Raw genomic sequence first — 58,381 nt, 5'->3', positions numbered from 1 at the left:
AAGTTTTGACCACTCAACCTTAGAGGTTAGGCCCGCCCACGTAACTAATGGACCAGCCCAGCCTATATAGTTGACCGGTCAAACTAAGTCAGCTGGCCCGGCCCGCAAACCAATGGGCCGGCCCGCTTAAGACGTGGCACGCCTCGTGTGGGCCTAACATCTACCACGGGGTTTCAGTCGGTTAACGCCGTTAGCCGCCGGCTAACGGCGTCCGCCACGTGTCGGCTTGCATGACGTCGGCAGATCAACGGGCTCCTGGAACACTTAGGCAACGGTCCGATTTTTCGTGGCGGAAGGGGCGCCCAAGCGCGACGGACCGAAAAATCGTCGTAGGACTTTGCCTGACGCAGTTTCCACAACAGAACCCATATCGTCGGGTTAGGCCCATAGGCGACGAAAAATACCCCTTAGCGGACGATTTTGAGACGTTGTCTATCAGAACTTTTCTTGTAGTGCCACCACAGTTGGTGCACCAAGCAAAAATTTAGGCTTCCTTGAGTGTGTCTCGAACTCGAACTCGAGTCACGAAACGCGACGTGCGTGACGTGACGTGACGTGACGAGGCGGGCGGAGGAGGAGGAGTGTGCGAGGGCTCCTTCTATTCTCACTCACTTGGAATGACTAGAACAGCAGCCCTTATATACCACTCCAACTCTCTCCCAACTAGCAATGTGGGACTAAACTTTGTCCCCCAAGGCTGTCCCAAGCTGCCAACGTGATGGGCCTTGAGATTTCAGAAATTGTAGACTATATGGGCTGCCTTACTGGGCTGCAGCCCATCTACATTCAACAGAATGTTATTTCATTAGACAACGGAGTTTTCCCACGAACGATGGGACGTCCTGATCTACCAATCTATTTTCCACAAGTTTTATTTTATGCATTTGCAACATCTTGGTTTAACAGTTTTTTTTAACAAGGTAGGGTGTCCAGCACCCTAAACTGCATTCAACTCATAGGCATTGTATATATTGAAATACAGTTATTGGTAATTGTAAGCGCTGAACTGCCATAACTATAGGACATGCTAAGTTGATATGAATTGTGTTCCTACAAGAACAAATGTGCTATGTAGTCCTTCCTACCATTACCTGTTGTGCACAATTGTGGGCAACTATGTTGAGATCAGTTCTATTGATATGGATGATCTTTGCTCCAAGAGGTTGGACTAGGTCCTGCCGTTGCCTTTGCAAGACTGAGGTTATCCGTGAAGAAAATGGGATCCTGCAAAAGAATGTAGGAGGCAATTTGGGCTGACGTGATGAGAGCAGCTGCTTCAGCTTGCAGTGGAGATGCTATATTGGCGGTCTTGGCTGCAATAAACACATCAATTACTTGCGAATTAGCTTTCCAGGACATGTAAATTCCAATTCCCACCTTTGTTGTTCGTCTATTGGTTTGAGGCCTCCAAGCTGCATCATCCAGAAATACCTTTGGCCCTGCATAGGTTAGCTCCTGTGGAAGAGCAATAGGTTTGTTTGGTGGATCAATAGAAGTATTTATTTGCAAGCTATTTAGCAAGACATGTGTTCTTATGATAACCTGGTTAGGTAAGCCCTCTTCGTTGGAGAAGAGTTTTTCATTTCTCATTTTCCAAAGGCACCAAAGGAAAGTGAAAATGTGTTGAATAGTATTTGTTGGGTGGTTGATTGCAAGCAAATTTGAAATGATAGTGGTTATGGTGTTTGAATTTGCAGCAATAATATCAGTTCTAAGGTGCAAGGGAGAATGGAACCAAGTAGCTCTAGCAAAAGTGGAAGTGAAAAACAAGTGTATATCATTTTCTTGAAGTCCACATCTGCAACAAATATTGGATATGTGTTTAAAATACCTTGAGGCCTTTGCCCCTGTGGGAATCGCTCTCCTTATTATCCTCCAAGGAAAAGCTTTGATTATCGGCATCAAGTGTTTATTTTCCCATACCTTTTTAATAATTTTCATCACCATGTTGTTTGGTGGAGTTGGCTTTGGCGATCCTACATTAAAAAAAAGCTTGCAAACATAGTTTGTAAGACTAGCCACAACGGGAGTATCATAAGTAGTATTATGTATGCCATGTTGACTAAAATCTGATGTGGCGCATCAATTAATGAGGTCAGAGATGAGAGTGATATCATAATATGATACCGTATCATAGCACGTAAAACTAGAAAACTTAATGACAAACATATCACGTACACAAATTTCCATTATGATTAGTCTAAATAGATTTGGAATTGCATGTTCCATTCGGGGTTGGCTTCCAGCAAAGGATATCATCCTCTTCAGATGAGATGATGGAAATTGATTTTATTGCAGACGGGCTGTAGGTTGGTGGAAGAAGGAATCAATAAGGGAGTTGTTCCAATTTTTCGTGTTTGGCATTCAAAGGTCTTTTACCATAGTCTGGTAGATCCTGAATAATGGGATTATCATGAATGTTCTTCCATGTAGTACACCAAGGGAACTCCAGAATGATATATTTCCTTTGGAAGTTTGGTAGAACAAATTTTCTTGAAGCGAACGAAAGACTTTGAGAATGGAGGTCCAAAAGGCACATTTTGGTTTGTTGGGTTTAGTAGTGTCGGGGAAGTATTTGGATTTGAGAATTTCGTGTAACTGACTGTTGCGCCTCTCCGCTATCCTCCAGGCTGAACCAAGAATGAGCACATGATTGACAACAGTTAAATTTCGAATGCCAATGCCTCCTTCTTCTTTTAGCGCGCAAATGTTTTTCCAAGCTGTCAAGTAGATCGGAGTTTACCCCTGTCCACCAGAAGTTTCTGATAATAGAGTTAATTTTTTGTAGGAACTTTTTTGAGAAAATAATGTTAGACATATAATAGACCGTGATTGAAGAAAATATTGATTTTATGAGTTCTTGCCGAGCACCATGGGAAAGAAACTTGCCTTATAAGTGGAAAGCAGATATCGAAGAGGGATGTCGTAGCTCTTCCGCGGAGTTCGCACTCCATTCTGACGGTTCGCGCGTTGATCGACGCGGTTGCCACTGCGACGGTTCCCCTTCCCGGCAACTACACCGTCGTTGCACACCAATAATAACTCCGTCGCGAGGTAGGCGGCGGTTGGACATCGTTCGTGTTTCAATGACGCGTCAGGCTCGCCACTCCCCGCCTTGCTTCTCGCTCTGTCCAGCGCGCTCGAAACGTCCCCTGTGGAGTGGGGATAGGCTCGAGACGCTGGGCAACGTATTGGGCCGCATCATGCGGAAGGAGGCTATGGGGCGCGTGACAGGAACCGAAAAAATGTCCGGCGCGCCCAAAAGACCTTTGGGGGACGCTTTGAAGGACGCGATAGAAGATGCTCTAAGAATTCCTCCATGGGCCGGCTCATTTATCAGTTCTTTATTTTTATTTCGTACCGTTATGGATACTTGGATTGTACTGTTCTGTTTGTTCTGTTGGTTGAACTGTTTTCAAAATACAATTTTTTGAACAAATTCATAATGTAAAAAACCCGTAATATTCAATTTCGGACAAATTCAAAATTTGAACAAAATTCAAAATCCAAACGCATTTTTCAAATCTAAATAGATTTGAGTATGAACATTTTGCAAATCTAGATTTTTTTAAAATTAAATTTTCAAAAATCTGTATTTTGAAAATCTAAACATTTTAAACAAAATCAAAAACAAAAAACGGAAGAAACGAACGAAACAGAAACCCGACCAAACCAAACAAAATCGGACCAAACCGGAGAAAAAACTGTACCCACGAAAACAACACGTCGCCAATTTTGGTCCGTTCGTTGGCATCGAACGGCAGCATGTCCAACCCATGAAAACGGACCGCACAGTCGGCCCAAAGCCCAATCCAACGAAGGGAGAGGAAAGCAACGCTCTAGCTGAGAGAAGAAAAAAATCTCCCTTCTAGAATTCCCCTTCACTTGCTGTCACCCTCGCCGACACTCCTAGCTCCACAATGGCGGCCGGCTCGATTCCCCTCTCAACCAGCGCCCGTGCCGACCTTCTCGCCGAGGTCAACCTCTCGCTGCCACTGCCTAGCGCACGCCGGCGGCATCCTCAAAACAGGAGGAGCAGCGCGTGCCGTCTGGTCGCCGCGGTCGACCTCTCGTTATCGCGAGTATATAGCATAGAACTACTACTTTTCGCGTAAAATTTTAAAAAACTAGGAGTTTACGTTTCAATCGCAAAAAAAACTACCACAAATTGTTTCAATTGTTTCAAATAGCACTGATTCAAAACTGACTGTGAATTGACAAATGGCCCACTGTCAGCGGTGATGTGGCAAAAATTATCTCAGCTAACATGGGTCCCACGTGTCAGCATAATTTAGAAAATCAAAACAAATAAATAAAAAGGGGAAAATGAAATTTGCAAATTAAAAAACGACGTTGCTTGAGCGGGCGGCAACCCCATTGCCCCGGGCGGACGGCGCCCTCCGCCTGCCGCCCTCGCGCGGCGTAGGGGCCGGAACGCCGTTGCCCTGCTCGGCGCCAACGGCGGCGCCGCCACCTCCTTCCCCCTCCCAGACTCCTCCATCCGCTCCCCGCAACCACCTCCCAGCAGGCAGGCGCAGGCGCCCGCGGAGATCAAGTGCCGTACAGCAACAGCAACACGTCAGCCCAACCCGCACCAGCCTAGGCTCCTGTTGGGATCACGGCAGCGCACTGCGAAGCAGGAAGGGCAGCAGCAGCAGACTAAGCGGCCGCCGGTGGAGTCAAGCTGCTTCCTATGCGGCGGCCATCGCGCAATGCTACTCCGGCCCGAGGCCCCGCCGATCCGATCTCCCCGGCCCCCCGCCTCCTCCCACCGCTCTGGGCTCCCCCGGGCGGAGCCAGCAGCTCGGGGCCGGGCGGAATTGGGCGGGTAGGGTTCTGGGCGGAGGGCGACGGGCTGGTGGCGCTCGCCGTGCTTGGGGCGGCCGCGTCGTCGAGCTGGAGGCGGCGGAGCAGCGGGGAATTGGGCGAGTCCCAATCACCTCCTCTCCATCTTTCGTCTCCTTTCTTCCTTCCCTTGCTGGTCTCCGTCACCTCTGGGTTTTTTCTTTCCAGCTCCGGCCATGGGGCAGTGGGGGCCGCGACGGGTACGGCATGGCACATGTGCGCGGCGGCGCGGCGGCGGCCATGTCGGGCCAGCGCAGCGAGCATGGGTCTGCCTGGATGAAGGTCAATGGGGGCTTTTTTCCATTTTTAAATATATCATTTTTAGTTTTCCATTTAGCAGACACGTGGGACCCACTTTAGCTAAGATAATTTTTGCCACGTCACCGCTGATAGTGGGCCACTTTTGTCAGAAATCGTGTCAATTCACAGTCAGTTTCGTATCAGTGCTATTTGAAACAACTGGAACGATTTGTGGTAGTTTTTTAGGATTGAAACATAAACTCGTAGTTTTTCGAAATTTTGCCCGAAAAGTAGTAGTTCTATGCTATATACTCCGTTGTCGCCGCGTTGCCGCACGCGGGCCGCATCCTCCAAGAGGAGGAGCAGGAGCGTGTGTCGGGCTGGTCGCCACGCTCAACCTCAGCCGTAGCACGCCGGCCGCGTCGTCCAAGCGGAAGAGCAGGAGCGGACATGTCGGCGCGCTCATCCTCTCGTTGTCGCCGCCCTGATGCACGCCGGCTGCGTCGTCCAAGAGCAGGAGCAGGAGCGCCCGGCCTGGTTGTCTACTCAACCTCAGCTGGCGCACAGCGGCCGCATCCTCCAAGCGGAGGAGCAGAAGCTAGTGTGTCGTCTCCGTGCTCATCCTCTGTAAGAAAGAAGTACGTTTTCTACATGTATTCCCTGCATTCAGTCGGCAGTCTAGTGTTTGCTCAATTGTTATTAATAAATTGGTGTTCACCTATTGCTCCAATAGACTTTATGCTAGTGCAAATAGAACGAAAGTTCATACATCTGTGGAAATATGAACTGAGCTGAACTAAATGCAACTGAATTTGAACAAAATGCTATCCATAACAGTATTTGAACAGACTAGCACCCACATCTGAATGCAAATCGTTGGTGCTAAGTGCTAACTAAATTTCAACAAAAACTGAAGTAAATGGTATCTACTGCCCACAACTGAACTGAATGGCACTAGGACTAAACTAAATGGCAACTATTGCCCATTACCGAAGAACTGATTGGCATTCAAAAACAGAAATATGTTACCATAGCCTAGTAAAAACGTCATCTGTGATCGGTCCCTGTAAATTACCTGAGAGTTTAGTAAGAATTTTAAACAATTATAATCTGTAAAGCTGTAAGCTAACTATACAAACAAGATCACCGTTAAGAGTTGAGTGAAGCTAATATTGCCATCGCAAACTTTAGATTCATTCTCTTTGCCTGTACAAACACTATCATTTGCAACTTGTGCACTATCACCACGTGCCTCTTCCTGAACCTCTTGTATCTTGTAATGAAATCAAATTGTACAATTATGAAAATTGATGGACATATTGATAGGATTGAAAACATAATTTTTATCGAGCAACATACCTCTTCCCTGAACTGTGATGTAGTTTGGTTTTGTCACTTTTTTCTAATCTTGTGCTTCTTATCTAGCCAACTTCTTCTTCGTTTTGACGTTTTTGTTTCGACCTCCTTTTTCTTTAGGCGTGCATTAGTCAACAAATCATTTGGTGGGCTAGCATCAGTTGGACTTGTACCTGGAAACCGTGGTGTGCCTGTACATGCATTGATTTTTTCTTCAATTTGCTTACCAAGGATGTCTAGTGTCCTATCTACCAACACGACACACTCTGGAAAGTTGGATGCTCGGTCTGCCAAATTATGAAATTTACGGGACATATATCTGTAGCTAAGCATGACATCCATATTTGGATTTTCGATTATGTTTCTCCCCTCTTCGTCTTGTACAGTTTCACTCCGAGCTTCCCGTGTCCATCGCTTTAACACATGATGTGGTGGTAGTAATTTGATATATTCATTAAATCAAGAACTTTAAGAGCATGGCCACACAATATACCAATTTTATCAAATTGCCGGCAGCTGCACACAACTATTTGTTTCGAAGGATCACCAATAACTTTATACTCCTCCTCAAAGGTAAAATCTCCAACTAGATATTCATTACACCCATCCATTGTCTTGGTGCAAGCTGACAATAATCTTTCATATTCACCTTGAAAAGCTTCAAATATACCATGTGTATACAACTTGCTAGCCTGCACCAACATAGGTGGTGGTCTCCTCATACATAGTTTAGGCAACTTTTTCCTTGATTCAAATTCTGAATGCAATTCGTTATTCCTTTTTCCTTGTACCACCCTTTCAAAATTCTTAAAGAACCTGAAAGTGCATGGAGCCTCCATGTGTGGTTTTGGTAATTAATGACAATCCCTATGGACTAATGTTTGCATTGAGTTATATTTGTAGGAGTTGTCCATAGGCAATTCTTGAACCATATGTTGGCTTCAAGGTTGCAATAAGAAGAAATTGATGAAGGATATCAAGTGTCAAGTATGTCTTGAAGATGAAGATGTAGTGAGCCCTCAAGTTACTTCAAGACATCAACATGATGAAGAATGAAGAAATGTAGTGCAAGTTCAAGATGAGCCAACTCGAAGAGTTCATAAGCTTGAAGCTTGCCATGGAGAAATGATGTGCAAGTTCAAGATGAGCCATCTCGAAGAGATCCTTTGCTTGAGTCTTGCCATCCATATGGTGATCATGGATATGTGAAGATGCGCCGAAGAAGAAGCTCTCCCATGGTGGATTATGGGGGAGCAATCCACATGGTGGTCATGGTTATGCGAAGATGCGCCGAAGAAGAAGCTCTCCCATGGTGGTTTATGGGGGAGCAATCTACAAGACTTCGTCAAGCAAGCACAAGCAAGAAATGCGTTCCATCTTGTTGAGGTCAAGATCGTCGTCATCAAGCTCAAGTGGAATGCGCAAGTATAAGGTTTGCTCTTGATAGGGTTTCTTTCTCACCGGTCTCATAGTGTAGTTGGAGACCGGTTTATAGTTTAGTTGCCGTACTATCAAGAGGGCTCTCGAGTGAGTAACTCGATCGTATCGTTCGGAGAGAGCTCAAACCTTTGCATCCTTGCATCATCTTTCTTGGTTGTCATTTGGACCTTATCCATGTGATTTTTTAGAGCTTGTGCTTATTCTCATGACAAGCTCTAGTTCATCGAAAACGGATTTCGCATAGATCACTTGTTGCGTTTTCGAGTTTGGTTCATCATCTTTCTTGGTTGTCATTTGGATCTTATCCATGTGATGATTTAGAGCTTGTGCTTATTCTCATGACAAGCTCTAGTTCATCAAGAATGATTTTTGCACGGGCAACTTGTTGCATTTTCGAGATTGGAGGTTTTACCGGTATGTCTTTTTTTAGATAGGTCAAACCTTTCATCATTTGTTTCTATCCTCCCTTGTTGGACTATGATGGTTTCCTGCATGATCTTGTAGAGCTTGTTCCTAGCTTCAAAACAAGCCCAAGATCATCAAAATCGGAGTCCGGATGCTAAAGTTATGCCCGTTTTAGTTTTGGTGTTTCTGCAGTTTTCTTAGGCCGGATATTTCGGAAATATCCGGGCCGGATTATCCGGGCCGGATATTTCGGAAATATCCGGCCCCCTCGAAATCGACTAAGGACCTGGGGAATTGCTGCTCAGTATAGGGGCCGGATTTTTGGCCGGATTTTGACCAGGTTTTGTCTCTGAGGCCGGATAATCCGCCCCCCGGATAATCCGGCCCTTACTTAGGCCGGATTATCCGGCCCTAGTTTTGCCCAACGGCTCGATTTTCTTGGGGGTATAAATACCCCCTTCTTCCTCCTTGGGCTGTGGCTTCTCTAACTCTCTCTCTCCTCCATTGTTGAACTAGAGAAGCTTGCACTATCTCTCAATCCCTCCATGATTCTTGCCCCCATTTGAGGGAAAAGAGAGAGGAGATCTAGATCTACACTTCTACCAATCAAATCCATCTCTTTGTGAGTGGAACTCTCTAGATCTAGATCTTGGTGTTCTTTGTGAATTCCTTTGTTCTTCCTCTCTTATTCCCCAATAGCTTTTGTAGCTTTGTTGGAATTTGAGAGAGAAGGACTTGAGCATCTTTGTGGTGTTCTTCCCATTGCATTTGGTGCATCGGTTTGACTTCTCCACGGTGATTCGTGGTGGTGAAAACAAGAAGGTTGTTACTCTTGGGTTCTTGGAACCCTAGACGGATTCTACGCCTTTGTGGCGATTTGTTGGGAGCCTCCAATTAAGTTGTGGATGTGTGCCCCAATCTTTGTGTAAGGCCCGGTTTCCGCCTCGAAGGAAATCCCTTAGTGGAACCGTGACCTAGGCCTTTGTGGCGAGGGTCACCGGAGATTTAGGTGAGGCGCCTTCGTGGCGTTCGGTGTGTGGTGTGAGTACCGCATCTTGGGGTGAGGCCTTTGTGGCGTTGGTGTGCATCGAGCAACCACACCTCAAGGTGAGCCTCTTGTGGCGTTCGGGAGCACTAAGCAACCGCACCTCTCCACCGGAGATTAGCACTCGCAAGAGTGTGAACTCCGGGATAAATCATCGTCTCCCGCGTGCCTCGGTTATCTCTATACCCGAGCTCTTTACTTATGCACTTTACCTTGTGATAGCCATCGTGCTTGAAGTTATATATATCTTGCTATCACATACTTGCTTGTATTGCTTAGCATAAGTTGTTGGTACACATAGGTGAACCATTGCTTAGAATAAGTTGTTGGTGCACATAGGTGAACCATAGTTTATAGGCTTTGGGCTTGACAAAGTAAACGCTAGTTTTATTCCGCATTTGTTAAGCCCATCTCGTAAAAGTTTTAAATCGCCTATTCACCCCCCCTCTAGGCGACATCCGTATCCTTTCAATTGGTATCGAGCAAGGTCTCTCATTCTTAGGCTTCACCGCCTTGAGAGTAAAGATGTCGGTTAGGGGATTAGATCACAATAACTTGTTTATATTTGATGGCACAAATTATGATCTTTGGAAAATTTATGTGCTTAATATTTTGAGGGGTATTTCCCCGAACATGGAGCAATTTCTTGACATGGGTTTTTCTTCTCCTAAGGATCCCCAAAATTTATCTTATGAGGAGAAGAAAAACTCTTGTCTCGATGCTCTTGCTTCTCATGTGTTTTCCATTGTTGTGAGCAATGTAGTTACTTCTTCAATCATGCCTTTTGGGAGCGCTCATGAATTATGGACAAAGCTTCAAGATAAATATGATGTGTCCAATATCATTGAGGATGATTGTTTTGCTTCCACTTCCGGCCGTGTTGAGTTCTCATCTTCATCCACTTCACCAAAGTGTGGTAAGACACAAGGTAATGATATGGTGAGTGGTGATGAAAATTGCAATGTTGATATTGAGCTTACTATTGATGATTCTTCATCTCTATCTCATTGCAATGCTTCATCTTTGGACTTAAACACATCTAGCACTAGAAATGATTTACATGCTTGTGTTGGTAGTCCTTGCATATCATGTGTAAGTTGCTTGAATAAATCTCATGATGATATGCTTGATTTGTCTTGTGGCCATGATAAAAATGCTTCTATTTCCTCTAGTTGTTGTGTGGCTAACAATGTAGAGGAAACCAAAGATTCTATTGGTCAAGACAAGATCTTGAAAGGAGCCTCAAGTAACTCCTCATCTTTATCTCACGGTCCTCATATATGCCTTATGGCCAAGGGTTCCACGGTACCTCCTACCATGGAACCTAATATTTCTCGTGGTGATAAGGATGAGGATGAATATGAAGAAGAGGATTGGGTTGTCTCTCTACGCGATAAAGGTGAGAGTGTATTCAAGGTTATTTGCAAAGATAAAATTGCTAGCACTCACTTCTTTGAAATCTTGACTACCGCTATTGAGAGCCAAAAACTTATTTGGATGCATGAGAACACCATTGATAAAAAGGGTGCTCTTGAACGAGAGTATGCCGATGATGTAGCATCACTAAAGAATGATCTTGAAGAAGAACAAGAGACCGTAGCCTCTCTTGAAGAGCAACTTGAAACCCTTGAAGTGTCTCGAAATGAAATAGTTTCTAAACTCACTAAGGAAAGAGACCATGCTAAAGCTCAAGTAAAATTGCTTAAAAAGGAAAATTCCAAAGTTGGTGTTGGTCATGATAAACTTGTTAAGGATCTAGATGATCTAGACAAGGCCCACAAGGCCTTGGAGAGCGAACACTCTATCCTCACCAAGTCCTATGAGCAACTACAAGCTTCATATTTAAAAGAGCATGCTATGTTACCCTCTCTTCTTAATATGTCTTGTGATGATGCTTGTGCTACTAACTCTACTTCTTGTGAAGCATCTATCTTGAAGGAGAATGTTGAGCTAAGGGCTCAACTTGAGTTGCTAACTAGAAATTATGGGAAATTGGAAGAAAATCATGGAAAGCTTTCTAGCTCCCATGAGGATCTTCTAGCTTCTCATGATAGGATAAAGTTAGCTCATGAGGCTATCATATCAAAGGAAACACCTTGTGAGCCTCATGTGGATACTAGCACTACTACCCAAAATGCTATATTGCCATGTGCTAGTCCTAGTAATTCATCCACTCATAGTATTGCTAAATCTTTTGATGAATTATCTTCCTTGCCTTGTTGCTCTAACAATGAAGGTTCTACTTCCTCTAGTACTTGTGTTGTTACTAACCATGTAGAGGAAATCAAAGAGCTCAAGGCCCAAGTCACTTCTTTGAAGACCGACTTGGTAAAGAGTCAAGAAGGGAAATGCAAACTTGACACGATGTTAAGTGTGCAACAATCCCCCAATGACAAGAGTGGACTTGGATTCAACTCCAACAACAAGAACAAGTCCAAGAACAACAAGATTAATAAGGGCCAATTACAAGTCAAAGACCCGGCAAAGATAGTTTGCTTCAAGTGCAAAATTGAAGGGCATCATGTTAGATCTTGCCCTTTGAAGAAGAAGCAAAAAGGGAAGCGGCCTCAAGCTCAAACTCATATTCAACCTCAAGTTGAAGAAATGCCACTTCCCAAGAAGAATCAAGCCAATGCTCCCATTGTGGAGAAATCTAGTGAGAAGAAGGAGAAGAAAAGAACTTGCTACATATGCCGTGAGAAGGGCCACATCTCCTCTTTTTGCACTATTGGTACCTCATCCAATTCTATCTCCATTGATGATGTTTATTCTCTTCGTAAGGATGAGGGTGGCAATGTGTTTGCCAAATATGTTGGTGCTCAAAGTGGTGTCAAGAAAAGAACCATTTGGGTTGCCAAGCCTATTGTGACTAACCTCTTAGGACCCAACTTAGTTGGGGACCAACAATCCAAAACTTGATCAATAGGTGCTTGTTGGAGGGCATTGGTGACTTGGCTACATCATGAAGAATTAAGGGATCTTCATCATTTATATTATCTCAAGCCAAGTCTTGGTTATCTTGCTTCTATCATATATCCAATGTTCCTCCTTGCGGTAACATGTGCTCAACTCATTTATATTGAAAGTTACTCGCCCCTTTGCATGTGTTAGTTTTGTTCCTAACATGTGTTTGTATATGTTGTGCTTCCTAATAGTTTTGCTTGAGAAATCAAGTCTATGCATGTTGGGTTGCACACCATGTATTTGTGTTTGTGTTGGAGCCTCTTTGCATCTTGTTGTATCTTATATGGCTCTTATGAGCGATTAATGGACAATCCCATTTTGGGGGAGTGATATTCCTTTGGGAATTTCATGATCCTAAACAATGTGTGTACATGAGGAATATCACTTAGAATTGATATTGCGAGATTATCTAGTCGCTATGTGGTATGTCATCTTCATGAGAAATTCAAATTCTAATGTCCATTAATATCTCTACTTGGATCTTATTTGCCTCTTGTGAAAATAAATTCCTTATCACATTATGGGGGAGTAATAAGCTTTGTGCATATTACAAGCCTAGAAAATGTGAACATTTGAGGTTGTGTCACATAGAATTGATACCGTAAATTATCTCTCTCCTATGTGGCATGTTTGCTCAAACAAGCTCCAATTTGCTTAAATGGCTTCATTGCTAATATCTTTGTGGATCTTCTTTGTGAAAGCTTTTCTTGGCATGGTTTTTCACAACGTGTCCCTCAATACATTTTTGGAAAACCATGTGCTTCAAGTCATACTATTAATTGCTTTGCATGTTGGTATGAATACTATTAATTGCTTTGCATGTTGGTATGAATACTATTAATTGCCTTGCATGTTGGTATGACTAAATGAAGCTATCAAGAAACTATCTTTGCATGATGGTTAACTCTTATCTTTTACCATATGCTTTGTTCGTTGTAAATATGATCTTATGTATACTTACAAACTACCACCGGGAAATATTTCCTAATACCTCTTGTCCTAGGACAATTGGTAATGAATTATGAGGTAGATATTTATTGATCATATCTACATTGGCTCTTGTATTTTGCCTTATTTATTTCCATGAATTTGTTATGCTTTGACTCCCATGTGTCTTCCTTGCATCTTATGGATCTAATTTGTCTATTCAAACTTTCTTAGCTTTTTTAGTAGATATAGGTAGCGTGATGATCCTAGTTTTGTGCATTTTGTATCCATATTCTAAATCCTAGATAATGCACTAATCTTGGGGGAGCTCTCCTAGATTTGTTATAATGCTTAAACTTCTCTTGATCTTTATCAAAAATTGGTTTTGGGAGACATAAATTTTCTTTTTGGTACTTTGTGCCATCATAAAAAGTGTCGAGGGTTTGTTTTATTTGTTGGAACCTTGCTCTCTTGGGAGTTGGTTATCTCATTCCTTTTTGCTTAGGTTTAATTAGCTTCTTATAATGAGATAAGTCTTTGGAGTCAATCTTGTGTTGATTTGATTCTTTGATATAATTTGGACAACCATTGTCTCTTGGTTTATTTGGTGTTTTTGTCCAAATTGTATCTTCCTTTGGTTCTTGAAAGTATTGTGCATGCATATTTAATATATGTATATCTTATGGCATGTGTCACTTTCTTTGATCCAATATATAGGGTAAACTCCATCAAATCCTAATTTGGCTAAGATGTGCATGAAATTCAATTTCATATCTATATGCACATAGAATTGTGGAGTTTGTCCTATATGTTGTAGTGTGTCTAACTACTTCGGACCCAATTAGTTTGGGGACATTTTGTACTTACCTTTGTGTTAGGTACAATGGATATGCATTGGATGCTTGTCTCACTCTTGGAAAGAAGTGGTGACTCAATGGTAACTTGAGGCAAGCTAGGATGGTCAACGAACACATATCTACTACATCCACACCAATGCTATCTTGGTAACAAGTATCTTCTCATGCATACTTTTCTTGTATCCAACCTTATGGTTGCATCTTGGCATGAATCTCTTGATTTGCAAATGTTGTGCTTCTTGCAATAGTCTTAATGAAACTTCTTTATTGTGAATGTGAGTAATTTGAGATGAGTGCATTTGTTGGAAAGTATTTTAAATCATGCTCATGATTCATCCATCCCAACTATGCCTATCTAGCAATTTTATTGCATATCAATTCCTCAAGGCTCTCACATGTGCAATATAGATGAAAGTGCAAATTTAGTTACTTCTTTTGGTATCCTCGTTTGTGATACTTGTTGCCTTTCTCAAATGCATCCCAACTATCTTCTACCCCTTGTTGATATTTTTGATGTATTTTATTTGTTTGTGGTTGAAATTCATGAATGTACAATAAGATAAAATTGAGCCTTTGGCCATGCTATTAAGCAAAAATTATTATTGGTATATTGCATGACTTCGTCTTGGATATCATACTATTTTTCTTGCGTATCTATTTTGTGTGTGCATGTTTCTTTGTGGATAAATATCTTTGTGATATTGCCCACTTAGAGAAACTTATACACATAAGAGATGATACATCTCCTTTTGATATCTTATTTATTTATTGCGTGTTGATTGGTCATGCTAAGCAATATAATTCATTGAAGACTATGATGATGCTTTTTGCTCATCCTTGTAATAGTCTTATAATATGCTTTATCATGCCTTTCACGTATCATCTTGGTTGAGCCTTTTATTATGGTGCCTCTTACTTGTTGCTCAACTATTTGTTTGTTGCAAGTGTTTAGCTTACTTTTCTATCTATGATCTATTACAAATGCTTGTGTTTTAAATGAGGGAGTGAGGATTCCATGTTATGCATATTGTATTCAAATGCAACATTTTATTTTATGCATGTACATTGGGGAGCTTCCTCATTTTATTTAGAACACTATCTTGTGGTGATCATTAGAGTTTGATTCACTTGGTATCTTTTGTTTTTGAATGATATTATGGGAGTGATGATTCCATGTTTGTGCACTTTATACTCCAATGCAAATTGTCTAGTTTTGTGCACAAACCTTGGGGAGCTTCCTCATATTATTTAGAGCAATCTTCTTGATCTTATCATAATATCTATCTTTCTTTTGGTATCCTCTTTGTGGTTCATTTGGTTGCTTGCTTCATTTGTTGAAGCTTCTAGACTTTGTTATCTTTTTGCAATCTTTGATCCTATCTATAGTGTGATTCCTTCCGAATATTCGTCATTGGATATGTGCATTTGATTCCACTCAAATTATGAGAAATGCACACGCTATGGAGGAACTCTCACTATATTGGCCTTCTAAATTTTTCACCCATTTCGGCAATTGGTGCCAATGGGGGAGAAGTTTGGAGGGTTTAAGGGAATTTGGTTATGTCTTTGCTTTGTGCTTAAGCATGTGCCTTTATTGCATTGCATCTTGTTGCTTTGCATAGTTGAATATTTAGAGGAAACTCCACTAGGCTTTGAATGCCAATATAAGCAATGAAAGTCAAGATCATTCACACATGCATATATTATGGGGGAGTTTGCTCTATATATTCAACTTATTTGTTACTTAAATTCCTTATATAAACCCTCTCAAAGAGATTGTCATCAATTACCAAAATGGGGGAGATTGAAAGTGCATGGAGCCTCCATGTGTGGTTTTGGTAATTAATGACAATCCCTATGGACTAATGTTTGCATTGAGTTATATTTGTAGGAGTTGTCCATAGGCAATTCTTGAACCATATGTTGGCTTCAAGGTTGCAATAAGAAGAAATTGATGAAGGATATCAAGTGTCAAGTATGTCTTGAAGATGAAGATGTAGTGAGCCCTCAAGTTACTTCAAGACATCAACATGATGAAGAATGAAGAAATGTAGTGCAAGTTCAAGATGAGCCAACTCGAAGAGTTCATAAGCTTGAAGCTTGCCATGGAGAAATGATGTGCAAGTTCAAGATGAGCCATCTCGAAGAGATCCTTTGCTTGAGTCTTGCCATCCATATGGTGATCATGGATATGTGAAGATGCGCCGAAGAAGAAGCTCTCCCATGGTGGATTATGGGGGAGCAATCCACATGGTGGTCATGGTTATGCGAAGATGCGCCGAAGAAGAAGCTCTCCCATGGTGGTTTATGGGGGAGCAATCTACAAGACTTCGTCAAGCAAGCACAAGCAAGAAATGCGTTCCATCTTGTTGAGGTCAAGATCGTCGTCATCAAGCTCAAGTGGAATGCGCAAGTATAAGGTTTGCTCTTGATAGGGTTTCTTTCTCACCGGTCTCATAGTGTAGTTGGAGACCGGTTTATAGTTTAGTTGCCGTACTATCAAGAGGGCTCTCGAGTGAGTAACTCGATCGTATCGTTCGGAGAGAGCTCAAACCTTTGCATCCTTGCATCATCTTTCTTGGTTGTCATTTGGACCTTATCCATGTGATGTTTTAGAGCTTGTGCTTATTCTCATGACAAGCTCTAGTTCATCGAAAACGGATTTCGCATAGATCACTTGTTGCGTTTTCGAGTTTGGTTCATCATCTTTCTTGGTTGTCATTTGGATCTTATCCATGTGATGATTTAGAGCTTGTGCTTATTCTCATGACAAGCTCTAGTTCATCAAGAATGATTTTTGCACGGGCAACTTGTTGCATTTTCGAGATTGGAGGTTTTACCGGTATGTCTTTTTTTAGATAGGTCAAACCTTTCATCATTTGTTTCTATCCTCCCTTGTTGGACTATGATGGTTTCCTGCATGATCTTGTAGAGCTTGTTCCTAGCTTCAAAACAAGCCCAAGATCATCAAAATCGGAGTCCGGATGCTAAAGTTATGCCCGTTTTAGTTTTGGTGTTTATGCAGTTTACTTAGGCCGGATATTTCGGAAATATCCGGGACGGATTATCCGGGCCGGATATTTCGGAAATATCCGGCCCCCTCGAAATCGACTAAGGACCTGGGGAATTGCTGCTCAGTATAGGGGCCGGATTTTTGGCCGGATTTTGACCAGGTTTTGTCTCTGAGGCCGGATAATCCGCCCCCCGGATAATCCGGCCCTTACTTAGGCCGGATTATCCGGCCCTAGTTTTGCCCAACGGCTCGATTTTCTTGGGGGGTATAAATACCCCCCTTCTTCCTCCTTGGGCTGTGGCTTCTCTCACTCTCTCTCTCCTCCATTGTTGAACTAGAGAAGCTTGCACTATCTCTCAATCCCTCCATGATTCTTGCCCCCATTTGAGGGAAAAGAGAGAGGAGATCTAGATCTACACTTCTACCAATCAAATCCATCTCTTTGTGAGTGGAACTCTCTAGATCTAGATCTTGGTGTTCTTTGTGAATTCCTTTGTTCTTCCTCTCTTATTCCCCCAATAGCTTTTGTAGCTTTGTTGGAATTTGAGAGAGAAGGACTTGAGCATCTTTGTGGTGTTCTTCCCATTGCATTTGGTGCATCGGTTTGACTTCTCCACGGTGATTCGTGGTGGTGAAAACAAGAAGGTTGTTACTCTTGGGTTCTTGGAACCCTAGACGGATTCTACGCCTTTGTGGCGATTTGTTGGGAGCCTCCAATTAAGTTGTGGATGTGTGCCCCAATCTTTGTGTAAGGCCCGGTTTCCGCCTCGAAGGAAATCCCTTAGTGGAACCGTGACCTAGGCCTTTGTGGCGAGGGTCACCGGAGATTTAGGTGAGGCGCCTTCGTGGCGTTCGGTGTGTGGTGTGAGTACCGCATCTTGGGGTGAGGCCTTTGTGGCGTTGGTGTGCATCGAGCAACCACACCTCAAGGTGAGCCTCTTGTGGCGTTCGGGAGCACTAAGCAACCGCACCTCTCCACCGGAGATTAGCACTCGCAAGAGTGTGAACTCCGGGATAAATCATCGTCTCCCGCGTGCCTCGGTTATCTCTATACCCGAGCTCTTTACTTATGCACTTTACCTTGTGATAGCCATCGTGCTTGAAGTTATATATATCTTGCTATCACATACTTGCTTGTATTGCTTAGCATAAGTTGTTGGTACACATAGGTGAACCATTGCTTAGAATAAGTTGTTGGTGCACATAGGTGAACCATAGTTTATAGGCTTTGGGCTTGACAAAGTAAACGCTAGTTTTATTCCGCATTTGTTAAGCCCATCTCGTAAAAGTTTTAAATCGCCTATTCACCCCCCCCCTCTAGGCGACATCCGTATCCTTTCAGAACCGAATGATATCAAAATCTGATTTGAAATGGATTTTCAAGTCATTGTTCAAACTCTCACTTAATTGTGTACTTCTCATTCCTAATGTGAAGACATCCTTCATATAACATTCAGCCCATTTTTCTTTTAGCTTATATATGCTATCCAACCAAATCTGCTTGCTCACCTTTTTCCTCATGAGGTCAAAGTTTTGTTCAAATTCCTCCGTGTCTTCGTACTCAAACATGTACCCGCTGAAATCTGATAGAATACTCGTTTCTTCATTCTCCTCTATTTTGTTCTACTTATTTTTCTCTTTCTCTTTCTCTTTCTCTTTCTTCTTCTCCTTTTTCTTGTCCTTTTTCTTCTCTTCATCCTTCTCTTCGTGTAGATGTTTGGCAGCATTTTGCATAATATGAAAAGTGCATAATCCATGTCACACTTCCACAAACACTTCCCTAACTGCCTTTCCCATTGTAGCATCTTGATCCATATAGAATGTTTTTGGCGCCTTTCCTTTATGAGCATTTAGAAAGGCCTCGAACAACCACTTGAAGCATGCAAAGGTTTCATCATACATGAGAGCAGCACCAAAAATCACAGTTTCTCTAAAGTGATTGAATCCGACAAAAACACCAAAAAGGCCTGCTCTCCTTGTTTGTTCCAAAAGTAGTGTCAAAACTAACAACATCACCAAAATGTGCATAGTCCATGATCATTTTAGCAACAACCCAAAATATATTTGCTATTGTTCTTCACAATCCATTTGCAATGCATATTGGAATGATGGGTTTTCAGCAATCTTGTCTTGAAAATACTTAAGATGCTACCAGCTTGGCCATATGCCATTTCTCGTTGGCGCTTTGTCCGCAAATAATTCTTGTGATCACGGAGGGTATAGCTAAGATTGGGTCGTCCACCAACTTGGCGACTTGCCAACTCATGTGCTGCTTTTGGCCTAATACCTGAATCGTCTACCATTCCAATTTCAAAAGCTTGTAACTCCGAAATTTTCCTTTGTGACACCATTGGGTGTAAAGTTTCTGGCAAGTGTAGTGTGTGATTGTGTTCCAAAGCTAGCTCAGACACTTTGAGGTTTCCCTTCGTTCGGTCCATTTTAACATTCATGTGGACTTGACAATTGGTTCTAATTTCAGCTCGAGGGAGCTTAGTTAAATAATCTCTCTTGTCTTCTGATCGAAGACCCTCATTTGCACAAACAAATTTACATGATGTAATCATCGGATGACCTTTTGTTTGTATACCTTTTCTTGATCTCGAAGCCTTTCTGCCCGCTGTAGCTCAACCAAAACGCCCAAGCCTCATCTGAATTTCTGAACTTCATGCCCATATGAGGTACCAAACTAGGCAGTACAACTCTGCAATGTAAAAAAACAAAACAAGTATTACTTAGGGGTATGAAAAACTACAGCGGCGCTTACTATAGTATGTGACATCTCATTGCTAAGTACTTGTGATAATTGAATTACCGATTGAATTCCGGACCATGAGCTGATGTGTTTATCTCTTGTGCCATATCTGTTTCTTTCTCGGTTTCTTCTTCCATTGGCAAATATGATGCTTGATGAAGTTTAACCAACTATTTCCATGAGAAGCACAAAAATTGATCAAGTTCTAAAGAAATCTCAAGCCGAGAGTTTGATTTATTCAATGTGAGAAACAGATACTCAGAATTTACCTAAGAATGACGGGCAGAGCAGTACGTGCCTGCTCCAGATTCTGGCGAAAACTAATCAAGTTCTAAACAAATCTGAAGGTAAGAGTTTGATTTATTGAAGATGAGCTCCAAATTCTGGCGAAAACTGGAATAAAACAAATCTAAAGGAAAGAGTTGATTTATTCAAGATGGGAAACACAGAAATCTAGGCTACTGACAGTTTACCTGTGAATGATAACCAACAACGCCAGCTCCAGGTTCTGGGGATCCCTTTTTCTCGTGATTTTTATTTCCGTCGATGATTCTCGCGCCATTTACTTTGTTCTGGCGCCTTTTCTGTGCTGGAGTGCGGCACAACCGTTTGTTGGGCTGGGCTTTGGGCCGACTATGCTGTATGGTTCCCTGGGTTGGACATGCTGCCGTTCGATGCGAACGGACGAACCAAAATCAGCAAAGTCCCTCTGCAGTAGTTTAATGTGTGTCAGAGGATCTCGTTCCAACAACAAAGCGCTAAGTGGGAGGTTGGCGGCGGGAGGAAGAATATCGCGAGAGAGAGGGGGATGGTCTTGCGCGCTAGTCGAGAGTGGCACACGAATATAAACATATGAAAGTATAGCCTTTGATTTAATGTGACACCGTAGTAATCGTACGGGGTATATGCTAGTAATACTTCTATATTAATATCAAGTAATATGAATCGGAGAAAGTACAAAGAAAAGGTCCAAGCCCCAGATGTTTGTAAACTCTGCCTTTGATCAATAAAACGAGCAAGTCTTATTATCTATACCTTTTTTTTTTTTTGAAACATCAAAAGAATTTCTCCCTCGGTCGTTGTCCAACTTAAATATACCCCGAAAAGTGGAGAAAATTACCCACCGTGCCACCCATAAGTTAAGAAAACTTTTCGGTAATAAACAATAGAAGAAAATAAGCCGAACGTTCCTAAGGATTTGTTTCCTGCGCGGGTACATCGGACTCCTGGTTGGCTTTTGCTCCCTGGTTTGGTTCGTTTTGGTTCGTGGTGTTTGGTTTGGTACGTGGAGTTTAGGTATCGTACGTTGCGTTGCCGGCTGCCGCACGAGTCGCTTGATGTCACGACTCACGACTACGATCGGGATGAGAGTATGATCGAGACCAGCCTAGAGCCCTAGACGAGTACGATCCGGATAGGGTATGAGACCAGCCTTGCTAGCTACGGATTGTCGTACAAGCATCATGTATATATACTGGCCCAGCCAATCGATAAATTACGTAAACACGAACACGCAGCGGCCGGGTCGAGCCAGACAGAGCGGCCAACAACAAGACGATGCCGACGGGTGCCTGCATGACGAGGGGGAAGATAAAGATCAAGCACTATCAGCGTGAGGCTCGGGCAATGTCGGGTTTGCCAACAAAAGCAAAGATGCGTGTGCTCAAGCCGCTTCCGTGCAGAGATGGATGCCGGCCGTTGGCCTCTTGGTCGCGCCATCGTTACAGCCGTCCCCGCGTACACAGCTGACCACCGGCCGTCTCATACTCGTCCAGTTCCATATTCCCGTCGAAGGACTCGAGCTGCGACGCTTCCAATCGTGGGCACTTCATCTTCTGCATCTCTTGCCGAGCGCCGGCGTGATCGATTCCGTAGTGCAGACCCGGAGAGTCGACGGCGCCTTAGAATCAGCGGCTCTTTCACCAATTGTGTGACAGTTGATCGGCATCGTAGTGATTCTGAACTCCATCGCTGCTTGCGTCATGGTTGGCGTGTCCATGTGCACCACGCGCTCATCCAGGTCATGGAGGAAGGTAGAATCACAGAACACGACTTTCTGCCGCAGCTCGAATTTAGCATCGGTTGCGCCAGCGAAGTTTCCATGGATGCCCATGGCGGATTCCTACCTTTACGACGGCCTTGTGTCGCCAAGGGGTGGTGGTGAAAGAGCACTTACCGGCGGCCTGACGGGGCCACGGGGGTGGGAGGACTTCACCGGCCTGGATCTCACATGGCCAGGCTCACACCTGTTCCATACAACAAGCCGTCCGCATCCGGTGCAAACAGCCGTGCCCGCCGAGCTCCCCGACGAAGTTGGGCGTGAACACCAGAAATTATCACCATGCACAAGTGGCGCAACAGTTCGACCACCAGGGCCTACCAGCTGCGTAGATGGGCGGAAAACGTCCTGAAGCTAGCCGAGTTCCTTGGGTGCGAAGTTCTTTGAATCGATCTGGGTGAAGATGAAGCTAGCCATATGTACATGGACTAACACATTGAGCTACTGGAGTGCATGAAAAGGGGTCGGAGAAACGAAAACCAGAAAGACAAGGACGACTACTCGCTAAGAGCATGCCGATTGGCATGGTAATGGGCACGGGGTTGCGCTGCTCCACCTGAAAGGTTCTCACAGCGGCACGCCGGCACCGAGCATCGTCCAACATCCGGGGAACGTTCGACACAGCAGCAGTTGCTCCTGTCAATGTGAGTTGTGGCGGCATGGTCTCGACCTCAAGACACTTAGACGGGGTATCACAATGGCTTGGCTTCGATCTTCTACCCGATATTTTTCCATTTAATAAAAAATATTAATTTAGTATTTTTATTATGTTAAACAAGTGATTTTTCGCAGAAACTAAGTGACGAGTTTTTCTTTTATTACGTTGTGAGGATTGTTGTATAGTTGGACATCTAAGATAACATTTTTTTTTATGAAAACCGAATATACTTCAAAAAATATTTCTCATATACTTGAAACATATTGATTTATTTTATACTCGTTGCAATTCTAATGGACTTTCCAAAAAAGTAGATAGTGCTGATTATTTTCGTCGAGAAGTTGATAACCCGGTGCAACGCACGGGTATTTTTGCTATTATTCTAAAAAAAATACAATGTGTAAAGACGTGCTAGGGTGAACGTGGTTAGTTCAATTGAAAATTTGCTTGGATCAATAAAAAAAATTGTAATTTTGTTTTCGCTTGTATATTTTTTTTGTTTGGATTACAGATTCTCTTGGGTTCTCCTTTCTTATAGTGTCAGATATTTCCGTTAAAACGGACTAATTTTCCAACAAATCGTGTGAAAGGATGATTCCTTCTCCGTCGGCATCGGTCAATCATGTTTGAAATATGGAAATATCTGATCACATTCGATCTTGTTAGAAAAAAAGAACCGCTAGCCCTACAAGCCAGCGTAAACACACTTCGGCAAATACCTGGAAGGTCTCCCCCAAATAATGAAATCCCAACAAAACCTAAGAATTATCGGAGAGATCGAGACGGCTTAGTATTTGTCGATCAGTATTCACCAAACCGTCAAAAACTTCGTACCTCCTCCAATGGCGGATGCCGCGGAGAAGTCGCAGAATCCCTGCAGCATCTGCGACGAGGAAATGGCGGCCTCGGAGGTCCACCGCGGTGGCAGCGCCTGCTCTCACGCCTTCTGCCCAGCGTGTCTTACGGGCCACGTCCGCGCCAAGGTCGAGTCCGGCGCCGCCGCCACCGTGCGCTGCCTCGACGCATCCTGCACCGGCACTCTCGATCCAGAGCTGTGCCGCGCCGCCCTCCCGGTCGACGTGTTCGAGCGATGGTGCGCCGCGCTGTGCGAGACCATGTTTCTTGGCGCGCGGCGGACTTACTGCCCCTTCCCCGATTGCTCGGAGATGATGGTGGCCGACGACGACGGCGAGCCCGTGACGCAGTCCGAGTGCCAGGTGTGCAGGCGGCTGTTCTGCGCGCAGTGCAGCGTGCCGTGGCACGCGGGCGCCGATTGCGCCGCCTACAAGAAGCTCGGGAGAGGGGACAGGAGCAGGGAGGACTTGATGCTGCTGGAGATGGCCACGGAGAAGAAATGGAGGAGGTGCCCCAAGTGCGACTTCTTCGTCGACAAAAGAGGTGGCTGCTTGCACATTGTCTGCAGGTAATTGCCCTTTTCTTTTTGGGTGACTGTACTGATCTATGGATCTCCTTCTGCCAAATTGTAGATTAGATCTTATTTTAGGTTTGGGAGAACAACTTCTACTAATAAGTAGTAACATAACATAGCACGCGAGTTTTCTATGTGGAGTAATTATTAATCAGTAAGTAGTCGAACAAGTGTTTAACGGCTTTGCATGAAAACTTGATGCCTAAAAGCTTAATGGTTGCGTGATCGTCAGGTGCAAATTTCAGTTCTGCTATGGATGTGGCAATGAGTGGGAGTCTGACTCATGTACTTGTGATGACCGGGATGACGACGATAGTGATTCCGAGGATGAAGACGATGGAGCCTGAGTCGATCTGGTCCCATTTTGATATATGTGACCTTGTCCTGATGTTATAAATTTCCTCCAGACTAGAGTAATACTTTGAAGTGTTCTTTGGTGCACGATAGATCACTCAAAATGCTTAATGGTTTCGTGACCATGCAGTTTTGAAAATTTTCATTGATATAGTAAACCATTGTTCTTGGTCATTGCGTGAATTTTCTGCAACATGTTACCAACCAATTTTCAGTGCTAGGTATGGCTCTCCCCGCTCCCTCCGCTCCCAGCCTAGCCTAGCCTAGCCTCCCACCACCACCGGAACCCCACCGCCGCCGTCGCTCCACTCCGGCTGCCCCTCTCCGTCATGGTCTCCCCCGCGTCCGCCTCCGACGCGCGTCCTGCTCCGCGGACGGCCTCCGCTGGCGGAGATCCGGCAGCGAGTCCTCCAGCGCGCGCAGCTACTCCGACGTCGCGCGCACCGCCGCGGCGCCAAGCCCCGCCACCGCACCGACCCCCGCCGTTGCACCCTCCAGCGCCGCCACCGCCGCCGCCCGCAGGGCGCCCGCTGCCACCCGCCTGGGCCCCCGCTCGGAGGTGCACCGGGCCAACCGCGAGCCCGCCGTCGACGCCGATGGCTTCCAGCAGCCGCGCCGCAGGTACCACAACCGCCGCCCCCGTCGCCCTGAGACGCGTCGCTCTCCGCCTCGGGCCCGCCGCAGCCCTCGCCGGTGGAGGACGCCGGCCTCTTCTTCCGGTGCCTCGAGCCGGACACGTCGTGCACGACTGCACCAACAAGGTGCGCTGCCGCAAGTGCCTCCTCCCCAGCCATGAGTCATGGCAGTGCGGGCCCAGGCAACGCCAAACCCGGCGCGAGGCTGAGCGCGCGGCGCCTCCTGCTCCGCCGCGCCACGCCACCCCTCCGCCGCCGCCCCCACCACCGGCCACTCGCACGCGCCGCTCACCGTCTTGGCGACCCCGGCCCCGTCGCGAGTCATCGTGTCGCGCTCCGTCGAGATGCAGGAGTCCGAGCGCATGCTTGAGCGCGCCATGCTGGCGACCATCACCGGCACCCGCCCGGCCGTTACCATCGACGATGTCGCCGACCTGCTGCACTCCTCCTTCGAGCTATCGCCGGGCGACTTCATGGTGCATGTACATCACCCCGAGGACTTCCTAGTCGTCTTCTCCAGCATGCAGATCAAGGCGCGGATCACTGGCGATCACTTCGTCAGCTTCCCCGCGTTCTCCCTCATGATGCGGCCCTGGTGCAAGCTCGCCCACGCCGGCTTGGGAAGGTTCGAATAAGCGTCGAGCTTGCCCTCCGTGGAATCCCTCCCCAAGCCTGGCAGCTCTCCACGGCTGAGCACCTCCTCGCCCCTAGCTACTGGATTGAGAAGATCCACCCCGACACCCGCTCCCGCGCCAACCTCGCCGTCTTCCGCTGCACCATCCGCGCCCACAACCCCGCCGAAATTCGCACCCATGCCGTCCTGGAGGTCGTTGAGCTGGTCCCGTCGCGCGTACCATCTCAGGCGCCGCAGGTCAAGACCCTCACCTACCCCATCAACGTCGAGATCGTTCACGCCGTCGCCGAGGGAGACAGCCAAGCCACCCAGGCTACGGATGCCGGCGCCAACGGCGGCGCGACGAACCAGGATGACGTGCGTGACAACGGCGATGGCCGCCCGCGTAACAGAAGGAGAGGACGCAAGCGCCGCCGGCACCCCCGATGGCCGCGTAGATGGCATGGCCCTTGACGGCCTAGGCACCATGGACCTAGGCCCTCATGTCCGGGCCGATGGTCTCACCATGTCGGCCTGGCTGTCCCGCCGGCAGCCGCCGCGCGATGGCGCGCCCCCGCCGGTGCTGGACAGGTTCATCGATCCGTGGCTTTACCAATGTCGGGCCCGCCGTCCTCGTCGCCATGCCAAAAAGGGAAAGAGATGGGGCTGGAAAAATACGGATGCTGACACGGGCCCACTACCAAAGCCTGCTGCAGAGACAGCTGCCTCCCCGACAGGACTAGCGCCGCAGAGCCCAGGGCCCGCCCCAGGGACAGATGGCCAAGCCTCACTAGCCGAATCAGAGATCCCCTGCACTCTGGACGCCACCGGCCATTCAAACCCTCTGCCGGCTTGCGCGCATGGACAGGAGGCACCTGACGCGCTTTCGCAAAGCGTGCCCCGGGATCGGTGCGGCGACCAACCCACGCCCAGCTTCGTGCTGGAGACGCGGCCGGCTCGGACCCACCGCGCCTGCTGCGCGGATCCCTTGTCGGGCCTTGGCATTGCTACCTCGTCGCCCTCAACCGAGGTTTTGGAGCCTTACGTTGATCGTGCCGTTGCGGACAATGCTGGCGGGAACGCCACGCCACCAGCCACGACGTCTCCTGAAGCCACCAGCGCCCATGCAAGCCCACGGCCCGACACCTGCGAGAGCCCGCCCACGATCCTGCGCCGTCCAACTCCTGTGGATGTGAATGACGGGCCCTCCAACGAAGCACAGGCCTCTGCGCAGCCCACGGCAGCCTCCCACGTGGCTGCATGCACGCCCACTCCACGGCCAGCTGCGAGGTTTGCCTCGCCGCCGATCACCATGCGCCGACCACGGCTGAGCGTCGCGCCCACATGCACGTCCTGCGCTCGCTTGGCATCATCGGGACCAACCAGAGGATCACTGCGGAAGAGATAAAGGCTTACGAGGGCATGTTCGCGGCACCAATACCGCTCACCGTCCTCACGGCCATGGCTGCCCTGGTTGACCGTGAGATGCCGCCGATCGCTCCCACACCGGACGCTGCCGCCACCCCTGGTGGGCCGGTCCTCGTCTAGCTACGCTAGTGCACCACCACCGTCGATCTCTTCCCCATGGATCACGGCCTTAAGATAGCTAACTGGAACGTGCACGGCATTAACGCTCGTGCCCGTCGCCCTGCCATTCGCTCGGCTGATCGATACCATCGACGCTTCCATTGTTTGCCTACAAGAGACTAAGATGGAGCTTGTCTATTCGTCTGTTGTCCTTGAGATGCTTAGCTCCGAGTTTGACGACTACGTGTACTTGCCTGCGATCGGCACACGCGGCGGCATTCTCCTTGCTTGGAAGAGCACGGGCTGTTTCTATCTCCGACCCGGAGTTCACCGCCCACACGCTCTCCGCCAAGGTCTGCACGCCCGGCGGCTCTCCTTGGTGGATTACGGTTGTCTACGGACCCCAAACTGACGCCAACAAGATCGCGTTCCTCCAGGAACCGCGCGAGGTCCGTGCTGCGTGCCCCGGGCCCTGGCTGCTTTGCGGAGATTTCAATCTCATCTACCGCGACGGTGACAAGAACAACTCCAACCTAAATCGGCGCATGATGGGATGCTTCCGCAGCGTGCTCAATGACCTGGCCCTCAAGGAGATCTTCCTCAACGGTAGAAGATACACCTGGTCCAACGGCCAATCGCCGCTCACACTCGTGCACCTCGATCGCTTCTTCTGCACCACGGAGCCGGGAAGAAAGCCACGGAGAATGCCACCTGCGCTGCCCGGCCTCCGTCGTCTCCCGATCACTCCCCGCTACTTCGGATTGCTCGCCCATGCACTGCCGGCCATCGCCGTATCCGCTTTGAGGAGTTCCGGTCGCGCTCGTACGGGTTCCACGACACGGTCACCGCGGCTCGGAACTCTGTCCACCATACCGACCCCTTCCGGCGACTGCGGCTGCGCTCGCACGCCACGACGCGCGAGCCTCACCGGCTGGAGCTCCAAGACGGTGGGTAGCGTCGGGATGCGCATGGTGATCGCCGGGGAGCTTATCCTCCGCTCGACAAAGCTCGGGAGGATCGTGTCCTGTCCGCGCACGAGATCTAGCTGCACAAGCAGCTTAAGGCCACCTACCTAGGGGCTGGCGTCCCTCGACCGCACCATCGCTCGATAGCGTGCGGATTGCTCGCCTCCACGACGGCGATGCCAATACGGCTTTCTTCCACCACCGGTGCACTTACTGGGAGGCAAAAGAACAGGATCTACGCCATCCGCGTCGACGACCAGACGATCACCGATCAAGCTGCCATCGCCGAGGCTGCCTTCGCCCACTTCGACGACCTGCTGGGCACCAATGTCGGACAGGACTGCACGCTGGATTTCACGCAGCTCATCGAGCCCGCGGACAACTTGGATGCTCTCGAGGACCCCTTCGCCGCCGACGAAATCTGGAACGCCGTCAAGCGCATGCCGGCTGATAGCATGCAAGACACACGCCCGTTGGGAACCCCAAGAGGAAGGTGTGATGCGTACGGCGAGCAAGTTTTCCCTCGATAAGAAACCAAGGTTATCGAACCGGTAGGAGTCAAGGAACACGTGAAGGTTGTTGGTGGCGGAGTGTAGTGCGGCGCAACACCGGGGATTCCGGCGCCAACGTGGAACCTGCACAACACAATCAAAGTACTTTGCCCCAACGTAACGGTGAGGTTGTCAATCTCACCGGCTTGTCTGTAAACAAAGGATTAGATGTATAGTGTGGAAGATGATGTTTGTTTGCGAAGAACGGTAAAGAACAATTGCGATAGATTGTATTTCAGATGTAAAGAATGGACCGGGGTCCACGAGTTCACTAGTGGTGTCTCTCCCATAAGATAAATGGCATGTTGGGTGAACAAATTACGGATGGGCAATTGACAAATAAAGAAGGCATAACAATGCACATACATATATCATGATGAGTACTATGAGATTTAATCGGGGCATTACGACAAAGTACATAGACCGCTATCCAAGCATGCATCTATGCCTAAAAAGTCCACTTTCGAGGTTATCATCCGAACCCCTTCCGGTATTAAGTTGCAAACAACGGACAATTGCATTAAGTATGGTGCGTAATGTAATCAACACAAATATCCTTAGACAAAGCATCGATGTTTTATCCCTAGTGGCAATAACACATCCACAACCTTAGAACTTTACGTCACTTGTCCCGGATTCAATGGAGGCATGAACCCACTATCGAGCATAAATACTCCCTCTTGGAGTCACAAGTATCAACTTGGCCAGAGCCTCTACTAGCAACGGAGAGCATGCAAGAACATAAACAACATATATGATAGATTGATAATCAACTTGACATAGTATTCAATATTCATCGGATCCCAACAAACACAACATGTAGCATTACAAATAGATGATCTTGATCATGATAGGCAACTCACAAGATCTAACATGATAGCACAATGAGGAGAAGACGACCATCTAGCTACTGCTATGGACCCATAGTCCAGGGTGAACTACTCACACATCGATCGGAGCGATCATGGCGATGAAGAGACCTCCGGGAGATGATTCCCCTCTCCGGCGAGGTGCCGGAGAGCGATCTCCCGAATCCCCCGAGATGGGATTGGCGGCGGCGGCGTCTCTGGAAGGTTTTCCGTATCGTGGCTCTCGGTACTGGGGTTTTCGCGACGAAGGCTTTAAGTAGGCGGAAGGGTAGAGTCGGGGGCATCACGAGGGGCCCACACGCTAGGGCCGCACGGCCAAGGCCTGGGCCACGCCGGCCTAGTGTGTCGCCACCTCGTGGCCCCACTTCGTATCTCCCTCGGTCTTCTGGAAGCTTCGTGGAAAAATAAGACCCTGGGCGTTGATTTCGTCCAATTCGAGAATATTTCCTTTGTAGGTTTTACGAAACCAAAAACAGCAGAAAACAACAATTGGCTCTTCGGCATCTCGTCAATAGGTTAGTTCGGTAAATGCATAATAATGACATATAATGTGTATAAAACATGTGAGTATCATCATAAAAGTAGCATGGAACATAAGAAATTATAGATACGTTTGAGACGTATCAAGCATCCCTAAGCTTAGTTCCTACTCGCCTCGAGTAGGTAAACGGTAACAAGGATAATTTCGAAGTGACATGCTATCATAATCTTGATCAATACTATTGTAAAGCATATGAGATGAATGCAGCGATTCGAAGCAATGGCAAAGATAATGAGTAAACAACTGAATCATATAGCAAAGACTTTTCACGAATAATACTTTCAAGACAAGCATCAATAAGACTTGCATAAGAGTTACTCATAAAGCAATAAATTCTTAGTAGAAAGATTTGAAACAACACAAAGGAAGATATAAGTTTCAGCGGTTGCTTTCAACTTCAACATGTATATCTCATGGATAATTGTCAACACAAAGTAATATAACAAGTGCAATAGGTAAACATGTAAGAATCAATGCACACGAGTTGATACAAGTGTTTGCTTCTAAGATAGAAGGAAGTAGGTAAACTGACTCAATAATAAAGTAGAAGAATGGCCCTTCGCAGAGGGAAGCATGACTACTATTTTTGTGCTAGAGCTTTTCATTTTGAAAACAAGAAACAATTTTGTGAACGGTAGTAATAAATCATATGTGTTATGTATAAGATATCCTATAAGTTGCAAGCCTCATGCATAGTATACCAATAGTGCTCGCACCTTGTCCTAATTAGCTTGGATTAACCTGGATTATCATTGCATAGCATATGTTTCAACCAAGTGTCACAAAGGGGTACCTCTATGCACGCTGTACAAAGGTCTAAGGAGAAAGCTCGCATTGGATTTCTGCTTTTGATTATTCTCAACTTAGACATCCATACCGGGACAACATGGACAACAGATAATGGACTCCTCTTTAATGCATAAGCATTAAAGAGGAGTTAATATTCTCATAAGAGATTGAGGATTGATTGTCCAAACTAAAACTTCCACCATGAATCATGGCTTTAGTTAGCGGCCCAATGTTCTTCTCTCACAATATGCATACTCAAACCATTTGATCATGAAAATCGCCCTTACTTCAGACAAGATGAACATGCATAGCAACTCACATGATATTCAACAAAGCTGTAAAAGTTGATGGCGTCCCCAGAAACATGGTTACCGCTCAACAAGCAACTTATTAAGAAATAAGACACATAAGTACATATTATTCACCACAATAGTTTTTAAGGCTATTTTCCCATGAGCTATATATTGCAAAGACAAAGAATAGAATTTTAAAGGTAGCACTCAAGTAATGTACTCGGAATGGCAGAGAAATACCATGTAGTAGGTAGGTATGGTGGACACAAATGGCATGGTTTTTGGCTCAAGAATTTGGATGCACGAGAAGAATTCCTCTCAATAGAAGGCTAGGCTAGCAAGGTTGTTTGAAGCAAACTCAAGTATAAAAGGTGCAGCAAAGCTCACATATGAACATATTGTAAGCATTATAAGACTTTATATTGTCTCCTTGTTTTTCAAACACCTTAACCAGAAAATATCTAGACTCTAGAGAAACTAATCATGCAAACCAAATTTTAACAAGCTCTATGTAGTTCTTCATTAATGGGTGCAAAGTACATGATGCAAGAGCTTAAACATGATCTATATGAGCACAACAATTGCCAAGTATCAAATTATTCAAGACATTATACCAATTACCACATGCAGCATTTTCTGTTTCCAACCATATAACAATGAACGAAGTAGTTCAACCTTCGCAATGAACATTAAGAATAAAGCTAAGAAGATATGTGTTCATACAAAACAGCGGAGCGTGTCTCTCTCCCAAAAAAAAGAATGCTAGGATCCGATTTTATTCAAACAAAAACGAAAAACAAAAACAAACAGACGCTCCAAGTAAAGAACATAAGATGTGACGGAATAAAAATATAGTTTCACTAGAGGTGACCTGATCAGTTGTCGATGAAGAAGGGATGCCTTGGGCATCCCCAAGCTTAGATGCTTGAGTCTTCTTAAAATATGCAGGGATGAACCACGGGGGCATCCCCAAGCTTAGACTTTTCACTCTTCTTGATCATAATGTATCATCCTCCTCTCTTGACCCTTGAAAACTTCCTCCACACCAAACTCAAAACAATCTCATTAGAGGGTTAGTGCATAATTGAAAATTCATATATTCAGAGGTGACATAATCATTCTTAACACTTCTGGACATTGCACAAAGCTACTGAAAGTTAATGGAACAAATAAATCCATCAAACATAGCAAAACAGGCAATGCGAAATAAAAGGCAGAATCTGTCAAAAGCAGAACGATCCGTAAAGACGAATTTTTTAGAGGCACCATACTTGCTCAGATGAAAATGCCCAAATTGAATGAAAGTTGCGTACATATCTGAGGATCACGCACGTAAATTGGCAGATTTTTATAGATTTTCTACAGCAGGGGCGGCTCAATTTCGTGACAGCAAGAAATCTGTTCCTGCGCAGTAATCCAAATCTAGTATTGACTTTACTATCAAAGACTTTACTTGGCACAACAATGCAATAAAATAAAGATAAGGAGAGGTTGCTACAGTAGTAACAACTTCCAAGACTCAAATATAAAACAAAGTGCAGAAGTAAAATAATGGGTTGTCTCCCATAAGCGCTTTTCTTTAACGCCTTTCAGCTAGGCGCAGAAAGTGTGAATCAAGTATTATCAAGAGATGAAGATTGACATCATAATTTGTTGTAATAATAGAATCATAAGGTAACTTCATTCTCTTTCTAGGGAAGTGTTCCATACCTTTCTTAAGAGGAAATTGATATTTAATATTACCTTCCTTCATATCAATGGTAGCACCAACGGTTCGAAGAAAAGGTCTTCCCAATATAATGGGACAAGATGCATTGCATTCAATATCCAAGACAACAAAATCAACGGGGACAAGGTTATTGTTAACCATAATACGAACATTATCAATCCTCCCCAAAGGTTTTCTTTATAGCATTGTCAGCAAGATTAACATCCAAATAACAATTTTTCAATGGTGGCAAGTCAAGCATATCATAGATTTTCTCAGGCATAACAGAAATACTTGCACCAAGATCACATAAAGCATTACAATCAAAATCATTGACCCTCATCTTAATGATGGGCTCCCAACCATATTCTAACTTCCTAGGAATAGAAGTTTCAAGTTTTAGTTTCTCTTCTCTAGCTTTTATGAGAGCATTTGTAATATGTTTTGTAAAGGCCAAATTTATAGCACTAGCATTGGGACTTTTAGCAAGTTTTTGTAAGAACTTTATAACTTCCGAGATGTGACAATCATCAAAATCTAAACCATTATGATCTACAACAATGGAATCATTGTCCCCAATATTTTGAAAAATTTCAGCAGTTTTATCACAAACAGTTTCAGCAGTTTTATGCAGTTTCGGAGCAATTTTGCACGCTTTGCACTAGGAGTAGAAACATTGCCAACACCAATTATTTTACCATTGATAGTAGGAGGTGTAGCAACATGTGAAGCATTATCATTACTAGTGGTGGTAATAGTCCAAAGTTTAGCTACATTATTCTCTTTAGCTAGTTTTTCGTTTTCTTCTATTTCCCACCTAGCATGCAATTCAGCCATCAATCTAATATTCTCATTAATTTGAACTTGGATGGCATTTGCTGTAGTAACAATTTTATTATCATTATCCTTATTAGGCAAAACTTTCAATTTTAAAAGATCAACATCAGAGGCAAGTCTATCAACCTTAGAAGCAAGAATATCAATTTTACCAAGCTTTTCTTCAATAGATTTGTTAAAAGCGGTTTGTGTACTAATAAATTCTTTAAGCATGGCTTGAAGACCAGGGTACATTCCTATTATTGTTGTAAGAATTCCCATAAGAATTACAACAATAAGCTTTCCGTGTGCCATTCGAGTAATTGATCATCATATTATCAAGAAGCTTTGTTGCCGCCCCCAAAGTGATGGACATAAAGGTACCTCCAGCGACTGAATCCAATAGGTTCCGCGAAGAAAAATTCAATCCTGCATAAAAGGTTTGGATGATCATCCAAGTAGTTAGTCCATGGATAGGGCAATTCTTCACCAAAGATTTCATTCTATCCCATGCTTGAGCAACATGTTCATTATCTAATTTCTTAAAATTCATTATGCTACTTCTCAAAGATATAATTTTAGCGGGAGGATAATATCTACCAATAAAAGCATCCTTACATTTAGTCCATGAATCAATACTATTTCTAGGCGAGAGATAGCAACCAATCTTTAGCTCTTCCTCTTAAGGAGAAAGGAAACAATTTTAATTTTATAATGTCACCATCTACATCCTTATACTTTTGCATTTCACATAGTTCAACAAAATATTAAGATGGGCAGCGAGCATCATCGAGAACTAACACCAGAAAATTGCTCTCTCATAACAAGATTTAGTAAAGCGGGTTTAATTTCAAAGAATTCTGCTGTAGTAGCAGGTGGAGCAATAGGTGTGCATAAGAAATCATTATTATTTGTGCTAGTGAAGTCACACAACTTAGTATTTTCAGGAGTATTCATTTTAGCAGTAGTAAATAAAGAAAACTAAATAAAGTAAATGCAAGTAACTAATTTTTTTGTGTTTTTGATATGGTGAACAAGACAGTAAATAAAGTAAATCTAGCTACTAATTTTTTTGTGTTTTTGATATAGAGAGCAAACAAAGCAGTAAATAAAATAAAATAAAACAAAGCAAGACAAAAACAAAGTAAAGAGATTGGATGTGGGAGACTCCCCTTGCAGCGTGTCTTGATCTCCCCGGCAACGGCACCAGAAAAAGAGCTTGATAGCGTGCAAGACACACATCTGTTGGGAACCCCAAGAGGAAGGTGTGATGCGTACAGCAGCAAGTTTTCCCTCAGTAAGAAACCAAGGTTATCGAACCAGTAGGAGTCAAGGAACACGTGAAGGTTGTTGGTGGCGGAGTGTAGTGCGGCGCAACACCGGGGATTCGGCGCCAACGTGGAACGTGCACAACACAATCAAAGTACTTTGCCCCAACGTAACGATGAGGTTGTCAATCTCACCGGCTTGCTTTGTAAACAAAGGATTAGATGTATAGTGTGGAAGATGATGTTTGTTTGCGAAGAACGATAAAGAACAATTGCGGTAGATTGTATTTCGAGATGTAAAGAATGGACCGGGGTCCACGGTTCACTAGTGGTGTCTCTCCCATAAGATAAATGGCATGTTGGGTGAACAAATAACAGTTGGGCAATTGACAAATAAAGAAGGCATAACAATGCACATACATATATCATGATGAGTACTATGAGATTTAATCAGGGCATTACGACAAAATACATAGACCGCTATCCAGCATGCATCTATGCCTAAAAAGTCCACTTTCAGGTTATCATCCGAACCCCTTCCAGTATTAAGTTGCAAACAACGAGACAATTGCATTAAGTATGGTGCGTAATGTAATCAACACAAATATCCTTAGACAAAGCATCGATGTTTTATCCCTAGTGGCAACGACACATCCACAACCTTAGAACTTTACATCCTTGTCCCGATTCAATGGAGGCATGAACCCACTATCGAGCATAAATACTCCCTCTTGGAGTCACGAGTATCAACTTGGCCAGAGCCTCTACTAGCAACGGAGAGCATGCAAGAACATAAACAACATATATGATAGATTGATAATCAACTTGACATAGTATTCAATATTCATCGGATCCCAAGAAACACAACATGTAGCATTACAAATAGATGATCTTGATCATGATAGGCAGCTCACAAGATCTAACATGATAGCACAATGAGGAGAAGACGACCATCTAGCTACTTGCTATGGACCCATAGTCCAGGGGTGAACTACTCACACATCGATCCGGAGGCGATCATGGCGATGAAGAGACCTCGGGGAGATGATTCCCCTCTCCGGCAGGGTGCCGGAGGCGATCTCTGAATCCCCGAGATGGGATTGGCGGCGGCGCGTCTCCGGAAGGTTTTCCGTATCGTGGCTCTCGGTACTGGGGTTTTCACGACGAAGGCTTTAAGTAGGCGGAAGGGTAGAGTCGGGGGCGTCACGAGGGGGCCACACGCTAGGGCCGCGCCACCCTAGTGTGTCGCCACCTCGTGGCCCCACTTCAGTATCTCCTCGGTCTTCGGAAGCTTCGTGGAAAAATAAGACCACGGGCGTTGATTTCGTCCAATTCCGAGAATATTTCCTTTGTAGGATTTCTGAAACCAAAAACAGCGAAAACTGACAAGCGGCTCTTCGAGATCTCGTCAATAGGTTAGTGCCGCAAAATGCATAATAATGACATATAATGTGTATAAAACATGTGAGTATCATCATAAAAGTAGCATGGAACATAAGAAATTATAGATACGTTTGAGACGTATCACCGGCCCGCAAGGCGCCGGACCGGCGGCTTCACCGCGGAATTCCTTCGGGCGTGTTGGACCACTATCAAGCGGGACGTCGTCGATGTGTTCCAGCAGCTCTTCGAGGTGCGCGACGGAGGGTTCCATCGCCTCAACTAGGCGGCGATGGCGCTGCTTCCCAAGCGTGCGGACGCGGCCGCCACGAGGCGACTACTGCGGCCCATAAGCCTCATCCACCATGATCGCCAAGCTCTTCGCCAAGACATTGTCGCTACGCCTAGCGCCGCACCTTGATGACCTTGTCAGCACCAACCAGAACGTGTTCATCGCCGGCCGGAGTCTACACGACAACTTCCTCCTGGTGAAGCAATCCGCACGCCTCCTGCACCAGCTCGGAGCACCTCGGGTCCTCCTGAAGCTCGATCTCGCGCGCGCTTTCGATTCCATCTCGTGGCCCTTCCTCTTCGAAGCGCTACGACAGTATGGATTCGGAGATCGCTTCCTGGAGTGGATCGCGATTCTGCTCTCCTCGTCGAGCACCAGGGTTTTGGTTAATGGTGAGCCGGGCCCTCCCCATTTGGCACCGCCGCAGGCGAGGCGAGGGCGACCCTTTTTCGCCCCAACTCTTCGTCCTCGGCGTTGACGCTACTGGGCCGCCTCATCCAACGCGCTGCCCATCTTGGCATCCTGCGGCGTTTGCACCCTACGCGCGCCGCCCCCACGTTCTCGCTATACACCGACGACGTGGTCTTGTTCTGCTGCCCCACGCTGGAGGATGTCACCGCCGTGCGCGAGATCTTGCAGTTATTTGGCCGCGCCTCTGGCCTACAGGTCAACTACTACAAGAGCCCTGCTACGCTTATTCGATGCGGCCAGGAAAATGCCACGCCGGTGGTCCAAGAACTAGGCTGCCCCATCGTCGATCTACCCATCTCCTACCTTGGCATCCCGGCCCGGCCTTGAGGAGACCCACAAGCTGCGCGGATGCAACCGCTGGTTGAGCGCGCCGCTGCAGCCTGCCTTCTTGGAAAGCCAAGCTCATGACCAAGGCAGGGAGGGCGACCATGGTTAAGGCCGTGATCAGTGCAATTCCGATCCACCAACAGCTAGTCCTTGCACCGCCAAAAAAAACCTCAAGCTCATCGACAAGATCAAGCGGGGATTTCTTTGGGAAGGAAAGAGGGAGGCCAACGGCGGCAACTACCATGTCAACTGGAAACGTGTGTGCCGCCCCCTCTCCCACGGCGGCCTCGGCATACCCAACATCGAACGGACTGGCCTGGCCCTGCGCTGCGCGGCTATGGCTTTCCTCGCACCGGCAGCAGGTGCGCTGGAGAGGACCTGGACCTGCAATTTTCGGCCGAGGAGCGCGCGATCTTCTTCGCCTCTACCCACATGGTCATTGGGAACGGTCGGCGGGCGCTTTCTGGGAAGACGGATGGATCGGTGTCCCGGCTGGTCGCGAGATCGCGCCTGCATTGTTCGATTGCATCCCCAAACGACAGCATAAAACCAGGACCGTGGCACAAGGCCTCCAAGGGAACAGCTGGCCCCGGGACATCCATGGCATCCTCGGCATCCACGAGATCGGTGACAAGGGATTAACTTATCAATGCCTACGTATTGTAGACTAGGGTTTAGTTGGAAGTAGAGGGCAAGTAGATCTCGAAGGTTTCAGCCGAAAAGTACTCGACGATTAAGAAAATAGAGTTGTGTTGTCAATGGATTCTATCCTCTCTTTGTCCCTCGACTCCCCCTTATATAGGAGGCAGAGACGAGGGTACCGTGTTACACAAGATTACAGATTCCGGGAGACTCTCTGAGTTCAACCCGTAGAATTACAAGTCTCTATCTTTCCTAAAACATCTCTGACTTTCCTTAATACTATCTGGGCTCCCGAACTTCATATCCTTCGACTTGTGGGCCTTCAGTAAACCCCGGTACCATATCGCGAGGCCCATTGGGGGTGCCTATGTCGTTAGCCCCGAGATTTTGCTTGAATCTCCAACTTTATAATCACCGCATAACTTTTTCAAGCCATCACATATCTTTAAATAAACAATTATATATTGTACAGGGATAATGGTAATTGGGGCTAGTTCATCTGACGGATCATGTACTAGTTTACTGCTCTAGTGGCAATCCGCAAAAACCTACCTCAAAATCACGTCCCTGGACATGATCTCGGGATACTGGTGTTAACTCGACAGGTGCCGCTTAAGGTCTTACCATCTGTCGAATCCCAGTTACATTTTATCGGGTACCTAACGCGTCCGTTAGGATTTTTCTTCGTATCACGTTGATACGGAAAAAAGTAGCAAACCGACGTCGAGACGGTGCTACGCCACTCGAACGGATCTGGGGTCTTACCTTCGCAAAGTTTTGCGGCATTCGAAGATTATTCGCGACTTAGGCGCTCTGAGAATATATTGTCGAGTGCTTTTTCGGCTGTTGGAATAGCACATTTTATTGACAACGGATGACTTATCTTGTTTTCCCGATGGGAGTATATGAAGAGTTATTTGTATAACTCGAAATATACTCATTATACGTTTTCAATTTCATCGGGCACGCGAACAACGTTCGCGATGGGAGTAGCCCCCGAGGCTACAGCCAAGGACTTGTACTTGGTTGTAGGCTCAACACTTCAACGCCTGATGTCGTTATATTGTCATATTTTCTTTGAATTTTTATTTCTATCGGGTGCGCGACCAGTGCTCCCGATGGGAGTAGCCCTCGAGGCTATGAACAAATGCTTGCATTTGATCATAGGCTCTCACAATTTATATTTTGTCATACCCGAAATTTCCTTTTTCAAAAGTAGCCCCCCGAGCATTTGATCAAAAACTTGTATTTGACCAAAGGCTCTCGAAATTATCATCACTTGTAGTCTTTCACCGGTCTTCGTTTTGTTGCTGTCGAAACTTTTCTCTGCCAAAGTGACATCAACGCTGACGTTAGCCACGACCTCTTTATTTAAGAAACAAGAATTCTCTCCTGTCTCAGGCTGGTGGACCCAAAATCCGCAGCAGTTTGACACGTTCGCGCAAGTGGGGGCACACGTCCTCCACTTTTTTCTGGCACGCGCGCTGTAGCGCCTGTCCAGTTCCATCCTTGCGAAAATACCACTTTACCCTTTAGGCCACGTGTAACCCATCGAGTTTGCAAGCGCTCCATCCAACGGTGCATCGACCTGCACACTTCCTATAAAATATCGTCTTCCTCCTACGGCGCCGCCTATCGCGCCGCACCTCTACTTTCTTTCCTCAAATCCCCCATTGCGCCCAACACTTCCTGAGCTCAACCACACTCTCACTCTCTCCTACGCCTTTTTTGATGCCACCACGCATGCGACTCACCGGAGCATAACGCCCACGAATCGAAGATGGCTGCACCGGATCTTGGGGCGACGGAGTGGGGAAAGATCCAAGATCTCTAATCAGGACATCAACCTGATGAAAAAGCTTGGGTTGATGAAGAAGAAAGATGCGCTGCGCTTCCCCAGCGAAGAAAGCTATCCGTCGCCTCCTATCCAATATCGGGTCAGTTTCGTTGACCATCTCATCTACGGCCTCTCTACCCCCATTCATGATTTCCTCCGTGGTTTGCTCTTTGTCTACGGGTTGCAGCTTCACCAGCTGACTCCCAATTCCATCCTCCATGTCTCTATTTTCATTATTCTCTGCGAATGCTTCCTTGGAGTCCGTCCTAACTGGGCTCTATGGAAGCGTATCTTCTGTCTTCGCCGCAATGGCTCCCACAACATCACCTACAACATAGGCGGTGTTGTCATCTGCGTCCGCCACGACGTCGAGTATTTTGACGTCAAATTCCCCGACTCCGTCCAAGGGTGGTGCAGAAGATGGCTGTATGTCTGCGAAGAATGCGCCGACTCGGTGGAGTACAACATTGCTCCTTTCGATGGAGGTGCCGAAATTCTTCGCCGCCGATCCTGGGACGCGGAAGCCACCGAAGAAGAAAAAACGGTGACAGAAGCAAGCGATGTCCCGTATCCACGAGCTTCAAAATACCCACGGCAAGGAATTGTCGGGTATCCAAATTACATCGTATTTCCTTAGGATTAGGGTCCAGCCTCTGCGAGCTCGCAAGAACCCCCTTTGGATGTATGCTTGGCGAAGAAGATGCTTGACCGGCTCTCCCAAGACCTCGAAGTAAAGGACTTGGAAAAGCTTGTCCGTAGAATCTCCTCGCTTACCAAAAAAGACGCCGTTCCATCCACCTGTCGCGTGGTGCCGTATAGCGGCGCCAATGCCCTCCCCAAGGTAAATTTTCATTCTTCCGAGTTTTTTGTATTTCTCGACTACTATTTTTGATGGCATCCTTTGTGTAATCCTGTTGTCGCCATATCTTGCCCTTGTAGAAACACCAAGTCCCAGTTTCTCTTCCTCCTCTTCCTGAAGGCGGGAAAGTCGAAAAACGGACCGTCATCACCGACGAACCCCGGGGCACTTCTCGCCACGAGAGCGAAGTCGCGAGGTTCTCATAAATCTGCGGCTTCCTCTGAAAAAGAAGTGGAATCTGAGGCTTCCAAATCAATGCATTCCCTCCCCTCTGCTGTTTCTCCAGGGAACAAACGGAAGAGAGATGGTGCCACAGATTCAGGCACCTCAAAGACTAACAAGTCCCCTCTCGAGGAAACTTTACCCGAAGAGGAGGACAGACCTTTCAATCCTTACAAGGATGCCCTTGTCAGCTCGTAAGTTTCTATCAACTTTTCCTTTGTATCCGATAATTTTGCTTGTCTTTGTTCCTTATATTTTTCCCTAGTGTAATAGTGGTGACGAGGAAGAAAATCCTCCTATTGACGTGACTGCTCGAACGAGCACGTCTCGTACTTTAGTTCTTTCCGAGACTCGTCCGATGGGGGACGAAACCTCGCCTCCACAACAGGATATAGGACATCCCAGTCCTATTGTGAGCCCCCGTGCTCCGTCGCCAAAACGAGCAAGGACTGATCAAGGAAAAAAGCCAAGTCTCTTGACCGATAGCTCGGCGACCCCTCTTATGGATGATGTAAGTGCCTTTCTTGCTGTCTTTTTGCTGTCGAATGTTTCCAACTATTTTGTTGTCGCAATTCTTCAACCCCTTTTTTTTTATTCCGTGATATTTTTCAGCCTTTGATGAAGGAATTTGTTCGTCTCGGTACCCAATTCATCGGGTACCGTGATCGTGCCAATGAACTGAAAGGTATTCTTTCTTGCTGCATTCCATCGAATATATTTGTCTCTTCTACTTTGTTATGACCCGTGTCATCTTTATTTTGCTAGAATCACTTTCTGAGGCAAACAAGCGTGCTGATGACCTGGCCCGGAAGCTCGAGCAGAGTGAAAAAGCTCGCGAAAAAGCTGAATCAGATGCTGCTGCTGTCGAAGGTCTTCGAAAGAGACTTCAAGATGCGGAAAATGCTTTAAGTTATAACATAGCTCAGCAATCTGCTCGTGAAAATGAAATTGTCACTCGCTTGGCGTCACAGAGTCGACGCTTTGTTAGTAAGTGCTCGAACCACTTTAGTTTCTTCTGGAAATCATGCTTTTCTTTGCGCATTTGCTAACAAGCTAAATTTTGCCTCATCAGGGAAGACACATCAAGATTATGATCTAGAGAATCCTGAAGGTGATCGCCTTCTTGACGCGCTCTCCCTCCTTGAAATTCATGGAGACGAGGCACGCCAGGGCCTTGCTGATGCTAGAGCGGGGCTGTTGCGGCTGTTTCCTTACTTCTTCGTGAAGAAAAAGGAACCCGACTCTTTTCTTTGAAGCTGGCCCGGCACTTCATCCTGCTGAGAAGATCTTGGACTAGGTCTTCGGCAAGAGACTTGAAGATTGGCGTTGAAGGCACCATTGCTTTGGTTGCGAGAGAGCCAACAAGTCTGTCGATTGGTCGAAAGTTGGTAACGTCGGGCAAATGGAGACGAAGAAATGGCAATCTATGATTAGAGCTGCCAAGCCAAGCTCAAAGAAGATCCTCTCCCTTCCTTGGATGCAAGCCGACGCCCTCCTCCGGTTACGCAAACCGGAGGTCAAGTAGATTGCCCTACCTATCTTGTTTCTCTTTTTCTTTCTTTTAACAACTGTCGCTATAGATTTAGCTTGCGACAGTGTATGGTTGTTTCACTAGGACCCAACCTTTTGGCAGAATCATGTAAATATATTGACGATCAATGGAATTCTACTTTTATGTGATGATTGATGTCGAAATTTTCTTTCCAGTTGGTAGTTGACAACTATACTTCGACTCCACGTCCTTCCGATGTTCTGCCGCCTTCTTCTTACCCGAAGAAAATGTCGGTCGATGACGAGTTTTTGAAGACTCTTCGAGTACGAATCCAACGAGATGACTTGGAAGAACTCCGCCAACGACTTCCATCAATGAGAAAACGAGGCACTCGTAATAATGGAGCAATCTCGAAGGTCAACAGAGAAAGAAAAAATTGCGCAGCAACAAGCTCAAAAAGCTATAGCCTTGAAAGAGGTTGCAGTCGCTGAAGCTATCCAAGCTACTTCTCGAGAAAATTTTATGCTTGAATTGCTGACTGAGGCGAGCCACGAAATGGCGGGTATACTTCTCAAGCCGAACTTCGCTTGCTTTTTGTTCGTCTCGACTAGTTTGCTTGTCGTCAATTATGTCCCTTTTTGGACAGCTTGCTGCCGAAGATCAACGGGTTGACACAAGATCAAATTTCGTTGTTAATCTAGCTACTGGACCACGGCTCCCTTTTTGGGCTACGCACGAACGTACCCGAAAAATTGTCAGATTTCAAGATCGCGTGTGTCAAACTCGTGAGTTCCTTGAATTTTGTACCAAGACGTTATTCATGGTCTACAACTCTATGTTTCCTCGAAATATCCAGCCTAAAACCCTTCCTGAGCTGATGACCAAGTTTAAGGACTCACATCGAATCCATGGTTTTGTAAGGGCTCAATTAGTAGCTGGTGCCAGATTTGCCCTTATTATGCTTCAGAGCTGTCACTCAAAACTAGATATGACCAAGGTAGTTGAGACTGTGCATACCAAACTGAGGCAACGACGTAGAGGTGTCGACAGAATCGACGCGGTAGTCACACCGAGTGGCTGAAGAAATAATTAGTGATCTTCTTCGGATGGATGCCGACTTTGTTGCAGATGGTCATTATGCCGACTTTCTAGGTGCTTCTGTAGAAGAAGACAAAGTAAATATTGATGATCTGTTGGGTCACGACTAAATTTATTTTTTTTTGGTACTTTTTCCCGAGAGAAACTGTAATCTGTTGTATATATTGCAAGACAAAGATATGTGTCCATGTTTTCTCTAGCCCCCGTGTGTTTCGGTAGCCGATGTTTTCATTTTTATTGTGTTTGCGAGGATTTTAAACCAAGGCAAATAAGTCTTATTGAGTATATCTTGTTTTTGCGTGTACGAGCCCCCGAGCACTGTCGAGGAAAAAGATGTATATCTCCAATATCTTTATTATATTGCAGCACCGCGAGCCCGCCTCATTAAAAACCTTTCGAGCCCCACTCGGTGCCACGAAAGGAAAAGAGTGCGTCTGAAAGCTTCGCCGGCATTTCAGTACATTGTATGTTTACAAGGAGGACTATATTTCGACTCTAGGCGTAGAAACGCCTGAGTTGCGCCACGTTCCAAGGATTTGGCTCGGCGACTCCTGTCTTCTTATCCTTGATTCTGTATGCTCCTCCTTCGATTACTTACGTGACGATGTAAGGGCCAAGCCACGGCGACTCGAGTTTTTCATGGATTTTTTGCGTGAGCCGAAGAACTAAATCGCCTACTTGGAAGGATCTTGGTCGCAAACGTCGGCTCGTGGTAATTTTTCAGGTCTTGCTGGTACTTGGTGACTCATTATAGTACTTCGTCGCGAGCTTCATCGAGTGCATAGACATCGTCCTCCAATGCTTTTCTTGAAGCTTCTTCATTATATTCCGTTACTCTTGGAGAGTCATGTTCTATTTCTATCGGCAGCACGGCCTCAGCTCCATGGACCAGAAAGAACGGAGTTTCCCGTGTCGCTATATTTGGTGTTGTTCGAATACTCCATAACACACTAGGAAACTCCTCTGGCCAGGTGTGTCGAGCTTTTTCCAATGGCGCTAGCAGGCGTTTCTTGATACCATTACGTATGGTACCGTTGGCTTTCTCGACTTGACCATTGGTCTGCGGGTGCGCAACTGACGCAAAGTGTAATTTGATGCACACGTCTGCACAATATGCCTTCAAATCACTGGATGTGAAATTACTACCATTGTACTATGACGATGCGTGAGGACTCCAAATCGAAAGACGATACTTTTCACGAACTTGATTGTTGATGCCGCATCTGGTGAATTTATCGGCTTTGCTTCTATCCACTTCGTGAACTTGTCAACAGCTACGAGCATATACTCGTACCCTCCTGGCGAAGCCTTGTGCAGTTTTCCTACCATATCAAGACCCCATTGAGCGAAAGGCCATGACAGCGGTATTGGCATTAACTCTACTGCCGGAGAATGAGGTTTCGCGGCAAACCTTTGGCACGCGTCACAAGTGCGTACTATGTCCTTTGCATCCTCAATTGTTGTTAACCAATAGAACCCTGCTCTGAAAACCTTGGCTGCTATAGCTCGACTGCTTGCGTGGTGTCCGCACACTCCTTCGTGTACATCCTTCAGAATTAACCTCCCTTTCTCAGGTGTGACACATCGTTGTAATACTCCCGAGATACTTCGTTTATACAGCTCTCCTTTTACCACAGTAAAGGCTTTGGATCGCCTGATAACTCTCCTTGCTTCAACTGGATCGTCGGGTAGTTCTTTCCTAGAAATATATGCTATGTACGCCTGCATCCACGGAATCTGTATCATCATTACTACCTCCGGTTCATCCTCTTCTCCTGATGGTATTTCTTTAGCCTCCGAGGGTTTCTCTTCCTTCTCCTTCTTCTGCTGCTTTTTCACCTTGGTTGATCTTTCAGCTATCTCTTCCCAGAACACACCAGGTGGTATTGCGAGACACTGCGACCCGATGTTTGCAAGAACATCGGCTTCATTATTGCTTAGCCTGCTTATATGATTTACCTCGCATCCGTCAAACAGCTTCTCGAGCTCGTTGTACACTTCTTTATATGCTATCATACTATCATTGACTGCGTCGCACTGATTCATGACTTGCTGAGCCACCAGTTGTGAATCGCCGAAGATTTTTAAGCGAGTTGCGCCACATGCCTTCGCCATCTTCATCCCATGTATAAGAGCTTTGTATTCTGCCTCATTGTTAGATGCGTTTGGGAACGTCATCCGTAAGACATACTTTAACTTATCGTCTTTTGGTGATATCAGTATCACGCCTGCTCCAGCTCCCTCCAATCTCTTGTCCGTCGAAGTTCATAGTCCAAGTTCTCGATAAATCCGGAGGTCCCGTATTTTGTAGCTCCATCCACTCTGCGATGAAATCTGGTAAGATTTGCGACTTTATTGCTTTTCTTTTTTCATATGTGATGTCCCGAGGGGAAAACTCTATTCCCCAAAGGGAGACACGACCCGTAGCCTCTAGATTATTTAGTATATTAGATAAAGGCGCTTCATTGACCACTATAATCGGATGCGCCGAGAAATAGTGTCGCAGTTTTCTTGCTGTTGTAAACACTCCATATGCTAGCTTTTGGTACTGCGGGTACCGTTGTTTGGAAGGTGATAAGACTTCGCCGACGAAGTATGCTGGTCGCTGCACTCCATGGAGCTTTCCTTCTTCTTCTCTTTCGACCACAAGCACTTGTGCTAACCACTTGAGGCGTGGCTGCGATATATAACAGGAGAGGCTCCTTCTCCTTAGGCGCCACCAAGATTGGTGGTGTCGAGATTGTGCGCTTGAGATCCTCGAAAGCTCTATCTGCTTCTTCGTTCCATTGAAACTTCTCTCCTTGCTTGATCAAAGCGTAGAATGGCAATGCCTTTTCTCCTAGCCTGGCGACGAATCTGCTCAATGTTGCGACTCACCCAGTCAACTGTTGTATTTCTTTCAACTTTGTTGGCTTCCTCATTGTTACAATAGCTTGGATTTTCTCTGGATTGGCCTCGATCCCTCTTGCCGAAACTAGGAACCCGAGAAGTTCTCCAACAGGAAGCCCAAAAGAGCACTTTGTCGGGTTCAGCTTGAGGCAGAACTTGTCAAGGTTGTCGAAAGTTTCCTTCAGATCCTCGATCAAGGTTGACCCCTTCTTTGTTGTTATGACGACATCGTCGATATATACTTGTACTTTTTTACCAATCTGTGTTGCAAGACACTTCTGCATCATCCGCTGATATGTTGCTCCCGCGTTTTTTAGACCAAAAGGCATTGTTCTATAACAAAACACGCATAAGGTGTTATAAAAGCTGTTTTGACCTCGTCGTCTTCTTTTAGTCTGATCTGGTTATTACCAGAATATGCATCCAAGAAGGAAAGACGTTCACATCCTGCCGTAGAGTCGATAATTTGATCGATCATCGGGAGGGGAAAGTGATCCTTTGGACAATGTTTATTGAGACACGTGATGTCGACGCACATGCGAAGGACTTTCGTGTTTTTCTTCGGGACCAGTACTGGGTTAGCTACCCATGTGGCCTCCGTATGTAGCTCTTTGATGAAGCCAGCTTCTCTGAGTCGGTTGATTTCTGACAGCATAGCCTTGCGGTTTGGTTCCGAAAAACGCCGCAAGGGTTGTTTGATAGGTTTCGCCACTGGATCCAAATTAAGGTGGTGCTCGGCAAGTTCCCTGGGTACTCCTGGCATGTCAGCTGGACACCATGCGAAGATTTCCCAGCGCTCACGGAGGAACTCGACGAGTGCGCTTTCCTATGCGAGGTCCATGTTTGTTGCAATGGATGTCATTTTCTTGGGATCTATCGGATGAATCTGGACCTCTTTAGAATCCTTAGTAGTGTCGAAGGTTGGTTCTCTGAGTGGCCTCCCTGTGTCGGGCAGCACGTCATAATCGGTTGTTAGCCTTGACGCCATATATTCCGCCTGCATCCCGAAGGTTTCTGACAGTCGATGAAAGTCCTTGTCGCATTTATCGGCTAGCGCAAAACTGCCTTTTACTGTAATTTGTCCCTTAGGTCCAGGGAGCCTCCATAGCAAATATGTATAATGTGGTACCGCCATAAACCTGGCATATGTTGGTCGCCCCAACAAAGCGTGGTACTGTGACGGGAAATCCACAACTTCGAACTCCAGTCTTTCTATCCTGTAGTTTTCTCGGGTTCCAAACTGAACGTCGAGATTAATTTTCCCTAGCGGATAACTCGGCTTGTCTAGTGTGATACCATAGAAACGTGTGTCAGTTGGTTTTAAGTTCGCCAGGGATATGTTCATCTTCCTTAGTGTATCTGCATACATAAGGTTTAGACTGCTGCCTCCATCTATGAATACTCGAGAAACGTTGAATCCTGTGATCACCGGTGGTAAAATAAGTGTTGATTGCCCTGGTCGAGGAACTTGCTGCGGGTGGTCCGCTATTGTGAAGCCAATGTCCTGTCCTGACCAATTCAGGTACTCAATTGTTGGTGGAGGCATTTTTTCTGCCATAAATACTTGACGCGAGATTACTTTCTAGGCCCTGTTGGATGGCCTAGCTTTCTCAGTCATCGAGACCGCGCCGTTGGCGTTGGGGTCAATATATGGAGGTGGATGTGGTGCTGCCGCTATTCTGAGCTGGTGCCGATTTTCGTCCTTAATTGCGGGAGGAGGTGGAAGGTGGATCTCACTCCTTGGCCCCTGGGGGTTTCTATGCGTTGCTTGAGCATTAGGTTGCCCTGCAAATCTCAACATTGCTTGAAAATTTCGACAATCCTTCTGCAGATGTCCTGATTCTCTCTCCCCGTTATTGTCAAGATAAAAATGCATCTGACACGGTCCGTTCATCATATCCTCAGGAGATACATATGGTCTCTGGAACCTTGGTCCATTATTTTGTTTGTTATTACGAGAATCGTCTCTATTGTCGCCTCGCTGCTCGCTACTCCTTTGATAATCATCTCGATTGTTTCCTCCAGTGTTTCCTCGAAATCCAGCCGATATCTGACTAGGAGCATCATAATTTGAAAACTGTCGCGAAAATCATCGTCTATTTTGAAAGTTTTGATTGCGATCCTCCTCGGGCGACCTATGTCGCTTGTTGTGGACAACGTCTTCTCCATCTGCCCATCTGTTCGCTATTTCCAAATGCTGATACTTGTAATAACCCAGAACATAGGAACAACGAAGGGTAGATTTAGAAATGGGATGTGCATTTCATCGCAAAACGAGGGAAATTTTCGCTTCTTATTGCAACTAAACCTATGAGGGATCGAGGTTCTCTCTCATTTTGCAATTAGGGTTAGGCAAGGTGAGTTAGTGAAATTTCGACATGGTCTCTTTTGTATCTTGTTGATTTGAGAATTAAATTCATTTGACAAGTTATAATACATTGATAACATAAAACAATAAGCAATAATGAATATAGATAATGAGATCACAATTTAAATACAACTTATGAATTCAAATGACTTGGAATTTCAAAGTGAATAATAAATACAATATTTATTCAGAAATAAACATTACATAAACCAAAAGCTCATAAGCAAAATTTGATCTTTATTGATATCACAACACATTTACATTGTCTTTACAATATTCTTGATACAAGAATTAAAGGAAAATAAACATAAATGAAAATGAAGATTACAATATTGATCCTAAACTAAAAACCTAGACTCAATGACTTGAAGTATATCTCCATGGTCATATTCATCTTCAAAACCTGCAAAACAGCAAGACAAGTACTAGCCAGGGGGTTAGTGTTAGCCAAGAATTCAGTTTGGACAGAAACAAGTGTCCTGCACACTTGTGCATGTCCAAAACCTTGGACAACACAGGATAAGGGCAACAGCAGACCAAACACGAGCACCACAGGGCTCAAGTTTCAGCATATGAGAGCACACAGCTCATGTGTGCTGAGCAAGCCATAGCAAGGCCATGCACTGGCCTGGTCACCAAAGCAAGCTAGGCCTGTGTGGCATTGCAAGAACAGAAGTAGAGATGATATAAAAGGGCACAAACCCTAGAAACAATGCACAGTCGACCAGATAAGGATTCACAAGGTAAGCTGAAGATAGAACAGGCATAGTTCATCCTGTTCTTGCTCAACAACAACACAACCCAACACAAAACCCAACCAACCACCAGAAATCATGGTGACCTGAGAAGATCAACCAAGAACTGGAGGTGCAGGGCTGTTACACAGAAACCAGAAGTCTGCATCAACAAAACATTTCACTCTAGGAGCTGGAACAAGGTATACCTAGTTCCTGGAGAAGATCCAATGGATCTAATCCATAAATCATGCATGACATATGTCATGGGATTGAGCAGATGCTCAATGGGTAATTCATCACTTGGTTTCCACCAAGGATCACTGTCAGTCTAGAAAGCCAGTAAAACAGAAAACATCTAGATACAAATCTTGTGCACAGCAGCTAGAGATTATGCACAGATGCACACACTAGCAAGATCACATGCACAGACAACACCAGTAGATGAATTGCATGGTATAGCAGCTACCAAGACTACACAACAAGATCCTAAGCATGCAACCATCAGGAAACCCTAGAATTCTTCACAGGCAAGCATATTGGCATTGATATTAATTATGATCCCCAAATATGCAAGCAAAGATGAGTAGCCAATAAGATCTAGCCAACCATGTGAGCAACCAATCAGTAGCAAGGCTACTGAGGTCACATCACACATAGAACCATCCAAAGCAAAGCCAAATAACAAAGCATCATTATCCAGAAAGGGATTCAGACTCCATTTACTTGCCAATTAATCATGGAAAGCAAAATCATACACAGCTAGTCATTTAATCATTACTGCATAAGCAGTTCATCATTTATTAATTCATTCCAGCATGAATACATAACAAATCCATGCCATATTTTGACAGTAGCACACTGTGAGGCAACACAAGCACATGTCACTGCATCATAGCTAGTGGATCAAGTCCAGAAGGCTAGGGAGAGCAGCAGCACACACACACAGAAGCAATAGCATTCTTGAGTAGCAGCATCAGTAAGCAAATCATTCACTTAGCCACAGAATCCATCAGCAACCAAGCCACTGACATTTGATTGATCAAATGGATCAATTGAATCAAGTCAAGCAACACTGAGAGTCTAGCCAACAAAAATTATTGATCCAATGGATCAGTGGATCACACAGATGGCACAGAAGTACCTCACAAGCATCACAGGCATTCACAAGTGTCACAGATGCATAGCAGTACACCTAGACAAGCAAGCATAGGATGCCAGTAAGCACAGGCAAGCTCATAATCATATACAACATGGCATAGCAAGTTCATAGCATGATAGGAGCAGTAAGCAAGCAACACAGGGCATGCACAGCAAGCAGCACACACTGGCCAGTAACCAAAGCTTGGTGAATTGGCCAGAGCTTGCAGAAGAGAAGCATAGGAAGCATAGGCAGCAACAGCAATGCTCTGCATGACCATAGGATCATCAGGAGGCCGTAGGGCAAGAGGTAGAAGAAGCACAGAGGCATGGGAGGCGCACAGATATGGAGTTGAGAAGGAGGAGGAGTAGGAGACCTTACCCGCGCCTGGTGGCAGAGGCTATGGCATGGCGAGGCAGTGCTCGCGCGGCCATAGAAGCTGCAAAGCCAGGGAAGACGCCGGCGTTACACCGACGAACACCACCAGCAGCACAGCACCAGAGACGACGGCACAGGCGCTGCAAGCACAGCACCCGCGCCAGGTCGGTCTCGGAGACGCGCACACATCGATGGCGAGGACGCGAGCTCGTCGGAGATCACCAGTCGTCGAAGGCGATTCTCCACGAGATCCAGAGAGGAGACGATCCGCCAGAGGAGGAAGAAATCGAAGGAACCACGCGGACATATCGATAGATTGTCGCGCGGCGGTTCAGATCATGTAGGTGGCGAGGTCAGGGGAGCACTGAGGTGGCCGGAGCACGGCGGCGGCCATGGCGGCGACGCCATCGCCACGCGCGTCGCCAGAACGATTAGGGTTAGGTCGAGTGAGAGAGAAGAGAGCGAGTGAGTGAGTGAGGTGGGCCGCAGTGGCGCCACCGACCCATTTTGGGACAAGCCATGGTGGGCTGTCCCAATGGGCCTAATTACGTGGGCTGGCCCAATAGGGACCAGGGGGTATTTTAGTCTTTTCACAGTTTGGAAAATAGCCAGAATTTCACCAAATTTTAGTAAATAAAATACACCTCTAAAAATCCATTAAAAATTGGATTTGTGAATGAAAAATTATTCTTAACAAGAATAAAATAAGAAATAGAATTTAGGAAACAAATTCAAATTTTGGAATTTTATGAATTTGAATTAAAACTTGGAATTTTAAACCATTAATTCCTTGTATTTAAAAATCAATGAAAAATCTCAAATAAGTTCAAATACTTATTTTCAAACATTTCAAAATGAAATTCTATTATTCCAAGTCATTTCTATTAAAGAAAGATATTTTCCAAAGGAAAATACTCTATTCTTTTATTCCAAAAATATAGAGGTAACTCTATTATTTCAAATTATTTTGAAATGAATAATGAATCACAAAGGTAAAGTAGTATTACTATGAACCATTCTTCTTTATGAGAATTAAAGTGTTTTTACACATAAAAACAATTGCAAATTACTGCCAAAGGCATAAATCTTAATTCAACCCTAAATTGTAATAAATTGGGGTAAAGGGATTCCACATGAAATAATACATTCGTGACTGCATTATTTGGATTTTATAACATTGTCCTTACCGGGACAATGATGCTTCTTACGGAACCGAGAGGTCTAGGTTCCATCCATTGCATTGAGCTGCACTATCTCGCAGTCCACGGGCAAGTTCACCCTTGCTCATACCAACTTGAGTATTTTCTATTACTTTACTTGCAAAGCTATATACTTACCATTCCTGCATGGCAAATAAAATGTTACTTTTCCAATTATGAATATGACTATGTGGCTGGCAATGGAACCATGGTATGTGTTGATATGGTGGAGGTTCCATTGCATGGGTTATATTAACCTAGGAGTAATTACCAATGCCGTCCAGTGATTCTAGCACCGTACATACCGTGTTAACCATAAGATCTATAATGGCTCTAGGGAAGCCAGTCGTATCTTTTCCCTCCTGCATGCCAACGGACTGGTAGAGCTGCGGGGTCTTTGGAGGCACTGCCGTAGGTTGAGATGGCCTTTTAAATCTCCATCCGTGTGGATGATGAGCTCTACGGTCTATGATGGATTGTCCAAAGTACATCGTGAGTAAAGCCGTATGATCGGGAGATGTCTACTGGGGGTGTACGGTTGGACAAAAGGGTGGGTTTGCAGGGTCGCGGAGAAGGCGGTGTGGGCTTGGATTTTCATACCTGGCCTCACACCAAAGGAAGTGTGAACGGGGGCAAGTCCCTGCGGATGGCAAAAAGGATGGGATCTCTTATGGGAAAAGTAACGCATCTCTGCGAGTGTATCAAATTGTAGTACTGTCACTCCTTGTTCGGGAAGGGAGCTGCGAACGCAGCGGGAAAGGAACTCCACGAAGTTCTGGTCAACTTTGTGAGAGACGACGGGCATAGTTTTCATAATAAAAGCAACCTTTTGAAGAAATGATTTCAAAACATGCATTGACCTGCGATTTCCTGATCAATGGCCATAGCTAGTGCATCAAACACCTTTTACTCTTTTGAACTTGCTGAGTACCCCTGTACTCCCTTTCTTTTGACACCCTTGCTAGACTATGATACGGAAGTGGAGGCCATCGCCGATGGAGCACCAGAAGGAAGCTACGAGCTGGTCTACGAGGAACCTGATCTTACCGGAGGAGTTGAAGGAGAAGACTATGGGATAGTCTACGGACCCGACGACACGGAGGCGGAGGAGTAGTGATATACCCTAGTATCATAGAGCCGAGCAACGTAGAACTTACCTAAATAAGTTGCTGAGCTCTCTTTCATATATGGTTGTGAGTTGTAATCGTACTTAAGTAGTATCTTAGGGTGTTCTCATAGGACCTGTGAGAATGCCAACTTGTTAAGACAATGTTTGTAATAATTATATGGAGTGTTATGACCTGCAATGTTTCTGTTGTACCACTCTGAGGGATATGGAAATTGTGAAGAAGTCCCTTCACAAAGATCATATCAACGACTTGTATACTACAACATGCAGTGGTATGCTGGGTCACCGCAATACTGTCCTTGGGTTGGTTCTCCCCAAGTCTTCGACGAAATCTCCTCGTCGAATTCCTGCCACGAACGCATCTATTGCTCTCTCGTCAGATATGTTCTCTGCCGAGTTTTTGATAATATTCCACCTCTGGATGTATTTCCACATTAATTCATCATGCTTTTGCCTGCAAGCCCTCAACTCTTCTAATGATGCGGGTTTTTTGCATGTGGATCGGAAATTTTTCACAAAAACGTCCTCAAAACTGTCCCAACTATCAATGGACCCCGAGGTAACTTTTTTATCAATGATCGTGCGGCTCCACTCAAATGTACTTGGATGCTTTTCATAGCTGTTGCTCTGGTTCCACCTATCAGTTTCACCGTCTCGGGGTAATCAACTAACCAATCCTCAGGATCTTGTAGACCATCAAATTTCTTGAAATTGTCGGGTAACTTAAATCCTGACGGGACTCGAGTTTTCCGAACTCGTCTCGTAAAGCATGGAAGTCCACACATATCTTCTTCATCAACTTCGGTGAATGCCGATGTTCCCTTCGTCTGTCGCGCTCTATCCACCCTAGCTTTGAGTCGATGTATCTACGACCCCACTCGCTCTCGGGGGATCTGTGCTTCGCTACGATGGGTCGTGGACTATTTTTCCTTGCAGCTCCTTCGGGAGGTGTTGTTGCGAATCTTTGCTCCCATGGCTCCACATCCCTGCCATGGTCATGTTATACTAACGCTTCTCTTGGATCTCCGGGAGGTGGCACTGGGCACGCTAGGATGACGGCTTGCGTTGCCATGTATCCGGCTTCCGTTGTTTTGGGGATGATATTCCCCCTCGTGTCGATTGACATAAAAGACATGTCGAGGTTTTGAACTAAATTTTCTCTGTCTGCGCCTCGGGTATGTTTTACGGCAGAGATCTTGCTCTGTTCAGAGCTTCTACGTGACTATCTCCAGAAGTTCCTGAATATCGGCTTAAATCCGCCCTTCGCACCGCGGCGCGGAAGCCGCCTCCCTCCTTCTATTCGGGGCAAGCATGCATTTTTTCTAATTCTCTGCTAACACGAGCAAGTACGTATTGGTAAGCTTGCAATTCTTTTGCGGTAGCGAGCTTGTGGTCATTGGTTCGTACCATCCATAGCTCTTGCGGCTCTGTCCCACGCTTCTTGTGGGAGTTGAACCCTTAGACGCGGTGTAGGCCCAACATACTTAGTGCACGAACCTCGCACGAGATCGGCGGGATCGACATATGGGTTTCCCGCATCGTCGAAAGCCTCTGATGTCTCCGACTCTGATCGGCTTGCTTCTCCAATTGCATAGATCTGATGATATTTTGAACTTTGATATTTATCAGGATTGGTGACACCATCGTATAGATTGGTGAAGACCTTTCCAACAGCAATAGATCTGTCGATGAAGTTGAAGCTGTCGATCTTTGTGCGAGTCGTTGCTTATATCGGAGTCCGCGCAGACGACTCGAAGGACATGTCGCCGAAGATCTTGACGAGCTTTTCGCTTGCCATAGTGTTGATGAAGCGTGGCGGCGAAATCTCCCCTTTGCCTGACTCAATTGATGTCGTTGAGTCCGAAAAGTCAGAATCAACCGGTGATGATCCTGACGAGACCGGAATTTCGAGACTATACGATCCTACCTTCTCGACACGGAAGCGGAACCTTCCGAACGTCATCTCCATGGGCTCCTCCAGATACGCTTATGCATCCAAACGGGAGGGCGAGTGAGGAACAAAATTGACTAGATCAGTTTCGATCCGTTTACCTCTATCCATCACGTTGCTTCCTACCGACGAAGTCGACGATCTTGAACGTGCCATCGAGATCAGCTCCTTGTCACTCCCACAGACGGCGCGACAAGGGATTAACTTATCAATGCCTACGTATTGTAGACTAGGGTTTAGTTGGAAGTAGAGGGCAAGTAGATCTCGAAGGTTTCAGCCAAAAAGTACTCGATGATTAAGAAACTAGGGTTGTGTTGTCAATGGATTCGATCCTCTCTTTGTCCCTCGACTCCCCCTTATATAGGAGGCGGAGCCGGGGGTACCGTGTTACACAAGATTACAGATTCCGGGAGACTCTCTGAGTTCAACCCGTAGAATTACAAGTCTCTATCTTTCATAATACATCTCTGACTTTCCTTAATACTATCTGGTCTCCCGAACTTCATATCCTTTGACTTGTGGGCCTTCAGTAAACCCCGGGTACCATATTTGGCAGGCCCATTGGGGGTGCCTATGTCAATCGGCCAGTACCTACAGCTCTGGATGGCCATCGCCCACACTACGTTGACGCGCTGACAGGCTCGTCTGGAAGTGGACGGACAACAGCTCTTACACAGCCAAGTCCTGCTACCTCGCGCTGTTCCAAGGCTCGACCTTGTCCAGCTCGTGGAAACTTACCTGGAAGACCTGGGCGCCGCCGCGCGTCAAAATTTTTAGGTGGGTGGCGAGCATGGACCATTCGCTGGACTGCGGAGAGACTGGCCCGGCGGGGACTGCAGCACCACCCCAGGTGCTTGCTGTGCGATCAGTTGCCGGAGACGATGCATCACCTAATCCTAGCCTGCCCCTTCTCTAGGCAGGTATGGCATGAGGTGTTGGCTCTCCTATGCATGACATTCCAGCCACCAACTGATGCCGACGCATCCCTGGATGACTGGTGGCGTAAAGCGAGGCAGCAAACCCCCAAGGTCCTCCGCAAAGGCCTGGACTCCATCACCCTACTCACGCCCTGGCTCATTTGGAAACACCGCAATGCCTGCGTCTTCGTCAGAAGCCAGCCATCGATCTTTGGACTGGTGGACGATATCATGGAGGAGGCACTCCAGTGGGCTAAGGCAGGGGCTAAAGGTTTAAGGGTAGTGCTACCAACAACCTGGGACGTGCACTGATGTACTTTCTCCTTTTTGCTTTCCCTCTTAGGAGGCCTGTAAAACTCTCTATCTTTTCAATGCAATAAAACGCAAAAGTCTTTTGCGTTTTCTCGAAAAAAAGCATCCATCTCATATGTTTATAAATACATCCTAGAGGTTGTTATCCATCTCATATGCTTTTGGATGTCACGGTCAGTTTAGATGACCGTTGGAGCGGGCGACGCGGGTGGCGATCTCGGCACCCAATCGCCAGCAGGTGATCGGAAGGTAACGAGGGATGTGGGCTCGCCGGAGTGGTTCCAGGGAAGCCGCTTCTGGCTACTTGAGTCATCCGACGATGAGGAAGAAGGAGACGAGCAGGAGTGGACGCCGGGATCAGAAGACTTCGACACGCCAGCGAAATATCTGTGCCGCACGCTGTCGCCGGTGCATGGCAGAGACATTGAGGAGGATTCTAGGGAGCTGGCACGGCGAGCACTCAAGCGGATCAAGAGGAGAGATGCTCAGCGGATGGCGACGAAGACGGCCATGGCCTTCGCGTCTTTGGAAGGTACGTTTTCATCGCCTACCTTGCCGTTGGGCAATCCCGCAAAGAGCAAGGTTCATACAATGCCGGTTATGGAGCCGACTGTGTTTCTTGATGAAAACAATGACGGCTGGACTGTCGTTCGCCGGAGGCGTTGGCCGCCGGTGATCGGAAGGGCAGCACGTGATCCGAATAATGCGGAAATTTCAAATGGTTCGCTTCTGGGCCTGACAAGTATGCGGGCTAGCCCAAAGGAAAAGAGGGATCGTTGGAACCCTTTTTCGCGAGGAATCGAAACTCGATCGAGCAATCATCGGATGGTGATCGTCTTCCGCGGCAGGCCAAGGTTGGAAACACGATCGCGGGACGTGCATTCTGAAATCTTTTAGGGCTAGCCTGGCGCAAGTGTGAGGCGGGCGAACCTCTGCTGCGACGGCGATCTCCGTCGAGCAACATGAATGGCGATGCTGGCAACGGCGGGTTCAATCCGGGCCGGGGCGGTTTCAACGCCGGCCATGGAGGCTACCAAGGGCGCGGCGGCTATCAGGGGCGCGGGGGAGCCCAAGGCCGAGGGTTCACTACATCACCGTACAAGATTTGGGGCACTTCAAAATGCCCCAAATTTAAAACAAAGTGCCACTAATTAGCTATAGAGGCACTTTTTCAAGTGCTGCGCTCTTTGCGTCTCCACAAGGTATTTGGGGCACTACCTAGGGGCACTTCTCAAAGTACCACTAAATCCAATTAGGGGCACTTCTCAAAGTGCCACTAAATCAAATTAGGAGCACTTTGCCAAGTGCCACTAAATTCAATTAGAGGCACTTGGAAAAGTGCCACTAAACCGAATTTGTGGCACTTCTAAAAATGGCTCAATCCTATTTTGTGACACTTAAAATAATACCTCAAAACCTATTTCGGGGCACTATGAGAAATGCCTCTAATTCTTATTAGTGGTACTTTGAGCAGTCCCAAAAAGGCAACGAATTATGAACAGATAAAAACAATGGCAGCATACAAGCACACAATATGAACATACACAATGCCATACAAGAATAAGCACAGTGTCAACACACTAATCCAGTGCACTTTATTCCATAATTATCATACAATATCAGTTACACACTCTAAACACAGTGTCATCACAGAGTATCTAGTGCATGTTCATCATAGTATCATCACCATGTTTCCAATTCAGACACCATCACAATGTGATCATCATGACCTTCACTTGATCCCAGTCTTCAACATTGTACCTTGAGAGAAGTGAGCAATTTAATTCAGCAAAACGGAGATGAATATTGTACTAAAAGCAGCAT

The 58,381-nt window shown here is 45.9% G+C and overlaps 1 protein-coding gene across 1 annotated transcript; it reads left to right on the top strand.

Moving 5' to 3' along the window:
- The first annotated feature begins 23,403 nt into the window (after positions 1 to 23,403).
- Positions 23,404 to 24,337, top strand: LOC124651931 (E3 ubiquitin-protein ligase RSL1-like). The gene is made up of 2 exons (XM_047190953.1): positions 23,404 to 23,984; positions 24,223 to 24,337. Exons 1-2 carry the CDS (start codon positions 23,404 to 23,406, stop codon positions 24,335 to 24,337), a joined length of 696 nt encoding a protein of 231 aa, XP_047046909.1.
- Positions 24,338 to 58,381: the final 34,044 nt, after the last annotated feature.

The sequence above is a fragment of the Lolium rigidum genome, chromosome 1 (genome assembly GCF_022539505.1).
Source record: "Lolium rigidum isolate FL_2022 chromosome 1, APGP_CSIRO_Lrig_0.1, whole genome shotgun sequence".
NCBI classification, from domain to species: domain Eukaryota; kingdom Viridiplantae; phylum Streptophyta; class Magnoliopsida; order Poales; family Poaceae; genus Lolium; species Lolium rigidum.
Note: the sequence above shows the minus strand (reverse complement) of the source record. Positions and strands in the feature narration are given on the sequence as shown.

Excerpts from the sequence above, each read along its gene's own strand:
- LOC124651931 (XM_047190953.1), top strand. The coding sequence starts at position 23,404 with ATGGCGGATGCCGCGGAGAAGTCGCAGAATCCCTGCAGCATCTGCGAC. Across the intron at positions 23,985-24,222 it reads TGCTTGCACATTGTCTGCAG|GTGCAAATTTCAGTTCTGCT; the intron begins GTAATTGCCCTT and ends CGTGATCGTCAG.